At 44.6% G+C, this 72,089-nt stretch overlaps 1 protein-coding gene across 1 annotated transcript; it reads left to right on the forward strand.

Moving 5' to 3' along the window:
• Positions 1-1,280: 1,280 nt before the first annotated feature.
• On the forward strand, positions 1,281-55,966 carry LOC112120657 (maestro heat-like repeat-containing protein family member 2B). Its single transcript, XM_026647902.2, has 38 exons — positions 1,281-1,320; positions 3,367-3,509; positions 6,462-6,584; positions 7,445-7,607; positions 8,165-8,263; positions 9,553-9,704; positions 10,245-10,388; positions 13,175-13,267; positions 13,740-13,809; positions 13,922-14,035; positions 15,136-15,209; positions 15,473-15,595; positions 16,850-16,954; positions 18,998-19,139; positions 20,783-20,835; positions 25,170-25,277; positions 25,633-25,752; positions 26,005-26,127; positions 27,805-27,957; positions 28,760-28,786; positions 29,112-29,234; positions 29,648-29,727; positions 30,212-30,347; positions 30,516-30,611; positions 37,116-37,239; positions 38,643-38,755; positions 39,428-39,580; positions 40,744-40,898; positions 42,687-42,849; positions 43,300-43,493; positions 48,158-48,295; positions 48,504-48,615; positions 50,318-50,464; positions 51,606-51,794; positions 52,704-52,859; positions 53,768-53,870; positions 54,971-55,036; positions 55,869-55,966. The coding sequence occupies exons 1-38, from the start codon at positions 1,281-1,283 to the stop codon at positions 55,964-55,966; spliced, it is 4,515 nt and encodes a 1,504-aa protein (XP_026503687.2).
• Positions 55,967-72,089: the final 16,123 nt, after the last annotated feature.

Genomic DNA, 72,089 nt, shown 5'->3' on the forward strand with positions numbered 1-72,089 from the left:
AACTATTGAATGCTACAGTAATCAACTTGTATTAGCATGCATATTCCAGTTAAACAGGTATGCACCAGTACAGATGTTGCATGTCCTAGGTTGAAGTTGGTAGCAAAACATGTCTTTCATTTTTCCAGCAAAAGTGTGCTTTTTTAGTGTAGAACTTGCATGTTGAAGTGCTAAACACAGAGACAGCATGCATCAGTAAGAGTCACAACTTACCAGTTGTGCATGTTCTCACCGAGACCTATAGTGATAACAGGTGAATTTTATATTACAGTAAGAGGTGTAACTGAATAATGCACAAGTTGCACTACCTGTCCTGCATCGTAGGTGATATCTTGTGCATATGTGTGATTAGTCTCAACATTAAATGTGCACTAGTGGACGAATTACTAAGGTGGAGTACAAAAGAATAGCATATATGTGTAAGGACAAAATCAGAAAGGGTAGAAAGGCACAAAATAAGTTATGCATAGCAAGGGACAAATGTAATTGGAATTCTTTTTCCATATGGTTTACTGCAAAGAGTGTCATCACTCTGAATGCTTTAAAGGCAACATAACTTCCAAAATCAAGTGTTGGCTCTACATATGGCCATACATATGACACCACACTGTATTAAACACAATAAAAATTAATGTCGTTGATTTGTTTGGCAGGACATGGAAATGAAGTATAAATTTCAATTCATTGTAAAACAATATAAAATCAATATTTGTAATACAGTTCAATAAGGTTTCATCTGGCTTTTTGATCAACCAAATTAAAAAACAAAGGAAACCAACCAACCAACCAACCACACTCAAGTGTCATTGTGCATTCTCCAAGGCAGTTTCTTCTCTTTCTTTGGTGCTTTTATTTTATATAAATTCAACCAGGAGCAGATTTTCAGATTAAACCGACATTGGAAAGTGTGGCAAACTGAGAGAGGGACTGAACCAAAATTCAAAATGACGTAGAGAGAATGAGAAATTCGACACTGGAGCAAATTTAGCCACCTATTGGACTGCTTACATGTATGGGCCCAGATATTGAAATGTATTAAGGTTCCTAACATCTACTGATTTCAGTGCGAGTTAGGAGCCTAAATAACTTTGAGGATCTTGACCATGTAATTACAGCACATACCTGGTCAGCAGCAGCTTATGTGGTGTGTCACAGTCACAATGATGTCATAATAGTGCTTGCATAATCTTAACTGGTTATCCTGGACACGACTGACTGAGAGGCCAGCTGCCTATCAGTACGGGAGCTCTTTGGAGGTCGGACTGGAGGAAGTATTAAACATGAATACATTTGTGAGTGAGCAGGAGGTAACCGACAGAGGTAAGGGTCAGCATTGTATTCTCTATATCCATTCTATATTCACACACACATTTAGAAAGCATAGGCATACAGATAGATTAGCTGTAATGTTCTCCATTTATATGACCAGAACCTCAGCTGCTGTAAACCAGTGTCGCTCTGTTGACTTCCTTGTAGCTGTGTTGATTTACACCAGTTGAGGAGTTGGCCTACAACCTCTGGACCTGGAAACTTTCCTGAGAATCTGAGTTTCTATTGAATGCTATGGGGGAGATCTTCCTTCTTTTCTCCCAGTTGTTTTATGTTTATTATGGGTCCTCATTTTGTGTCTTCTGCATCCATGGAGCCAACATCTAGCTGTGGAATCCATCAGAGATGGGGGAAATTAGAACAAAAAATGCAGAAGGACTTCTCCTCTAGCTGTCTAAATGAAGCTCTGCTAATATCTTAAATGCAGGATAAGAAAGCATGGGGTCACATTTCTTAGCAATACTAGTGCTCCTAATCCGACATTATCATTACTGCAGCTAGATGGGCAATGTAGGATAGTTATGATTCAGTTTCCATCTGGGTGTTAGAAGTGAAGGATGCAATTTGCATAAAGGATGGGCAATCACCTAACCTCAAGCAGTCTTTCCTGGGAAGGGGAAATCTTGTTAGTTCCTCCTTCATGCTTTGGAATGCTGTTACAATGGAGACAGATAAATATGGCATTTCAGAGTTCTTGTTAAATAGTAAGTCTCCTGGAGAATTTCTGCCCACAGTTAAGAGATACATGGGAGATAAAATCCAGATTTTTTTAATATATCAGCTGTTTCATAGTTTCCTAGAGTTTAAGGCCAGCAGGGACCATTAGATCATCTAGCCTGACTTCCTGTATTTCACAGGCCATTAAAATTTCACCTAGCAACGCTACACTGAACCCAAAAACTTGTCTTGGACTAAAACATTTCAGTCTTTAGGAGACTAAACTGTTGTGTGCCATAGGCAGAGAACAGGAGAGACTGCGATTCCACCAATGCCTGAGGCCCTTGCAATGGTAGAGAATTGATTAGGTCAGATATACCCAGATGATCCTAGCAGGTGATCAGTGCCCCATCCTCCCACCCAAAGGTCCCTGCCAATCTGAGCAGGGGAAAATTCCTTCCCACCCACAAATCTGGAGATCAGTTGGACCCTGAGCATGTGAGCAGGACATCTAAGGAAACAGATTCTCTGAACCATCTTGGAGCACTGGTCCACCTTACCAGGTGTCCCTTCTCCTGCTATGGTCAATCCCTGATGCTTCAGATGAAGGTTGGAGGGAACCACCTGACCCCACTCACAGCGTACACCTAGTCAATTGTACATGGGGGGAAAAGTCCTTTATGACCTCTACAGGCAACCGGATGAACTCTGTTCCATGAGTCTTCTCTGCAAGTATTTAAACGACCATAAAATAAGATTAAAGGCTTTCTTCAAAACAGGGGGCCTAAAGTTAGGCTTCTAAATTCATACCGATGTCTAAAAAGTGGCCTGATTTTCAAGAGATACTGAGCCCCAAAAAGTTCCCAGCATAGCCAATAGGTACATGTGGGTGCTTAGGATTTTTGAAAATGAGGCCCTGACTAAGCAAAACTCTTAAACATGTGCTTAACTTTAGGTCTCTTTGTTGGCTTAGAGTTAAGCATGTGATTAGGATGCTGACTCAGGGCATAGGTGCCTTAATATGGATTTAGGAGCTTAAGTTTAGGCACCCAGTTTTGAAAATTTTGACCATAAATTATTATTCTGTATGCGATCAAAACTCTTGAATTGATAGTAAAGAGGAAAAGGAAGATTATTTTACGTGGGGATCTACTTGAAAGGAGCAAATTTTCTTCATTATGATTTCCCCACAAACACATTGGGTAGTTCAGCAAACAAACCTGGTCATCAGGCGCAAGGAAGAGGATTTACATGATTCCCAGGTCTACTTCTCACAGTGTTTGGGCTCCTGCAGAATCTTTACTGGACAGTGAATTAAAGAGGCTGGCATCAATTTCTACTATCAGTGGTAACCAGCCGAATCCTTTTATTTAATTTCAGGTGTTTATAATGAGGTTGTTTCCCTCCTGGCAAATATGGATGAGCAAGATAAGGGCAAAATTGCCCTCAGGATTGCCTGTATAGCTGAGACCAAGCTGGCTAGCGTTATGGCAGTTCTGCTAGAGAAACTGGAACAGGATGAGGTAGGGCAATTTCATGAAATTACATCCGCTTTCCATGTGTCCACACCAAATTCTGCCTGACGTCAGGGGGGTATGGGGAATGCATGGGGGTAATTCAGTATAGAACTTGGCCTGGCGCACCATCAGTATAATCAGTATTCATCCTTCTGTTCTCAGGCATAAACTCAGAATGCAAAATGCTGTTATTACAGATCAGGATGATATAATGCTCTATAAAGAAAGCGTTGTCCTTTTACACACAGTGGAGTACATGGGCTGGATATAGTAAAAGTACACTATAGGACTTGCAGTAATCTCTTCCAATAATACTTTGCCCTTCTTTAGCATCTTCATCCAAAAATCTTAAAGCACTTACCTAATACTAATGAATTAAGACTCACAGCACCCTTGTGAGAATGGTAAGCATTATCCCCATTTATGGATGATTTGTGTCACAGGGAATTAAGTTACTTGCTCAACACCACTTAGCAAGTTAGTAAAAGAATGTGAATAAAACCCAAGTGAACTGACTCCCTGCTCTAAATCCTAGGCTCATTAATTATGCACGTGCACAGTAGTGCAGAATTCCCCCAGGAGTAATATTCAGACCCCTTTTTCCATTTATGAATACTTGCATCCAACAAAGTCCATTTCTCTATTAAGGGCCAACACAGAAGGCATTTTAGTTTCAGTTAAAGTACTAGGAGGCCAAGATAAGCAGTTCAGTTCAGAACTGTACTTGGCCTCCTACTACTTTAATTATTTGAATTACTCAATTAATTATGTTAATTAATTTGATTAATTACTTGAATTACATAGTGCCTATGTATTCATAAGTTATCAGAGACAATTTTCAATTAAACAAATCCTCCTTACATTTAAAAATGAATGGAAGGAGCTTCTCCCCAGTGGAGCTGTCTGGTATGATTGCAGTTTGCAGAAGCAGTCCTTTTCAAGCAGAACCACTGGACTGTTTAGCCAGTCAAGACATCTGATTGGCTTTGAACATTCCAAAGTGCTTTATGACCTTGGCATGCAGGTCACATAGATTTAGAGACTCACAGGAGACAGAGATGGAAAAGACCCATTGGATCATCCAGTCCATTTCCCTGCTAATGCAGGAGAATTCCCAGCAGTCATTTTTCACTGTTTGGGCCAAACTAATTTTAAAATCCCCTAATGACTGAGCTTCCACTACTTTCCTAGGAAGACTATGTCATAGCCTAATAGACCTGTCTCACAGTTGGGGCATTTTTCCTGTTATTAAATTGTGTGTCTTTTTTTAATTTAATCCCATTACTCCTACTTTTATCTAAATGTATTATACTAAAAAATTCCTTTCCCTCCTTGGTGTTCACACCCTTCAGATAGGTGTATGGTATTATCATGTCTCCCGCATAGTCATCCCTTGGCCGCATCTGCCATAGGCAGCTCTTTCAGGCTGTCTTCAGAAGTAGAGGTCTGCTTGGGCCCAATTTTTAAGCCCAGCCTGAACGGGCCCCAAGCCCACTCACCTCACCCTGAGAGGGTTGAATCATTTTCCATCCTGATCCCAACCCTTCCCCCCAAACCGGATTCTGCCACCACATCCTGCTCATGGGGCCGGCGCAGCGGCAACAATGTGCAGCAATGGCTTCATCCTCTGACACTGCCCCCTGCTGTGCTGGGTATGTGCTGCAGAGAGAGAGAGAGATGCTGTGACTCCTTGGCATCCTCACTCCACAGTGCATGCAGCGCAGAAAGGAGGTGGTGGCTGGCAGGAACATGCGGTCACGGTTGTGCCGATCCCATGGGCTAAAGGAGGAGAGCCGACCTGACCTGAGTCCAAGAGGGGTTTTCTCATCCAACCTGACCCTGACGCCTGTAGTCAGGTCCCGTAGGATTTGGGTCAGGTTGCAGGGCTCTATTCAGAAGTCAATTCCGCCACCCCCCTGCATTCTTTTTTTTTGCTCTCCCATGAATTACTTCCAATTTGTTGAGCTCTCTGGGAATGTGGTGCTAGAAAATGCAACAATTCAGATGCAGTCACACCTCAGCTGAACAGAGAGGAACTGGTGTCTTCCTGCTTTGTGCCATGATCCCTGTGTGTAAAAGACCCAACCCACATGGCTCTTTGTGGGAGCCATCACACCTTGCATATACAAGTTGACTTTGTTTTTCACTGTCACCCCCAGGGCACTTGTTGCTTCCCACTTTTCTCCCTCCCATTATGTCAGTTACTTCTACCTCCTTTCCAGATGTGCTAGTTGGCAGTTTTCTGAAATGAATCTTGTTCTCTGCTCAGGTTTTTAATTTCTCTGTGTCCCTCTTTAGTTTTTCTCTGTCCCAACTGATACCACAACTCCTCCATATTTAGTATCATCTGTGAATTTCTACACTGATGGGCCTCATAAAAGACACCTTCGAGTGTGCGACTGTCAATGTAGATCTAACTGCTGAGCTAATTTCCCCTAGGAACTGTTGAGGACTTACTGCGGCAGTTGGGTATTTTGTAATTACAAATTTACAAATTCTGTCTGGAGTGGATAGAGCAAGGGCAAGGTGCTCATTTTTATTGTTTGTTTTAAATAAATGAAACTAGATAAGGGGGCAGTGAAGGGCGCTTATTCTGGCTCTTTTCTCTCCAGGAAGATTAAAATATGTAAATTGCTCAGCTGCTTCTGAAGTGCTGCTGAATGCGGTGATTGTGGAGGGCATGGCATGTTTTACACCAATTAAACCAATGGATTACTTGTGTGAGCATGCAGGCTGAGGAGTCAGTGTGGCCTCATGGATAGGATTCTGGATAATGACTCAGGAGACATGGATTCCCTTCCTGGCCACGGACCTGCTCTGTTATGATAAGACTTGGGCTAGTCATTTCATGTGTGGATTGTAAACTCTTTAGGGCAGTGGCTTATTAGCCAAATTACTGTGTGGACATCAAGAAAACCTTTTTCCAATTGTTTATTCTCTTTTATGTTTTGTCCGCAGCAAGACAGAGTTGACATTTACTGTGTCCTGGAGAAAGTATTACAGCAGGACACCGGGGCCCTAGAGAGTAGTCTACTGAACGAAATAATAACCCTGGTCTCAGACGACATAAGAGAGACTCAGGTAAGTTAGTTCTCCCGAGATACTAATCAAAGGATCCAAAGCTTTAACTAATTAAAACTTTCTTTTTTGGGGGGTAAACTATATACTGAAACGAAAATGTATTCTCCTGTTAGAGGCCCACACCTTCCTCCAGACCAAAGCCCAGGTCCTAGACAGCACTTGTGCACATGCATAGGATGGGAGAACTCACATGCGAAAGTTACACATGTGCTTAAGTGCTTTGCAGGATCAGGACCCGAGACACATGATATCAGACACAGAGAGAGGCCTATGGTTTCTTAACGAGCAAGTCTTTCCCGAAGTCTACTAGGGATTTCATTATTGATCCTGATGTTATGTGGAAGGCGCTCTGATACTATAGCGATAAGTGGCAGTATAAAGCCCCAAGACAGACAGAATCTGAGCTATCTCCAAAAGAAGCAGCATTGGATTTAGAATATAGTTTGCCAGCAGGAAAACTCATGGAAAAATCCCTCTCTTGTTCCAAAGGAAGTCAGCCTCCTTTTGGGGGACAGTTTATTCCAGGAAAGCTCTCTGAATATCTTGAAGCCGCCCAGTCTGTGTCTCACTACCTCCTCAGGGAAGAGCAGGGGAAAATATCATATGACATCCACCACAAGTAGCTAATAGTAAATAGTCTAACTAAGCAGCTTGCAAGGAACTCAAAGGCTGAAAATTGTTTAGCCAAATGACTCGATGAATATTTATGACTAATGACTCTATCCACAGAAAGTTGGGAGGGTTCATTCACAACTTATGCACAGAAATAAGGACTTGACTCATATAAACAACTCTGGCTAGTGCAACCGGCTTCAGTCACCTCAGTCTCTCTCTCTCTCTCTCTGGTTTTTTTTTTTTAGGAAGCAACAAATGAACTAAAAGTGGCAGCTAGCAACACCTTAGTGACCCTGGCACGCTGCTATTTCTATGAGGTGATGTCTGAGCTGCAGTGTCATCTGCAACTACTGGAGGAGCCTGAAGAGTATATTTTCATTACGCTGGGCAACCTGTCATCAGCTTATGGTATGGTAACGTCCATCTTTTGTTTCAAAGTTATTGTCTTTCATTTAAGGACAGGGGATTACACTCTCTACCTAAAAATGTTACAGCTAAACAGAGCTCTGTTTGCGTGTGTGCATGCGTGTGTGTCTGGGGAGAGACACAAGATTAACTGCTGTTGCTAGTTCTTGGCTTCCAGATCATGAGCTATCCAGACGGAGGTGCAAGCTCTAACTTATGCCCCTGACTGAAGTTCCTTGAGGATGGGAATGAGTGGAAGATCAGGTCTAGTGGACCTCTTCTCCACCCCACTTCCCATCCTGCCCCAGTGCTCTCTCCCCTTACTCTGGGAGTGAGTTGGGCATCGGGCACAGCTGTACCCTGGTAGAGGATTCCCCTCTTCAGGGTGAATCCCCCACTGGCTTTCAATGGCTGCTTTAAAGCCATTCTGCTCTGCTTATGCAGCATAAAATGGCCTAGGAGCCCATAGCATCCTGCCCCACGGTGTTTCTAAGTGTATTGTAAGAAGGCAGAGAGCAGCTGATTATCTTTCTTCCTTCTCTTCTGGCCTTTTTCTGCAGCACTTAAGTGTATCCCATATGTGGGAAGGACCCTGAACGCCATGTTCTCCATGTTGGAGTCAGTCAAGGACAGCAGGCTGAGACAAGCATTTTGTGGTGGTAAGTGCAGCACTTACTGTAGTGCCCAAAATGGATATTGAGGGGGGTCTTGGTACAGATTGAAGTGACTGACCAAGTTTGCAAACAGGCCCTGAACTATGCTCCCTGCCCTGGATTGCACCAGGTGCTGCATTCCTTGGCTGCCGTGGCACTCAGTGAAATTGAGAGTGCTCTGTACTTTGCAGGAGGTGCTGAGCATTTGTAAGTTCAGGCCCTTTATGACTCATGGATATAATTTAAAATAAACAGACACAAAGGCTGACACTGCCCATCTGCCAGGAGGCTCCTGGGGGAGGAGGTGAAGGGAGCAGATTTCATTACCATACATTTAAAAAGCCCCTGTTTTCCACTCCTCCACCCATTCTCTCCCCTTAGTTTCTTTATCATCATCTCCTTTCACCCTCTTTCTCTGTCTTCTCTTCCTCTCCACTTCTCTCTTCCTTTGCTTTTCAGGTGATGCTCAGTAAGGGGTTAATCCTGTGCCTTTGAGATAAATGGGAATTTTGCCATCAACTTCCTAGAGAACAGGATTGGGCCCTAATTCTTCTTAGCAAGGACACTAGATACACCTACTTTTAGGGCAAAGTGCTCCCCAATACCTTCAAATCCCAGTAAAGCCAATGGATGTTAGGGGCACTGAACATCTTTCAGACAAACTGTAACTCAAGATGAAATCATACAGTGTTAGGGTTAAATAAACAATAACTGCAGAGGTCGCGAGTCATTCAGAGGAGAGCTGGTTGAAATATTTTGATTTTTAATTATATTTTCCATAATTTTTCTTTCCAAATTTGATGAAAAACAAACCTGAAAAATGTCAATGACAATTTTGATCAGGAAGTGTGCATCCAGTGTTTTGGAGCAGCTAAAGAGGTGGCTGAATTTTTTTGATTTTTGAAAAATATAAATGATTTTTATACTTTGCAATTTTGAAGAAAAAAAAAAACCTATCAGTAAAGATTTTTCATTGAATTTAAACTGCTTTTTCAACCAGCTCTAATTAAGAGGTAACAAGGAAGGGAGAAAAAATTTGTCTTCAAATGATGGTAATTGAAAAAAGATTGAGAGATATGCAAATTTAAAAGCCTTTTCAGAAACAAGACATGGAATGGGGGGAAGAGAAATAGCTCAAAATTGATGTGGGATTTCAGCGTGTAGTCCTGAACTAAGCAGTAGCTGCCATGGAATTGTAGTAAACTTTAGGCCTGGGTGAGTTCACTGATAAAGCAACTTCTCCTCGTTACTAATATGTCCTTTTCACATTGCCTGTCTTCTCTCCTTCCATGCAGTTCTGGAAAAATGGTCAAGGGCAATCAATCTATTTTTGACTACCTGGGGTAAGAACACATTCCCCAGCATGGGTACATTGCGATTCTTCGATAGAATTCTTCCATTCTATTGTTATGTGACCAGCAACTGGCTGAAATGTGAGGAGCTGCAGGTGAGAATTGCTGGCTTTCTAAACCTTTAGCAGAAATTGTAATGTTAAATTCTATGTATCTGTCACTCTCTGTGATGATGGCATTTAATGGTAGGTCCTTTTGGATGGAACAGAGTGTCATGTAAAACATCTAAAACCCATATATTTATAATGTCACCACATCATGGAAATTCTGTCTGTACACAGTGTACATAGCTTCTAGTTTTATGCACCTAATGTGCAGATGAACACGGGATAGTGGGCTAAATTAATTCCTGGTATAAATCCATTCAGCCCCAGTGGAATTACAGCAGTTTTGAGTTGGCTGAGAATGCATACTAATCTGGGGAATATTTTACCTGGTATAGTTGTGAGGTGCATTAGAATATAATCCTGAAACCAACCCTACGAATCCCGGTTCTTTACCAGGACATATTGAGATAGGGCCGTTCCTACAGTGGAACAAGGGAAGTTGCACTCATTAGAAATAGAAAAGGTGTGCCCATTGGATGATATTGAATGAATTCTTAGGAACATAAATTCTGTATCTCATCTATGCAGCTCAAGCAGGCCATCATCAAAGCCCTTGGTCCCATGATGAGCCTCCTGCTACACAAAGAGGAGTATCACGATCTGGTATTTGAACCGATCTCATGGCTCCTTGAGCAATATAAGGAGGACATTGATGTTTTTCACGTCACCAAGGTGAGGTACCACTCATTAAGGTAACTGTCTATGCGTGTGCATGTATGAACTGCATGAGGAATTTGCTGCCAGTGGGGTTTCCTGGTCTAGACAGTGACTTGTTAGATAATAAATATCCACACGAGTTCTGGGTTTATGCACATGGTGACCCAGGCAACAAGATTTGTAGGTAAATGCCTCTTATGAAAAGCATCCTCTGTTTCCTGGGGAGGATGATAAGGAGATGATAAACAAAACACCTGCCCCACTCCCCAACAAGATACTCCCTCCTTGTGATTTCCCAGTACATCCTGTCAACTCTGTGTCTCTCTTTTAGATCATAAGCTCCTCAGAGCAGGGGCTGCCATATGTTGTCTCTGGTCAGTACCAAACCAACTGTCAGTGGTTGAAAATTAATACTAAGGAGGCTTGAGGGTGATTGCTTTGGCTTATATAACTAGATCAATATAAAAGCATTGCCTGTCTATTTCATCTACCGTTGTATGCAGTGCTGTTGTAGCCATGTTGGTCCCAAGATATTAGAGTGAGAAGGTGGGTGAGATAATCTAATTAAAGATATTGTCTCACTCCCCTTGTCTCTCTATTTCATCTACCTCAGTACCACATGAGCAAGAAGTAATGGGCCATATTCTGTCTTCAGTGGGGCTACACAGTTGTAAATGAAGTCATGAGACCAGCTATAACATCTTGGTAGTGATATTTACTCACCATCTCTGTTGGTTGAAGCTTTCTGGTACAGAGTATGTGGTCACTTTTGGGGTTGAAATACCCATGATTTGGAGGGAACCAATGCATCATGGACTTGTTTGATAGCATCAGGGCACTACACAACTGCTTAAACATAGTCAAATATGTAGATGGCATCAGAGACATTCTGGAAGCTTCAAGCAGCAAAGGAGAAAAGTGTTTAGATGCAGGAAGGAATTCGATTTTCATCTTTTTTATCAATAACCTGGCAGAGGACATAAACTCATCACTGATAAAGTTGGCAGATGAGATAAAAATTGGGAAGTGGTAAATAATGGAGAGGACAGCTCACTGATTCAGAGTGATCTAGATCACTTGGTAAACTGGGCGCAAACAGGTGCATTTAAATACGGCTGAATGTAAATGTATGCATCTAGGCACAAAGAATTTAGGCCATACATAACATGATGGCGGATGCTGTTCTGGGAAGCAGTGACTCTGAAAAAGATTTTGGGGGTCATGATGAATAATCAGCTGAACACGAACTCATGCTGTGGCCAAAAAAGCTAAAGCTGGGATGCATAAAAAGGGGAATCTTAAGTAGGAGTACAGTGGTTATTTTATCTCTAAATCTGGCACTTGTGTGACTACTGTTGGAATACTGTGTCCAGTTCTAGTGCCCACAATTCAAAAAGGGTGTTGATAAATTGGAGAGGATATTGACAGAAGAGCCACAGTGATTAAAGGATTAGAAAACATGCCTTATAGTGGTAGAATCAAGGAACTAAATTTATTTAGTTTAACAAACAGACAGTAAAAGGGTGTGTGATGGGGTTTACCTACCCTGCATTGGTTCAGCAGGGGTTAATCATACTTTGTGGGCCGAGGAGGCCATGCCCCCCCATATCTGCTGGGCATGCTTCAGCTGGAACCAGAATATGAAAGAGCCGCTCAGCTCAGGCTGAGATGACTGCCGAAGGGAGCAGAGGTGCATTGCAGGCTCCCGCAGAGAGACTGCCAGAACTCCAGGATTCAGAGGCCAGCCAGACTGTGGCTGCAACCGACCCCCAGCCACCCAGTGCCAGAGATGGAGGAGAGACCACAGAATCCCGGAGACTACCAGCTGCGGAAGAACGGGTGGGAAGTAGCCTAGGTGGACTAAGCACTGACCCAGTTGAGGTACCGGGCTTTGACTCGGCATGTTTTGAAAGGATCCCCGCTGAGTTGGAGGCAGATACCGGCAAGACAGGGCCCTGGGCTGGGACCTGTGGAATAGGTAGGAGCCAGTAGAGAAGGGCTGGCCTAGGCAACACTTCCCTGCCGCAAAAGGTGGTTCTATTGACTCTGGCCACTAGGCCGCATTGCCCTGCTGCCAAGGGCGGTTCCATTGTCTCTGGCCACTAGGCTGCACTGCCCTACTGCGAGAGGTGGTTCTATTGACTTTGGCCACTAGGCCGCACTGCCATACCTAGAAGGGCAGCTCTAGTGACTCGTGCTGTTGGGCCGTGGACCCTCACCGAAGGGCTGCTGCACTGATCCCGACCATTAGGCTATGCTGCCCTAGGAGCCAGGACTGCTGCGGTGACTAGGGAGACTAGGCCAGTGGGGCCACCCCAGATCTACTTCAATTCCTCCACAACCTGGTACCAACCTGACGGGGTGGACCTGTCCTGTAACAGGGTGACTTAATTACAGTCTATAATATCTTACACGAGGGACTCATGTTTTATAATGGGCTCTTCAGTCTAGCAGAGAAAGGTGTAACTTGATCCAATGGCTAGAAACTGAAGCTAGACACATTCAGACTGGAAATATGGCTTACATGGTGAGATAATTAACCATTAGAACCATTTACCAAGGGCTGAGGCGGATTCTCCCTCACTGACAGTTTTTAAATTGAGATTGGGATGTTTTTCTAAAAGCTCTGCTCTGGGAATTATTCTGGGCAAGGTCTATGGCCTGTGTTGTACCGGAGGTCAGACTAGACAATGGCAATAATCCGTTCCAGCCTTGGAATCTACGAATCCCCTGAAGCTGCTTCAGTCACTACATATTGCTCCTGTGTGTGCCCACCATCTGACTTTCACCCTCTGTTGCAGAGTCTGAGCCAGCTCTTGGAGGTCTCTTGTGAATATGAGATCCCTCTACCTAAAGAGAAGTTTCAAGCCATCTGCAGTGCTCTGCACAACCAGGTGAGGGGTGGTTTTGCTTGGATCCCTTGAGCTTAGGCACAGCAGATCTGAAGCATATTAACAATCAAAATCTATCGAATGATAGTGCAGAGCCTGGGGACCTCCTCATGCCTTACTGATTTCTGCAGGCTCAGGAGTAAGCAGGTAGCGGTCTCATTTTCTTAGCTAATATCCAGCTCAGTTTGTAAAGCAATTTCACCATAAGCCTATTATCAGGGGGAGTCAGAGTTGTATAGTAAAAACTGTGGCTGTGTCTTGATTAGATCAGCTCTGCTGCTCAAAACCCTTTAGCTTCTCTTATCTAATGTATTGGTCATTGTGTTTGATTCTTGCTGTGCATTCAGTACCATCTACCTGGGGTTCAGACCTCTATTTGGACAAGTAGGAAGTGGAAGCTTAGAAATTAATTGAACGTTTTCTTTTCAATTGCTTCTGATTAGTTTTTCTTTGACCATTTCCTTTCTTCCCACAGATCTGTTCTCAAGCTAAGCCGCTCAGCACGGAAAATCATGCAGAGCTGTTCAATTGTGTAGTTCTGCTAGGTAAGGGGAAGATACTCTGAGTTACACAGTGGTTTCCTTATAACTTCCTTTGTCAGGTATGGTAAGAATAAGAGTTCTGTTGTCAGTGAGGACGTGATTTGTTCCCTTGCAGCCCGTTCTTCTCCTGACGATCTGATCGCATTTTTGCACTCGCAGCTGGAGATTGAGAATGAGGCTGTTCGTGTGGCCTCTTTGAATCTGCTCAGTACTATTGTTGGTGCCAACTGTAAGTAACACAGGAGCAACTGTGCCAGCTGCCCTCTTGGCCGACATGCTGAGGGTTGAGTTGGGGACATCCAGAGCAGGGCCGGCTTTAGGAAGTGCTGGGCCCGATTCGTGGAGCTTGTATTCACCAGGTGACGCTCCGAGTCTTGGGCAGCGGGTCCTTCACTCACTCCGGGTCTTCGGCAGCACTTCGGCGGCGGGTCCTTCACTTGCTCCGGGTCTTCAGCGGCACTTCGGCGGCGTCTCCTTCACGTGCCGCCGAAGAGACGGAGGGAGTGAAGGACCTGCTGCCGAAGTGCCGCCAAAGACCTGGAGCGCCGCTGGGTGAATAAAAATTAAAAAGGCCACTGGGCACGGGGCCCTGTTAGGCGTGGGGTGCGGGGCTCTCTTAGGCACGGGGCCCGATTCAGGAGAATCGGGGGAATCGGCCTAAAGCCGGCCCTGATCCAGAGCTAAAAGCATGAGCTACTATAGATTGAGCTAAAGAACCAAGGCTTTGTAGGCACGGCAGGGCTGTAACAGACTCATTGCCTCTGCAAATGGGGCACAGAGTCTCTATAACACACAGTCACCAGTGGTTTGGATCTCCACTAAGGGACCAAATGCTGCCCTAAGTTACCCACCTATGGCCACTCAGAAATCAACAGGTTCAACTAAGTGCTGAATGTAGCCCAAGATATTTTTCAACTTCAAATACACAAGTTAACTTGGGGCTAATGCATGTTAACAATAATCAGATAAAAATAAAATAGGACTCCTGACTCGATATTCGTCAGTATTATACACTATAGATTAGATTCTGAGTTCTGTTATACTGGTGTAAACACAGATTAACTTCAGTGACCTCAGTCTATCTAACGCTTTTATAATATTTCCATCATGGTAGTATGATGGCACTCTTTATAGAAATGGAATTACTTTAGATTTACACTGGTGTAACTGAGACCAGAGTCTGGTCCTATGTTTTTCCCACTGATTCTGTAGATGAGAGAAGCTCGGTACTATTCTTAAATAGGGCCCTTTGAAATCCAGGATTAATTCCAATGTGGAAAGTGAGTGAGTGGAACAAAGAAGTACTGTACACCTCTCCTTATCTTTCAGTGCCCGAGACAAGAGTTAAAAACTTTCTGATTGTGAAGGCAGTGAAATCCACTTTCAGTGATCAGAATGCTAAGGTAAGATTGTGTGTGGAGCAGTGAAATATTTCAATTTTTTTCAATGCTATAGGATGAATGGATATCTGGGTGGAGCTTTCATTCAGATCCAGAGGAGAGACTGCAGACTAGAGAAGGCATATCATTCTCCTGCCAGTGTTAAATGTATCCACGTTTATAATCTAAGGAGATAAACTCAAAAGCATAAGGAGTCTCATATCCTATCTCCTATTTCAGGCAGAAGGGATAACAATAACTCTTGTGTGTAATCTCTACTCTTGCAGGTGAGGAAGGCAGTTCTTCATTTTATCAGGAAGCTGCTCAGTTCAGGAAGTGTGGAGAATTGTGCAGAATGGGATATGGTAGCATATGTTTTCCGCGAGTTCAGTGTGTCCACCAGCAAACTGGTAAGGAGAGTTCTTAACACTTAGGACTTGGTCCTACCATACTTGCATGCTGATTGCTCCCCTTGCCTTCTGTGGGAGTTTTGACTCAAGGACATGAATGATTAGAGCCAGAATCTGATCAGTTATATTGGTGTAAAGTCAAGGTAACTCCACTGACTTTAGTGGCATTACTCTGGATTTATACTAGTGTAACAGAGATCAGAATCTCACACTGGGTATTTACATCTAACAGAGTTACCTAGGTTACTCAAACCTCTGATGAGACATTGAAAATTCTGAAAACACCATTTTTCAGTGAAATGTTCTTGTACAAGGAAGTACATCTTTTTGTTTTAAATAGACTCTCCAGAGAACATAATGATGCCCAATTCTGTGGCTGTTGAAGCATACATAAACTATCAGCAAAACACCGAGGTTATGCAGGCTGCATCCCAGACTGTCAGGAGCCTGGAAAAGCTTGCTGCATATTTCCCTCACTACATACTCTACTCTACATGTACTAGTTTAAAAATATCTTCAATCCGTATTTCTATCCATGGACACAACCAGGGGCTCCAGACACTTTGTGCTCCATGACTGGATCCATGATATGTATTAACATAAACAGTTCAACTTTACAGTAAGTTGTTGATAGAATCACACTATTTCACTAGGAGGGTGGTGAAGCACTGGAATGCTTTACCTAGGGAGGTGGTGGAATCTCCTTCCTTGGAGGTTTATAAGGCCCAGCTTGACAAAGCCCTGGCTGGGATGATTTAGTTGGGAATTGGTCCTGCTTTGAGCAGGGGGTTGGACTAGATGACCTCCTGAGGTCCCTTCCAACCCTGATATTCTATGATTCTATGACACTCACTACACACAGAATGACCAAGCTGGTTGGGGCATCAGAACAAACAGAGTGGATCCCCCTGGTTCTGCATATTTATTTCCACTGGGCGGAGTCTGAATGTTTTTCCTCAGAGATAAAAAGATGAAACAGTTTTTCAAATTTAAAAAAATTTAACACTGTTGGGGAAACTCTTTTGTGTTCAGTGAATCATTCCCTTCGCTTTAGGGTTTTCCTAAGCCTGGGACCTGACCCACCAGTTAGGAGTTTCTATTATTCTCTTTCCTTCAGACGTTTGTGCACTTCCAGTGCAATATAAAAGCAGGCATAGGTCAATGTTCAAGATGGCTTCGTAAGAGAAGGACACTGATTCTATAGCCAGTGTCTTACTACTAGCTCATAAGTTCTATATAGCTATCTCACAGCAGGGTACAACACTTCTCACCCAGGCTATTGAGGAAGAAAGCACTATCCAAACCCTATGCATTGACATCCTGCAATGTCTGGACACCTCAGTCAGTGGAATGACCCAAGTAAGTGACCTGTTGCTACTGCTTCTTGAAATAGGGACGTTCTTCCTTACGTTCCTTGTACCTCTCCACAAGGAAGCTTTTTGCACAGTCAGCATAATGGAGGAACAGCATGTCAAATTCATGTCAGGGATGGTGTGACCCCTTCATCATGGAGTAAGTGGTTCACATTAGAGAAAAGATATAAAGCAACTTAACTGGAAGGAATCATGTTGCAGAGATCTTCTCTTAATTCTTTCCACTGTCTGAACCCCCCCTTCTGAAATTTAGATTTGGTGATCCTGGATTTGAACAGATATTGGGGCTGGGGCTGTGCCTTACATAGGTCTGTAAAGTTCTGGGTGAGTTTATGGTGCTATCTAAATAGCTCCATAATGCTCTAATGCAGGGAAAGAGGATTCACCAAACAAGGCAGTGTATTTAAAAGACAGAGTGCGGGGGCACCGGACAGGTAGAGTGAGATGATGGGGAGAGAGAGATGAGGTGATAGGTTAGGGAAGGGTCAGTGAGGAATACAAGGAGAAGCTACATGACAGGGAGGGATTCAGACAGCAGGATAGTGGAGGTGGGGGAATGGAAATAGCTATGTACTGAACAGTCTCGCTCTTCTCTGCAGGTGTTATGGCCAAGGCTTCTGGAGTACGTGGTGCCAGCTCAGTACACTGGTACTTTGGCGCCTCTCTGCAGATGCCTTAGGGAACTGGCTGAGAAAAAGCAGCAGGAAGGAGAAGAAGCTGCTTGCCTCGACTACAGTGGAGCAGGTTTATAACAGAAACTCTTTCATTTATTCTCTCCAGGCACACTATGAAATGAACAGGTTCAGTCTGCTCCAGTTCTCTCGTCTGCAATCAGGAGGCTAAAATGAATGAGGGATGGTCTTGTGATTACAACATGGCCATGGGAGGGAGCTAGGAAACGTGGGTTCTGTTCGCAGCTTGCCACCAAAATTCTGATGTGATCTTGGGGGAAATCACTTGATCTTTCTCTCTCAGCTTCCCCACTTGTGAAATGAAGGCGTAATTAATGCCAACCTCATAGAGGTGCTGTGAGGCGGAATTCATTCCTGTTTGTAAAGCATTTTGAGATGCTCAGACTGAAAGCACTGTGGAAATGCAAATTATTATCAGCTGTATTCAACATTGGTGGGCACGTTGGAAATGGATAGGTGAATAACATCAGCAGGACTCAAGTATCAGGGGGTAGCCGTGTTAGTCTGTATCTACAAAAACAACAAGGAGTCTGGTGGCACCTTAAAGAAGGGAGTTTCTTCGCAAGTGGAGAACCAGTGTTGACAGGGCCAATTCAATCAGGGTAGATGTAGTCCACTCCCAATAATAGATGAGGAGGTGTCAATTCCAGGAGAGGAAAAGCTGCTTCTGTAATGAGCCAGCCAGCTGGCTGGAATTGACACCTCCTCATCTATTATTGGGAGTGGACTACATCCACCCTGATTGAATTGGCCCTGTCAACACTGGTTCTCCACTTGCGAAGAAACTCCCTTCTCTCCATGTGTCAGTATATAATGCCTGCATCTGTAACTTTCACTCTATGCATCTGAAGAAGTGAGGTTTTTACCCACGAAAGCTTATGTCCAAATAAATCGGTCAGTCTTTAAGGTGCCACCAGACTCCTTGTTGTATCAGCAGGACTCTCTGCAAAACCTGGCATAATTAATGATAGTCTGTTTCTTTCCCTAGTGAAACTCCCTACACCCCAGGGGCTGCTGGCACGACTCCTGGTGAGTAGACCATGAGAAATGTGAAGTGAGACAGTTAACTATAAAAATCAGTTTTATAGCTAGATGCTTATAGACAGGCTGAGGAATGTGTATGATTGGATCTCTCTCTCTCCGCCCTCTCCTGAGACACACTGTTCTGCATCCTCATACTAGCTAGAATGCTTTCTTCTTCAGGACGACACTGCAGTAGAAGCAACAACTCTATTGTATGGTCTCCACAATGGGAGAGTCTGAACTATTCCCTCCTTCAGGAACAAACTGGTATTGTGCTGACAAAACTTAGCCTGTCCTTTCTCTCTCATTGACAGGTAGTAGCCTCATCCCCTTATGAAGGAGAAGGACATGGATGTGCTGCCTTGCAATTACTTGAGGCCCTGCACCACAATATCCATGAAGCAGTGGGTGAGATGTGGGTACTAAATATCCCACCTCTGCTGCAGTACATTGAAGGTAAAGTGCTAGTTAGTAGGAGTGCGGTCCATGGAGAATAGAAGGGAAGCCACAAAATGCAGCTTCGTATTGACATGTGTTGTGCCATTCCTGCTGCAGTACATGGGAACAGTGGGGAATTGAAATTGGGCTTCTAGGCCCTCACTTTTCCTTCACCTGGATAACTGTGAACCACTGGGGTAAATCCAGAGTTTAACCACTGAGGCCAATTCAATCAGGGCAGAATCAAGCCAGGAAGGTTTCAGCTGAATGGAAATTTTACAGCAGTTCCCCCCACACCTTTGCTAGGTTATTAGTTGGGAAGGTGAATACACATGAAGCTGGAGGTTAGTGAAATATTTGGAGTTACATATATAGTCTGATTTTGGAAACTGAATTTTTCTGAAAATTAAACCCCATGTTTACTTTCAAGGGTGATTCAATTAAAAAACCCAGAGTTTTTCTTTCTGTAAGGAAACCCGAGCCATAAAAGCTAGGTTGACCAAGTGGGTGCCCTTTGTAGAATCTAGGTATTATGGGCCTAAAAATGTCTTTCACCAATTTTACAGTGGTATGAATCTATTGACCTCCGTGGAAAAAACCCTTCAGTCAGTGTAGGCCAAGGGTAGGCAACCTATGGCACGCGTGCCGAAGGCGGCACGCGAGCTGATTTTCAGTGGCACTCACACTGCCTGGGTCCTGGCCACTGGTCCAGGGGGCTCTGCATTTTAATTTAATTTTAAATGAAGCTTCTTAAACATTTTAAAAACCTTATTTACTTTACATACAACAATAGTTATATATTATAGACTTATAGAAAGAGACCTTCTTAAAACGTTAAAATGTATTACTGGCATGCGAATCCTTAAATCAGAGTGAATAAATGAAGACTCGGCACACCACTTCTGAAAGGTTGCCGACCCCTGGTGTCGGCTTTGTCTACACTATGGGGTTATGCCAGCAGAGCTCCAATGACGTAGCTGTGCCAGTACAGTCTCTGTGGAGTATGACAGACCCTATGTGGAGCACAAACCCGATATCTTTCTGAGGAACATCGGACCCCAAAATGTTCAAGTGGGTTTGATATTCAAAAAAAGATTTAAGAAATGAGCTGTATCTTCCCTAGTTGTTGTTGCTGTACAGAGTCCCCAGTATTACATTGTGCCGACATTAAAGAAGGGTAGGTTAGAGCTGGACATTCAGAAACAGGGCCAGATTCTCAGCTGATGTAAATCAGTATAATTCCATTGACTTCAGTGAAGCTACACCGATTTACATCAAGTTAGGATCAAGTCCAGAATCTCTTATTATGCAGGAAAAGTTTGTATTCACATTAAACCCAGTCTTCTGACGTGCTGAACAGTTTTGTGATGTGCTAAGCACCCTCAGCTCCCATTAAAGTCAACAGGAATTGGGAGTGCTCAGCATCTCACTCCTGGTGGGTTGACTGACCCTGAATAAAAATGCCAGCAGGGTACATAACATGATACTTTCTGTTGGTCCAACAAAGAACGTTGGCGTAGGTCCCATTTAGCCTTGAAAGCCCAGGTATGTTACAGCTTGGCAGACCAGGAGTTTTAGAAGGACTGATTGCAAAGGAGATACCTGGGACGACTCTTCTTGCTAACCTAGGTGACGTTATTGTTTTGCCTCCTGCTTTATAGGAAACACAGAGAATTCCCTGGACCATGAACGGTGGGAGCACATGCTGCTTCAGGTACAGGATGACTTTCAGCTGTATTGTCACAGCCCTCCCTCCACCCTCCAAATGTATCAGCTGGGGAAAGAATAATGATAAATTATTCATTATAAGCAGAGCTGGTCAAACCATTTCATTTGCAACTTTTGTTCAGTGAAAAATGGCCTTTTTTATTTTCATGGGACATTTTCAAATTTTTCAGTTTTTTTTTTTTTTTTTTTTTACACAAAACAAAGCAACCCCAACCCAAATAGAAAATGTTTAGTTTTTTGAAACTGAAGTTGATTTGGGTTTTTTTTTTCCCAGTTGCTTTCCTGTTTGTCTCCTCCCCCCTCCAGCTTTTTCAGTCACAAAGTGGAAGAGGGGAAAACAGGCATGGGGACAAGGGATAAAGGGAAGGAAAGAGGGAAAACAAAGAATTGAATAATGGTCATTTTTGATTTTGAAAAGCAAAATATTTTTTGTTTTTTCACTTTTCATTTGTGTGTTGAAAAATCAAGGAAACAAAAAAATCCCACTTGTTTTGTGAAATGGACTTACTATTGTTCAACCAGCTCTAGTTATAAATAACTCTGTATTACCACTGGGAACAACACAAAACTTAACCAGAAAACCAGCATGCTAATGGTGCTAATGCATCACTGGGGGACATTTAAAGGATTCTTTTTTTCTATTTGCCACTCAAAAGAAAATTTGCTCTGAGAAACCCAAAAAGGAAAAGAGACAAGAGAAGGTTTGGTGACCGTATCTCATGGAGAAGCCTTTCTGGTCAGAAAGAGCTCTTTACAGCCTCGTGTAAATCCAGACAAGGAACATTTTTATGGCGAGCGCTGAAAATGAAAGGAAAGGACCTAGTGACAAATAAGCCCCAGAAGGTTTGGAGTTCCATTTGGGGTTGGATTACACTCTAGAATTTCCCATTCCAGATCCAGCCTCATTTGAAATTCTTTGGGCTAAAAAATCAAAGAAGATTAGGTTCTCTTGTGAGGTTTCTGATATTTTCTGGCTGCTGTTCAAAATTCGGGCCTGAAACAGCAAAGTGCTGAGAGTTACTAACCTCTTGCTGACTTCAATGGGAGTTGAGGGTGTGACCCCAGGTCCTTTGGGTACCCAGTGGCAGAGGCCACAGGAGTGCATAGGATTACCAGGATTCCCTGGATCTGATCTCCATATAATCAAAAACAACAAGGAGTCCGGTGGCACCTTAAAGACTAACAGATTTATTTGGGCATAAGCTTTCGTGAGTAAAAACCTCACTTCTTCGGATGCATAGAGTGAAAGTTACAGATGCAGGCATTATATACTGACACATGGAGAGCAGGGAGTTACTTCGCAAGTGGAGAACCAGTGTTGACAGGGCCAATTCAATCAGGGTGGATGTGATCCACTCCCAATAATAGATGAGGAGGTGTCAATTCCAGGAGAGGAAAAGCTGCTTCTGTAATGAGCCAGCCACTCCCAGTCCCTATTCAAGCCCAGATTAATGGTGTTAAATTTGCAAATGAATTTTAGTTCTGCTGTTTCTCTTTGAAGTCTGTTTCTGAAGTTTTTTTGTTCAATGATAGTGACTTTTTAATCTGTAATAGAATGACCAGGGAGATTGAAGTGTTCACTTACTGGCTTATGTATGTTACCATTCCTGATGTCCGATTTGTGTCCATTTATTCTTTTGCGGAGGGACTGTCCGGTTTGGCCAATGTACATGGCAGAGGGGCATTGCTGGCACATGATGGCATATATAACATTAGTGGATGTGCAGGTGAATGAGCCCTTGATGGTGTGGCTGATGTGGTTGGGTCCTCTGATGCTGTTGCCAGAGTAGATATGGGGACAGAGTAGGCAACGAGGTTTGCTACAGGGATAGGTTCCTGGGTTGGTGTTTCTGTGGTGTGGTGTGTAGTTGCTGGTGAGTATTTGCTTCAGGTTGGGGGGCTGTCTGTAAGCGAGGACTGGCCTGCCTCCCAAGGTCTGTGAGAGTGAGGGATCATTTTCCAGGATAGGTTGTAGATCGTGGATAATGCGCTGGAGAGGTTTTAGCTGGGAGCTGTATGTGATGGCCAGTGGTGTTCTGTTATTGTCCGTGTTGGGCCTGTCCTGTAGTAGGTGATTTCTGGGTACCCGTCTTGCTCTGTCAATCTGTTTCCTCACTTCCCCAGGTGGGTATTGTAGTTTTACGAATGCTTGATAAAGATCTTGTAGGTGTTTGTCTCTGTCTGAGGGGTTGGAGCAAATTCGGTTGTATCTGAGGGCTTGGCTGTAGACAATGGATCGTGTGATGTGTCTTGGATGGAAGCTGGAGGCATGTAGGTACGTATAGCGGTCAGTAGGTTTCCGGTATAGGGTGGTGTTTATGTGACCATCGCTTATTTGCACTGTAAATAAGTCCCTCCGCAAAAGAATAAATGGACACAAATCGGACATCAGGAATGGTAACATACATAAGCCAGTAAGTGAACACTTCAATCTCCCTGGTCATTCTATTACAGATTAAAAAGTCACTATCATTGAACAAAAAAACTTCAGAAACAGACTTCAAAGAGAAACAGCAGAACTAAAATTCATTTGCAAATTCAACACCATTAATCTGGGCTTGAATAGGGACTGGGAGTGGCTGGCTCATTACAGAAGCAGCTTTTCCTCTCCTGGAATTGACACCTCCTCATCTATTATTGGGAGTGGATCACATCCACCCTGATTGAATTGGCCCTGTCAACACTGGTTCTCCACTTGCGAAGTAACTCCCTGCTCTCCATGTGTCAGTATATAATGCCTGCATCTGTAACTTTCACTCTATGCATCCGAAGAAGTGAGGTTTTTACTCACGAAAGCTTATGCCCAAATAAATCTGTTAGTCTTTAAGGTGCCACCGGACTCCTTGTTGTTTTTGTAGATACAGACTAACATGGCTACCCCCTGATACTTGACACCATATAATCAAAGGGTGTCATGTAAAGCCTTTACTGGATACCTGTGCCACACGGATCATCATAATCATTGCACAGTGACTGGATGGATAATATATAAGGCGTTATGGTTGTATACTGAAAGTTATGCTTTTAAGGTCTGTGAGTTGGGGCTGGTCACCAGAAAGTGATCAATAAGTTTCTTTCAGGCAGGAGATGCTTATCTGCCTGAATGGCTGTATGTAGATGAGTAATTCTTCACAGTGGATGCTAATCAATAGAGCAACATTCTAATCAAGTGATTGCAAAGTCTCCAGAGGAGATTCGATACAAGAAAAACAAACAAACAATAGGGGGTACTCTGTTTACAAGTGAAGACAATGGATGCTTGGAACTATATCTAGAGGTCCAGAGGTATCCTGTACCAGGTATCCTTCACCTATTGGACGAACTGCCAGCTGGCTTGTCTTATGAATGGAGGATCACATTTGGTTTGGGTGTTTCATGCTGGGAGAGAGATTTGGGGGAGCTATCCTTTGTGAGACAGGGGAATGGTTGGTTATCTAAGTTTAAGCTCTAGAAGTATGTTATGATTTTATTTTTATGTAACCATTTGTTTACATTAATTTTACTTGCTGCTTCTCAAATCTCTGATCTTTGTGAATTAAACTCTACTTGTTTTCACTATAAACGTATCTAAGTGAAGTATAGTTGTTTTCACTCTAAACGTATCTAAGTGTGTTAAATGGAGCGGTGATGCTGAGGTGACACCGATGACGTGGTGTGTAGCAAACCTATGAATTCTGTGAGTGTCCAATGGAACAGGGGCTGGACATTCTGGGGCTGCACAGAGGGCTCGGCGGTTGGAGTGTACCAATTGCTTATCTGTAGAAGGACAGTGGAGCTGGATGGGGTGAGAAGGGTGTGCTTGTGTTTCCTGTGGCTGGCAGAGTCAGGAGCTGACACCTGGCAGGCACAGAGAAGGCTTCCTCCTGCTAAGGGCAGGTGGTAGTGAGGTACCTCACAATCCTGGGGACCCTCGGGAGGTGGCATAAAGGGTCCATAACACTTCAGAGAAGGTTCCTGGTCCTTCATAGTCCAGGGCCCTTTGTTCAAAATTTATTAGACCTATTCTCCATCCACTATAAAATCACTCCTCAATGGTCAGATTTCTTGGCTCCATCTCATTCTCCAATTCACTGTCTATCTGGGTTTGGAGACTGAGAGGAATCATCAGGCAAAGGTTAAAGAACAACAGGCAGAGGAAGTCTGGGTTGTTGATGTTTATAGTTCTCAATAGGGAAATAATCTTCCCATGACACCTGAATATTGGAAAGTTTACAACAGAGAACAAGGAAGAAAAAAAACACCAAACAAACAAACAAACCCCACAACAACCCCCAAATTCTTGCAATTAACCATCTGCTTTAACTCTTGTTTTACACTCAGTTCCTAAGAACATCTCTGGAGATGATAGGCGACAGTGCCTGGAGCAGCCAGATAAGCCTTGAGTTGAGCCAGCAGATGGCCGGCTATGCCAGCCCCTCCAAAGAGAAGGTTTGTTATCTGTTAAGGCTTAGTTTCTAGTTAATTTCCCTTGAAATTCTGATTGGGGGGCAGCATAAGGCTTCTCTCAAGGCTTCATTACTTTATATTTTATTCTGCATATAAAATTTGTTTTTACTTGTTCCCTGCTCTCTTGCCCCCCGCCCGCCCTTCCAATATTTGCTTGGACAGGCTGCTTGTCTGTACTGCATTGTTGGTTCTCTGGCTGGGCTAGATGATGGGATGTTTCTGCAGTATGGATGCTTGGACTTGGCTATCTTGTTCCTTCCTGAGTGTTGCTGAGCTGGGTCTGTACTGACAGGCACGTTGTGTTACTGATATCTCAGGGCTGGTCTCTTTCTTTCAGAGTTTCCTGTATAAGGCGCTAGGAACGTCCTTAGCAGTTTGTCAGGACCTGGTCCATGTTAAAACACAGATTAATACATTTCTGACGACAACAAATTATATGGAAGACCCTGAGAGAGAGGTGAGGACTCTGTCCCTCTCCCCACTTTACCAAGTAATCCCTGAATGCTCCCTGTGAGGCTCAGCTCTGAGTTGGCCTGGGACAGATGCCATTTTGCTTCATATCCTCTTCATTGCTATTTCACTCAGCCCCCGCTGCCCATGTGTCTCAGGCCTGATTGGCACTTTACACCACTTCAGGTGAAAGGAATGGACTCGTGGGGTCTATCAGGCACCTGGTTAGATCCTAACCAGTATTTTTCTTGGGTGACAGGGAGTCATTTCCATCCTCGCATTGTCTGCTGAGAGCCACTTGGACCTCACCTTGAACGCACTTCAGGAGTTTGGGGCTGCAATGAGCAAGGTTAAGATTTCTGGGTTCATCGGCCGCCTGAAGGTAAAGGAGCCAGGGGCTTCTCTCAAACTTTCTCTCCCTCTAAAGCAGGGGCAGCAACCCTGCGGTAGTGTCTGCTCTGGTCAGCTAGCATTGTCCCCCAATGTATGCGTTCTGCATGATGCCTGCAGTTAAGCAGAGAGGAGCACAATCTGGAGCTGGGGTTCTCTCAAATGATTTTTATCGTCTGATGTCTTTTCCATGCAAGCAACTGATGTAGTTCCCACACATTGTGCATGGGAGGGGCGCTCAAGCCATGAGACATCAGATGATAAAAATCACTTGAGAGAACTCCAGCTCCAGATTGTGCTCCTCTCTGCTTAACTGCAGGCAGTCTGTTGTAAAATGATGGCAGATACACTGGAAGGTAGGGATAGGATACAGAGGGACCTAGACAAATTAGAGGATTGGGCCAAAAGAAACCTGATGAGGTTCAACAAGGAGCAGAGTCCTGCACTTAGGACGGAAAAATCCCATTCACTGTTACAGACTAGGGACCGAATGGCTAGGAAGCAGTTCTGCAGAAAAGGACCTAGGGGTTACAGTGGATGAGAAGCTGGATATGAGTCAACAATGTGCCCTTGTTGCCAAGAAGGCTAATGGCATTTTGGGCTGTATAAGTAGGGGCATTTCCAGCAGATCGAGGGACGTGATCGTTCCCCTCTATTGGACATTGGTGAGGCCTCATCTGGAGTACTGTGTCCAGTTTTGGGCCCCACATTACAAGAAGGATGTGAAAAATTGGAAAGAGTCCAGCGGAGGGCAACAAAAATGATTAGGGGGCTGGAGCACAAGACTTATGAGGAGAGGCTGAGAGAACGGATTGTTTAGTCTGCAGAAGAGAAGAATGAGGGGGGATTTGATAGCTGCTTTCAACTACCTGAAAGGGGGTTCCAAAGAGGATGGATCTAGACTGTTCTTAGTGGTACCTGATGACAGAACAAGGAGTAATGGTCTCAAGTTGCAGTGGGGGAGGTTTAGGTTGGATATTAGGAGGGTGGTGAAGCATTGGAATGGGTTCCCTACGGAGGTGGTGGAATCTCCTTCCTTAGCGGTTTTTAAGGTCAGGCTTGACAAAGCCCTGGCTGGGTTGATTTAGTTGGGAATTGGTCCTGCTTTGAGCAGGGGGTTGGACTAGATGACGTCCTGAGGTCCCTTCCAACCCTGATATTCTATGATTCTAAAACTAGGCAAATATCTAGATGAGTTGATATACCCCTGGAAGACCTCTGCAGACCCTCAGGGGTACACAAGTACCCCTGGTTGAAAACCACTGATCTAAAGGATAGAGCAAGAGACTAGGCCTCTGGGCTTCCATTGCTGGCTCTGCATTTACTCACTGTGCAGCCTTAGGCAAGACATTTAGCGCCTGATCTTGTACCCACCAGTGTCAACGACTAAGCTCCCGTGTACTTCACTGCTGTAGGTTCAGCATTTTAGGCTCTCTGTGTCAGAGTGACCCGTGGGAATGATGGAGATACTAATAACTCCCTACCTCACTCAGTTATTATATTGCTTAAATACTGTTTGCAAGTGGTTTGAGATCTTTGGCTGAAAAGAGCTTTGCAAGTGCAAACTGCCATTGCTGCTGTGAGCAATTCCTCGGTCAGCAGCAGATCAGAATTCCAAGGCAAAACGAATCACAAGAACTTGTCTCTAGTGACGTTTCCGATTGTCTAGGACTACCACCGTGGAAAAAGAGGCAAGACTCGCAGCACCCTGATGCTGACATACAGCAACGTGGCTGTTCATGCTCCAAAAGACCAGCTTCTCTCCCGAGTAGAGGCAGACATCACAGGGAACATCCTTCACCATTACAGAGCCAGTTGTCAGGTAAGAGCTTTTGTGTGATAAGTGTTAGGGGCATTACCCTGAAGTTATGACATTGCCTCTGAGTTTATAGAGAGAGGGCTTGTATTTTCTAAAACTCTCCTTTGAGCAATAATTTGTCACATAACTCAAATTTAAAACTGTAATGGACGGAACGTGAGCTGTCACATGTTGTATCATTTTTGTTGCTCTTTGTATTTTCTCTAGTTTCTCTATATTCTTCTGAAATTCTGTAGACCACAGCTACACAGTAATTCAGATGCAGTCAGACTCAGGCTATTCAGAATAAGACTCTAACTCCCCTAATATGTATGTGTATCTAGCGCTATCTTTCGCTACCCAAGAGAGACTAGTGCTAGCTTGTATTTAGTTGATTTGCTGTCACTCTGTTTCTTGGACACACTACTTCCCTTACCTCTTATCTGTCTTCTTGTTTGTCTGTGTGCTCCTTATTTCTGTTCCCTAGGTGTCTGACTGCTGGCACTGACTCTCATCTCCGTGCAACCTCTCCACGTCGCTTTGCCATTCAATTCTGCCCTGTCTGACTGAGACTCTCATTTAGGCATTGTCAAAAACAGTTGAACCAAACTGATATCTTCTAGTAGTTCACAAATGCAAATATTATGTAGTGTGGCCCCTGATATTGACCGCTGCAAAACACCCCCTCTGGATACATTTCCTGCGTTTTGGAAGATTTAACAATAGTGATTTCTCTCTGCTCCATATTCACCAGCCAGGACATTTTGAGGATGTGTGTTATGTTGGACATACATTGCTAATAGCTGTTTTGCATTTCGTTTTTCAGGTGCTGGGCATCACTGTTACGAACAAGGTAAATTCTAAATAATCTGCTCTCAGGTCTTGCATTTTCTATACACAAGTTGCTTGTTTAAATTGCACAGAGCTTGATTTCCTTGCTACATCAAGCAGGAGTCCTGGCTGCTCTGGTGTAAGTGGACCTGGATTTATTTGATGAACCTGGGTTTTCTTTTCTTCTGAGGTGGGTGCAGAGCCGGGGTCCTCTGCCTTCTGGGGTCTGCGGACACCTCTCTCCTCTCCTGAGGCTAGATTTAATTCCTGATCTTTATCTTCTGGACTCTGGTTCTTCTCTCAGTTTCTCATCCACATCCTCTTGTTTCTCCTTCTGGATTATGTAGGACATGTACCTAAAATTAACCCTCATCCAGAATGTCACGGAGATTAGCTGTGCCATCTTGGAGACCAGAGACTCCCAGGAGTTCGAATTCTCTTACAAACAGGAGCTCCTTGGCTACATTCTGGTGAGTGATTAGGAGCTTTGAGGACTGAAGTACAAAGGAGTTTGTTGTAATGCAATAAGACTGGTTTTCCAGGGAGATGTTATTTTATCCATTGGCTGTGACTGTACTACTGCAGTCTCATGAGCTACCTGCATGGCACCCCGAATGCTGGGTCCACTCTGAGCTCGGCAGAGACACTGACATATTGTGGGCTGTAACTGGAAGGAATGGCTTGTGTCTGGTGAGTTATCTTTTTGTCCTCCGTATAGCCTGCAGATGGCCCTACGGTCCATTTCAGAGGCAGAGAGCCTGCTGAGAACGGTGTCTGTTTATTACAGGTCTGGCATATAGCCCTATTTCAGGGTGTGAGAGGAAGACCTCTCTGCCTTTCAAATCCATTTCCCATTTTTTATGTCCCTATTAATGCATTTCAGGACTTCGTTAAAAAGGAACCACTGGATTCCCTGGCATCTCCAGTTCGCTACAAGGCAATTCTTGCCATTGGACATCTGAGGTAGGCTATTTTCTGCCATATTTCCTGGCACTGTGATGACTTCTTATTTGTTAATTCATGAGTGTCAGGTTGGGAGCAGTCTGATGCCTGCAGGGTTTGGCTCACATGCTGCTCACCAGCAGAACTTTCATTCTTGAGGGTTCGAATGTGTCCATTTAGAGGTTTGTGCTTGAAAGACACAAGACTGGAGGTTGTGGGGCATGCAGTACAATGGAGGAGAGTTCAGATGGGGAGGGAGGTGTCTGGCTAGCTGGCAGGGGGAAGGAAGCTTGTGGGTTTCTCTAAAAAGGGGACTTGAAGCTTTAGCTTTACTTCTAGATGAGCCAATACTTAATAGAGGTGCAAAGAGGTGCTCAGCTGCAAAGTGAAGGGTTGTTTGCATTTGGGGTTCTAGACTGGGGCACTCTCTAGCCATTGGACCCACTCTTTTACTTGGAGGTGGTACTGAGTCTATTGCATGACTTTTCTCTCTTTCTTCTGCCAGCAAACTCAAACCATCTTTGACCTTGGAGGAAAACCGTGAGCTCCTTGATGAGTGTTTCAAAAGTTTATTTCCCCTTCCTCCCTTGGAGAAGATGAAAGAGGAAGGCGAGACAGCCAAGGATGCTCTGCATATACAGGTACGTGACAACAATTCTCCTCTGGCACCATCCACTGTATTTCTGCCCAGCAGGCACTGGGTGATGGCAGTCACACATGGCCTCCCTGGCAAGGTTATGGTTAGCTTTCCCCGGCCCACACACACAAATGATCTGTGCTGAGCCTCACTCCTTCTCTTCTGGTTTCAGTCACTGTACGTGAGGTCCTTGGAAGCTCTTGGCAAGCTAATGAAGACTTTGCTGGAGGAAGAACCAACCGCAGACTGGTTCCAGGAAATGTTTGAAGTGAGTAGACCATTGAACAGCGGTGGAGATTGTTTCTTGTGTTACAGCAGGGAAGAGTCAGAGATTTAGGGGGTCAAGCTTCAGTTGTGGAGGAATTTTCCACAACGGAGTGAATTTTAGGGAGAAAGCACTACATTCTTCCTTGTGATAAGTGGGCATGTGCCCCATTGAAATCCATGGAAGCTATGCCATTTTATGCCAGGGCTGGATTGGGATCGAGTTCTTACAATGGAGTTGACACTACTTGGACCGGCAAGAAAATCACCACTGCAGTAGCCAGATCCAAGAGAACCAGTTGAAACTGATCACTTCTTCTAAGAGGAATTCATTAATATTGAGTTAAGCCCTATGTATGGAAACTCATTCAGAGGAGACTTCCTGTTCCTCAGACATGAACAGAATATCTTGAAGAGCTGAAGGGTAGGGAGTTTGATGCACCTTCAGTATAAAAATGAAGTTATAAAAGGCGGGGGGGACTTCTCTGCTCTTATTCAAATTATAAAGAAATGCTCCTCTCTGTCATTTTGCCACTCGACGTGGGAGAAGTTGCCCAGGAAACAGACCACAGCAGCAGACATCAAACAGCATGCAATGTGCTAGACAGCTCCCATCAGACAGTCTACAGCAGACATCACATACACGGGCCCAGATTCATCTCTCATGTAACTCCTTTGGCTTCAATCACCAGAGGTGAATCTGGTCCCTGGGACTTGTATATCTAAGGGGCTCTTCCATTAGACATGTAATTCCTTTGCTACACCGAGGTCAGATGCTTTGGAGAGGGATTTTAGTGACAATTAAAGAGATGTTTAAGAGGAACTTTTGGGAGGGATTTTCTGGTACTAACTCTGTCCATTCCCCTGCTCTACCAACAGCTACTAAGGACATGGTTCAGTTCAGGGAAGGAGTGGGAGAGAGAAAGGGTCTTGCAGGCCAGCACCCAGCTGCTGACTGCCTATCAAGAGGCAGTTAATAGCACAGTGAGTATAGCCTCTTACTCTTCCTTGAGCTGACTTCCCTGCTTATATCAGATCTGACACTCAACGCAAATGCATGAAAAACTCTTCCAGGGCAGCAACTGGGTTCTCAAGGTGACTAAGATCCCCCTGCTTCCAGAAGAGAGGTTTACACAACAATGCTGTGACCACACTCCGGGCAGACTGCAAGAAGTAGAGGGCAGACAATCCCCCAAACTGATGGCTTATTCTATAATTAGATTCACCAAGTCAACAACAGAAGAGCTCCCACCCTAGTTAACAAGATGCCAAACGCAGTCCCCTTTTGGCAGTCCAGACCTTGGCTCCCATCTAAACATCCATGTCTTGGAAGAACGGGGAGGGATAGCTCAGTGGTTTGAGCAGTAGCCAGCTAAACCCAGCGTTGTGAGTTCAATCCTTAAGGAGGCCATTTAGGGAAGTGGGGTGAAAATCTCTCTGGGGATTGGTCCTGCTTTGAGCATGGGGTTAGACTAGATGATCTCCTCAGGTCCCTTCCAACCCTGATATTCTATGTCTAATATAGTGAGGGGTTACTGAAAACTTGGCTCACCATATGTGATCATAAAGGACCGGATGCTTATCCCCAGGTCAATATGAATCTCAGGTCTTTCCTAAATATCATGCTGTCAGCCAGTCCTTAATAACTAAATCTAAGATTTATTGTTAAAAGAAAGAAGAGAGTTACAAATGGTTAAATGATCAATATCCATACAAGTGACTTTCAATGTTCATAGTTCAAGATCACAACAGTGATGGAATAAACTGCTGGTTTGTAAAAGTCTCTCTGGAATCATCCCAACAGATCAGAATCCAAAGGCAGCTTAGATGTAAAGTCTGTTAGTTTTTCCATGCACTTTCCAGGTTATTCCAAATGATTATTTGGAAAATCTCTGTCCTATGGCTTACACTTTCCCTGTTCAAAGTTTAAGCAGACTAGAGATGATAGGCTCAGGCCCGAGCCTTCTCTTTTATAGCTATTCTAGCAGCCTGACAAGCCTACCTCACAGAAATTGTCACAGAAGGACCTTCCCCCAATGCAGATCACCTGTTGTACTTTGCTTTGAAGATAATCTTCTATTATCATTCTATTAACACAGTAAACTAGTTACATTCCTTCGCATAAGGTAATTAGCCGTTCTTCCATTATAACACAGATAGTTAAGGTGAAGATAATGTAGAAATGATTGATTTCCTGGAGTGTCTTACATCTTTGATTTTAAGGTTAACTGAACACCTTGCATACATAATTAAGGCAATTAAGACATGAAAGGGAATTAGCATCTACAAGCTAATTTGGTTATATTGTGAAACTTCTAACCGGGTATAGATAAACACAGACAAATACACTTAGCCTCTATTGTTCATTTTTGAATGAGTTGATGATTGCTAGACTAATACATCTCTTAGAAATTCACATGCAAGTGAACTGTCTTGATACAGTAGAAGCGCCTCTTGTTAAGTTATTATGGGTCATACACAGGTTGACTGGTCTGCCAGTGTCACAAATGCATTCTTGGTTCTTATGCTCCCAGGATGCTAAAGCTGAATTTCTATTTAATCAGCTAAGAACATAAATCATAAGAGTTGCTATCCTGGATCCCCCAGAAGAATGGTTCATCTAGCCCAGTATCCTGTCTTCTGACAGTGGTGGGTGCCAAATGCTTAAGAGGAAATGAACAGAACAAGGCAATTGTCAAGTGAACCATCCCCTGTTGGACAGTCCCAGCCCCAGCTTCTGGCAGTCAGAGGTTTAGAGACACCCAGATCATGGGGTTGCATCCCTGACCATGTTAGCTAATAGCCATTGATGGACCTATCCTCCGTGAACTCATCTAATTCTTTTTTGAACCCAGTTATACTTTTGGCCTTCACAACATCTCCCTGGCAAAGAGTTCCACAGGTTGACTGCATTGTGTGAAGAAATACTTCCTTTTGTTTGTTTTAAACCTGCTGCCTATTAATTTCATTGAGTGACCCCTTGTTCCTGTGTTATGTGAAGGGCTAAATAACACTTCCTTATTGACTTTCTCTACACCAGTCATGATTTTATAGTTCTCTATCATATTCCCTCTTAGTCGTCTCTTTTCCAAGCTGAAAAGTCCCTGTCTTTTTAATCTCTCCTTGTACGAGAAGTTGTCCCATTGTAGGACTCATGAATGAAATTGTTTTTAATTGTTTACTGTATTAATGTAACTTCATAAATAAAGTTTTATGAATGAAACAATATTCATTCATAAAACCGGTTACCCCAATAACTGGCTAATTAACAGTTAAGATGCTTGTTAAGAGCCATAGCTGTTCAGTCAGCTGCCTTTGTAAGTTTCACTATCAATCCAATTCCTGCTTAAATCACTGAGACTTGCTCTGTTTCAGTATTGTAATTTCTGTTCACAATTTATTACACTTGCCTACAGTGTAACTTCTGTTCACTGTTTGCCATCCATTATACTTGTCTATATTGTAACTTCTGTTCACTGTTTGCCATATTGTAATTCAAACCCCATTTTAAAACGCTTACTCCATTTTGTAAGGGCTTGCTGCAACCTTCATTTTTGCAAACCCTGCTGTAATCTTATTAGTTTAGTTTAGATGTGTGAATGAGGTATGTATGGATGATGGAATCAACCTCCAGCCCCGGCCTGTCCTGATTAAATAGAGTTCAAACACCAACGGCTGAAGATGCAGACAAGAGCCCTAACAAAGTAAGAAGAATCCACCCTAAAAAGAAAAGGTACAATAGAAGGAAGATCAAAGCCCGGTCCCAGGCTGAAAGTCATGTCTGCAATTGACGGGTGATCAATCACCAAACCCAGAGGCAGCGTGACACAGCAAGACCTATAGACTCTGGATTCAAACTAAAGCCTACAAAAAGGATGGGTGAGATGGAAAACTTTGGAGGAGGGTAACATTCTGCTGCCAACATGGAAGGGCATGGGTGCATGCCCAACAGAGACCCAGCTCGTCCTTGTGCCCGGCTTTCCTGGCCAGTTAGCCACCAGAAGCTACGAACCCAAGCTGCAAACTCAAGCCACAGACTCAAGCAGGACTGGTAACTATGCAGCAGCTGCAGAACATCTGATGGATGTGTGTGTGAATGTGTGTGTATAGGTATTAGGTATAATGTGTGTGTATAAGGATTAAGATATTAGTTACTGGTCATAAATCAAATTGTTATCATAATAAATGTGGCATCTTTATCTTGTCCCCTTTAATAAGATCCTGCTAGTTTTTATTGGTATAACACCATACGCCTAATAATTTTTGTTGCTCTTCTCTGTATTTCTTCCAAATCTAACATATCTTTTTTGAGATGAGATGACCAAAACTGCACGCAGTATTCAAGGTGTGGGGGTACTGTAGATTTATATAGTGGCATAATGATATTTACTGTCTTATTATCGATCTCTTTCCTAATGGTTCCTAACATGTTGTTATGGTTTTTGACTGCATGTTGAGCAGATGCTTTCAGAGAACTGTACACAATGATTCTGAGGTCTCTTTCTTGAGTGATAACAGCTAATTTAGACCCCATCCGTTTGTATGTACAATTGGGATTATGTTTTCCAATGTGCATTACCCAGTTCAGTACAGGAATCAGAGGCACAATGTTATCAGATGTGCCTGTCACTTTGGGTAGGCTCATTGATTAGGGTTACTCTTCTGGGGGAGGGGGAGTTTTCTGTAATTCTGTTAATATGCTGCTTATGTCACTTGTGTGTTCATATGGAGCTCTACTCCTTCTTTCTACAAGTCCCCTCCCAATGGAGCTCCCAATGGAGCTATCCTGCAGGACCTAGGTTCCCCAGGACTAATAACTAGAACTAGATGAAGATGCGCACACACACTAGCAGAGCAAGTCAATCAGCATTCCCCAGCTGATCCCCTCATATGTCCCTGTATTCAGTGTGCTGGGTTAAGCAGCACTTTCAAGCTGGTACCCTTATGTGCCCCTGGTCTCAATAGGCTGGGTTGAACAGCACTTTCAGCTGCCCCTCCCTTATGTGCCCCAAGTTTAACACATCCCTATCACACTTTCACATTACAATTGTACTGGGAGTAACACACTTGATGAGCAAACCCCACCGTATTTTGGGCACTACAGGGATCTTTAGCTTAGGTGCAAGAAGCGTTGCTGCAGAGTAAATGGGGGAAGCTAAAAACACAAAAGAGTAAAATAGAGAGAGAGAGAGAGAGAAGTAACCAGCTGAACCATAAAAGTTATTTATTGAATAATAGTGATAACTACACAAGGAGGGCTAAACAAACATAACAGTTACATTTTAAAGGTTAATACCTGAGGTAGAAAAGAAAACAGAGAGAGAGAGGGATCTCCCCCACTCCATGAGGCTTGAACTGGTCGGGGTTCCCAGGTGATGGTGGTAGCTCAGGGTCCTGAGTGCTGGAGACAGGCAGAGCCCCCAGCACAATCAGTCAGGAGATGGAATCCCAATGGAACTGATGCAGAGTTTGGGTCTATACATCAGAACCCTTACTTGGACATAGGTCGGGGGGTTTGTAGAGAAAATACAATGGCTCAAGGGAGAACACTAGATTTGTTTATGGGTAAACTGATGGCTCAAGAATTTTCTTTAGGCTAGGCCAGGGGTAGGGAACCTATGGCACACGTGCCAAAGGCGGCACGCGAGCTGATTTTCAATGGCACTCACACTGCCCGGGTCCTGGCCACCGGTCCGGGGGGGCTCTACATTTTAATTTAATTATAAATGAAGCTTCTTAAACATTTTAAAAACCTTATTTACTTTACATACAACAATAGTTTAGTTATATGTTATAGACTTATAGAAAGAGACCTTCTAAAAACGTTAAAATGTATTACTGGCACGTGAAACCTTAAATGAGAGTGAATAAATGAAGACTCGGCACACCACTTCTGAAAGGTTGCCGACCCCTGGGCTAGACAATAGGAGCTGATTACTCTTGGCTATGGGTGTTGTTTTCTTACAGGGAGCTCACAAGGCAACTAGGCTGCTACAGTATTTTGGGATATCAATCAAAGGTTTATTACTAGAATTGCTCTGATAATTGCTGAGCTGGGTGTGTGCAGGTGTAAGTTCATTAGCATCTGGAGCAGGGATTCCCATGATGCAGTGCGTCCCTGCTTTTCTGGTCCCAGAGTTCAGTGCGGTTCCCCGTTCCTCATTCTTTATGCAAATCCCTATCCCATCTTTCATGCAGATGAGGCTAGGGGAGTTGTCTCTGTTCTACATTCTGTATGCAAAAATGGAGACGTCTTAATCTTGTCACCCTTGTCAGGGGGGGTCTAGGTGTGTCTCCCCATGCCCTTCATTGTTCTCTGCAAGCCTTTTCTCCGATCGGTTTTGGTTCAAACAGAGACGGGGTGAGGGGTGTCCTTCATGAGTCACACAGGCTAGATACAGCGCCCTGGTTCCCCAAAAACACAGAGCTGACTGGTATCAACAATAAGGATGGCAAGTGAAGTCTAGTACAGCTGGAGAACGTTCATTCTTCATTCTTTTGTAATTAGACTCAGGAAACTTTTAATCGGTTTGGATCTCTGATTGGACTAATAGCACCATACAGCTGTGATTCACTGGCCACGTCCCGTCAGTGGGCGGTTGACTGTATCAGCTGCCTTCTCTGTATACAAGGTGAGGAGACCATTACCAGGTATAAGTAATTCTTCACCATTAGCAGGTATAAGTAACTCTTCACCTTCTTTCACTGTTGTAATGTCCATTTTTCTGCCTGTCTAGTTCTTTCTGTCCTGTCTGTTAGCACTTAGATAACAGAATGGTGGGCATCTTGTAAATACCTGATTAGAAGAGAAGATTATGATGTGTAAAGAGCCTAGCACACTTTTGGGAACTGTACAAATAATAAATGGTCTGCATACAGGTAGATAACTGCTAAATTCCTTAGGGCTTGTCTACACAGGGACACTAAGGAAAGTTAATCCAAATGAACTAAAGGTGTAAATTTAAAGTGGCATTAAACACATGTGTGGATGCTCTGATTCTGAATTAAAATGGCCCTTATTAATTTTAGTGAATTACATGAATTAAACTAACCTGAAATAAGGCCCCTTTAATTCTAAATAAGTGTGTCCCCATAGGTGTTTAATGAAGTTTAACTAATGCATTTTGAAAATTAATTTGGATTAGCTTTCTTGACTATCTCCATGTAGACAAGCCCTTGGTACTAAACATTTTCATTCTCTTTACCCTGCCACTGGCTGTATTGGAGGGGTTTCCTGGAATAATTCTTTAAACAAAAAGTTCTTCCAGCAGCCCTCTGTCATGAGCATTCAAAGCTACTGGAGTAAGTGTAGGCCATTTTCCCCTCTGTGAGAGAGTAGGATATTCTTTTCACCTGATGGTTAGATGTAGGGTTAGGGTGACCAAACAGCAAATGTGAAAACTCGGGACAGGGGGTGGGGGGTAATAGGAGTCTATATAAGAAAAAGACCCCCCCAAATCGGGACTATCCCTATAAAATCGGGACATCTGGTCATCTTATTTCCAATTATTATTAATCAGTCCTAAAAAACAGTGTTGGTGATTCAGAAACAGAAGAAGGGACTCCAATCTTTGCATGTACAAGATAGAAATCCCAGCATTGTTTAGAAGTGACTGATGAGCCTGGGTTTCCTGCCGAAGTTTTTGTCCAGACCCATCTCTTTTACAATGAGAGTTTGGTGGAGGGATTCACCTCTACATTGGAACCTGAGATCTATCTGCATGACTTGTACTTGAATATGAGATTAGATTTAAATACTAAGAGCAGAGAGGCTACTGAAACCAGACACACCCAGAAAGCTGCTCCAAGCTGAATACAGTGCTTGTTCAATCCTGTATCATTCACAATAAATTTAGGGTGTAATCCCGACTCCATTACAGTCAACAGGAGTTTTGCCATTGACTTTGATGGGGCCAAGATTTTACACTATGCTGATAACAGCATAGCACATGGATCCTTCTGTATGAATATCCATGCAATAGAGGTTCAGTTTCATTAATCGTTACAGTACTTTTTCTCCTTTTCTCCACTCCAGGCCAGTCCATGAACCTGGGGTCAGCGGCGGAGGAGGAGCTGAAATGTCTTCGTGAAGCACTAACAGCTCCAGACCCTGAGGCTCTGTTTCAGGCATCTTCCAAAATGGCCAGGGTAACTGACTCAAAAAGCTTGTGCGGATGTTCTAGTGACGGGGCACTATTCATTTTACATTTAAGCTTTTATGATGCCTTTCCGTACTTGGAGTGAGCTGTGGGAGCGGGGCATTCATTGCTAGTAACCAGCAGGATGCTTTTCATAGATGTGTGCTATGAATGCCATGTAAAAACCAGATTCCACAGAATGTTGCACGCACATGAAAATACGCACGCAGCTGCGCACACATGTACCTATCCAGCCATCCATGAGAAAAAACTGTGTTAGTGGAACATCAAGCTGAGAAACCACCCAGTCTTCATTCTGTCACTTTGTGGGTTTGCCTTAGCCTATATTTGTGTGCATGCCTCTCTTTACTTCATTTTATAAGTTGTAAAAAGATGCAGTGTATATAAGAGAATACAAACTGGAAACTTCCCTCCTGCATATCCAGTACAATGTTGTGCTAACTGTGCCACAGAGGCTTTGCCTCTAACCTGATATCATTAGTGTAGAATACAAAAATGTCGTATCTAGACTGTCGAGAGAATTGTAATCACAAATGGCTCGCTAGACATGAGGCTAATTAACACTTTGTTGATGCATATATCTTTTCATAGAGATATTAGGCCTCCATTTTTAAAAAGCCAGACATCATTGCAGTCTCTCCTGTTTTTGATTTGTTCCCAGGTTGTTAGTGAGTACTTTCCCGCAGAACAGGCTACAGACTTTATTAAGGCCACATTGGGTGGTATGTTGTCTGCCAGCCCCACCTGTGCCACGGCAGCTGGACTGTGGATGAAGATCATCCTGAAGGAGTGTGGAGATGCCATGCTGGACAAGGTAAAACGGGAAACTGGAGAGGTTTTCTGCCTAAACTCTAGGCTTTTAGCTCTTTCCCCTTATGTGTAATGAACAAAAATCTTGCTGTTTCTCCCCCTCGGACATAGAGTCGATTCCATCTCTGTTCCTACCCTAAGATAGGCAATGGCAGAATCAATCGTAGTAGACAGAGATAATCTAAGGGAAAAGGAAGATGGTTGGTTATTTATTTGTCTAGCTTGTTGCCACAGTATTCAGCCAAGAAAGGCTTGAAAAAAGAGACTCTGGGGAAAATACAACAAGACAGAATGACTGGCACTTGGAATCATCCAGTTCTTAGGAGGCCTATGGCTAATGGCTACCTGGATAAAAATAGCACTGTAGTCATTCCCAGTCAATCTGGAGCCTGGGCTCTGAGACCCACCCTCTTGCCAGGTTTCAGAGCCTGGGCTCCAGCCCGAGCAGGAACAGCTACACTTTTACACTGCTGTGGGATTTTTTTGCTGTGTAGACGTACCCTTTAAGAATAGAAGGGGGGAGGGAGGGAGAAAACTATAGTGTCTTTGGGATCCACTATTTATATGCCTTATTCTGGAGCCCAGTGTGTTAGGGCTAGATGAAAGGAGCACTCCACAAATCTTCTAACAAGGCTGGTGAAAGGTCTCAGGACAGGGAACCCTTGCAGCAGAACTGCCATGTTTGCACAGTGTTTTGAAGATGTGAAGGGTTAGGAGTGAATACGAGAGGTCATCACCTGTTCATAGTCCCAGGCATTTGCACACTGTGTTTAAAGCACTTGCATATTTTGTGCTTGTGGTTGTTTATGAACTCCGCATTCTTCGAGGCAAATGGTCAGATTTGGCTGCTTAAATCACACCTGCAAAATGTGGGCAAGCAAAGCCTTCTTTTGTGCATGCGAACTGGTTTATTTAATGCATAGCTGGGCACCACCACATTAAATTACCTGGTATGTATATGTGTGTGTCAGTGTTAGTTTTTACAGCCAAGTGTGGGCAATTTTTGTGGGTTAAATTTATGCAGACATATTTGAACATTTGTTTCTTGAAGTGAAGAATTTCTAAAAAAGCAGCAACTGGCTAAATGGCTAAATAAAGGTTTTGATTCTGTAGAATGAATGGAGAGAAAGAAAAAGGGACATTTCTTTCTGGTTTTGTTCCTTCCAGGTGCCAGATATCCTGGTTATAATATATAGCCACATGTCTACTATCCAGGAGGGCAGCTTGAGGCAGTTCCTGGTGGAGGCGGTGTCCATTTTAGCTCACCGTGACCTAGAGACAGTGATCTCCAGCCTCCTCGGCGAACATCTGCCGATGGACAGGTATATACCGCTACCTATTGCATTCATCTTGGTGAAACATGGATCCCACAGCTTTACTGGGAGATGTAGGGCTTTATTTAAGCAGCAGACAGTTTGGGATAATTCCTAAAGGTTAATAGCCTGGGTCTTTCTGCAGGAAGGTCCAAGAGTATGTTAAGGTGGGGTGCGGAGAGAAACTAAGTGTCATTCTGTTTCCATTAATTAATAGCTGCTTTGATATCCTAAAGACCTATCTTTACTGGTATAACTGGAGTGTATTGTTGGAAACATCTACCTCTCTAGACACCTGAATTGACCTCACTCTGGGAATTAGCAGTGGCTGTTGGTTTCCTGGTAGCATGACAGCTTCAAATCCAAATCCCTGGCTGATTACAAAGAATAGAGCCAATATTATCATCAGACCTCTGCTTGGTATCAGTGAGGGTGTGGCTGCTAGAATAGAGTTGCTGTCCTGGGTACTTAAAACTGGACTGGAAGCAGATCCATCATTTCATTTAAAGATCCCTAACTGAGTTATCAGTTATCAGTGCTGGAATCTAAGACCATAAGAACGGCCATACTGGATCAGACCAAAGGTCCATCTAGCCCAGTATTCTGTCTTCCGACAGTGGCCAGCGCCACATGCTCCAGAGGGAATGAACAGAACAGGTAATTGTCAAGTGATCCGTCCCCTGTTGCCCAGTCCCAGCTTCTGGCAAACAGAGGATAGGGACACCCTTTGTGAAGGGGACATAGGATGGCCACGAATATTTGGTCTCATAGTTGTATGTCCAGTGTGGCAAATTGCCGGCACTATTATGTTGCGTCCTGCACTTTCTCCTCTTGTGGGGGTGCAGGGCACCGTTTCTCACCCCTGAACTGGGGTATCAACTGTCCCATTAGTGTCCCAGAAAAGGGGAGTGGAGAGGGAGGGACCTGGGCCCACCCTCTACTCCAGGTCCCAGCCCAGGGGCTCTAGGGATAGCAGTGAACCACTTGAACTAGCGATTCCTTCCCCTGGGATACTTCCCTCTCCGGCCCTTCAGCTTGTGGGGCTTCCTGCCCTCTCTCCGCTTGGGCCAAGTTTCTCCCAACCCCTTGTGTCTGTAGAGTCCCTCTGCTCTGCACAAGCCGGGTTTCCCTTTACCTAGGGTCTTGGTCTTCTGGCCCGCCACAGCACTTCTCCAAACTGCTTCCTCCAAACTGCTCTCTGCTCCAACACCAAACCACTCTGCTTCAACTCCTCCAACTGTCTGATTGAAGCAGGGGGGGTTTATCAGGTGACTGGCTTTAGGTGCTCTAATTGGCTTAATTGTTTTCAGGTGCTCTAATTAATCTGTAGCAGCCTCTCTTCCCTCTACAGGGACTAAGGCTCTCATCATCCTGGGGCTTACATATCTCCCATCTATCACTCTCCTGCTGTCCTCTGGCCGTGCTATATCACACCAGTTAGTAGGAATATGGCTTTTCCTTCATCAACTTGCCTTCCAAACCCTAGATCTTTGTAGCCACATGTTCATGATTCCATATTTACTGGAAAATGGGAAAGCAGGAACTGAGGTTGGCGCTCTGTGTCCTGTCCTTCTGAAGTCTAGTATTAATGGTGAGGCTGCAGTAAGACTAGGTCACTTAACCTAGTTCTGTAACTGGAAACTCAATATTTAAACACGAGGAGCGTTAAAGGAGGACAGTACTCCTAACTTTCTCATCATTGGCAAGGAGAAAATTTGGTCTTTACTTAAATATGACGTATTCAGTCTGAGCCACAAAAGTGTCCAGGGGTCACATGTAACTTCTGTTAAATTGCAGTGACATCACTGAGCTGTGGAGATCTCTGGGGGGAGACCCCTTGCTTGCCACTCAAGTCCTAAAGATCCTGATAAACAAGATAAAGACTCCAACAAGACAAGAAGGCCGCATCACCTCAGAGACTGAAATCGACAGGGATTTGGCAGCTGCTGAACCTCTCTCAGTAAGTAAAGACAGACATGTCTTTCAGGCTTTCCTCTGCCCTGTGACAATCCTGCTGATGCAAAGCTAGAAGTGTGGTATAATATTGCTGTGTGGGCACTTCTCCTCTGATGTAGGATGTTTCCCTGAGTCCAGCTCTGCTGTCTGTGGAACAAATACGGCAGTTTTAGAGTACGTGGCTGATTTACTTAATAACATCTGGCAATTAGCAAGTCTTTGAACCAGGTTTCTCACAGTGCTTTGCAAATATTCCTTAAGACTCACAACATGCCTTGGTAGGTCATACACATTTTTACAGATGTGGGAAACTGAGCCATGACTTAAGCGAGTTGCTTGCAGTCATTCAAGTTACTGGCAGAAGTGAGAATTTCATACAGCAGATCTCAGAAGGGGAGAGAGGGTGTGATGGTGTTGGGAAGAGCTCTCATTTTTTACCATTCTCTCCTTTCAGGCAACATGTGCCATCTCTGAGGTGGTGTCAGCACTGCAGTCGAGCAAAGCTGTGCAGGAGCTGCTCCCAGAGTTGTTTCCTGTTCTCCTGCAGCAGGTCAGCCGAACCCTAGGACAAGAGATGCCTTTGCCCAGGATAAGCAGCGGGATGCTATTCCGAGAAGACCTACAACATACTGAGGGCGACCCTTGCCGGTAATTAGAAGGAAGGGAGAGAAACAAGGAGAATTCCAATAGAGTTGTGTGACACTCCCCAGGAGTTCCCAGGGTTACGAGGCACCTTACCATCACCTGCCCTTAGAGTGAGGAAGTCTTGTCTGTGCCTGCTGTGGGTCAGTTCCCTGAAACGACCAGGCTCGTTTCAGGGAACTGAACAACAACAAACACTGCCATCCAGGCCTCCTCAGACTCTTTGTACAAGTTAGTGATAGGCACACACCAACCCCCGAGTCTTCTGACTGTTCCATAGAGTGTCCAGTCCTTTATCCACTGAACACCCACAGAATTACCAGGCCTGCTGTTCCCAATGGAACAGTACACACCAGTTTATTACTTATACTTTAGACTCTATACTTTATTACTTATACTATACGGCAAAACACACAGCACTTAGATATATTTATAGTGCAAACAAGAACAGAGATGATCAAAGAACAGAGATTCCAGTGATAGTGAGTAAGAATGCGAGCAAAAAATGGTTACATGTAAAATGAAATCATAACATGCTCTTAGAGACTAAACTTAACCAACAGCTTAATCTCCTGTCTAAAGATGTTTCTCACCCAAAGTTCTCAACCACGCCTGATAGCAACCCCGCGGTCCATATCACTGTCCATCTACTTCCTAAGTGAAAGATGCCAGGGTGTCTTCTTTGTCCCCCAAATATACTAGAGCACACCTTTGATGTGTACCCCAAAATTGAGTCCCCACCCCCTGTCTACTTCCTGTTACTTTTCTTTCTTTGAAGTTCTCACAGTCTTTCTGAACTGAATGTGAACCCTACATGCTTAATTTACAGATAAAGAAACAGATGGATAAACATTTCTTCCCTGAAAGAAAACTATTTTTTCACCTTTCCTGGTGACTAGTCCCTAGACACAGATCATAAGAATGTAATTTTCAATGCATATACATGACTCTTTACACCGCATCTGTACATGTGTTTCACAATGATATTGGTGACATGGGCTTTTATTTGAGACTCATATGGCAATCTTTTAGTGAACTAGAATGTACATACCAGACCACTCGGCACCCACTCTGTGCCCCTCGCCAGTTAACACTAAGAGATTCCTGAGTCATCAGTTGACTTCAGCTCTGATAGCCCATTAATGTACATTTCCCACCAATCTCACAACATTATTAGTTTCTATTATTGTTGTGTTTATTCTGTGCCAACAAGGTGCTCAAATTACAGACTTCAGGGTTTTATAATGTCTCTGAATTTTCCTAGGAAACCAGGATCTAAACTCTGTTCACGGATGGGCAGTGGCTATAAAATAAACATAAGTACTACTTCACACAACACACGGTCAACCTGTGGAACTCATTGCCAAGGGATGTTGTGAAGGCCAAAAGTATAACTGGGTTAAAAAAGAATTAGATAAGTTCATGGAGGACAGGTCCATCAATGGCTATTAGGCAAGATGGTCAGGGATACAACCCCAAGCTCTGGGTGTCCCTAGGCCTGACCGCCAGAAACTGAGACTGGACAACAGGGATTGGATCACTTCATGATTGCCCTGTTCTGTTCATTCCTTCCGAAGAAGCTGGCATTGACCACTGTTGGAAGACAGTATACTGGACTAGATGGACCATTGGACTGACCCAGTAAGGCTGGTCTTATGTAGTGGCCACAGTGAGTCAGGTTTTCAAACATGGGTGCCTAAGCTTTGTCCACAAAACTTGAATTTGTTCACATGGATGGATACCTAGCTATGTGATTCCTGGCGCTGCAGACACAAGTGTTCTGCTCCTGCTGTTGGCCCATGTGCAGGCCTATTTTAGGTACCTATATGTGAGGGGTGGTGTGCTGTGCCCCGGCCTCTTCCATGAACACAGACTGCGCTGAGTCCCTCCAAAGTGTTCTCGGGATGCCCGCTCCTGAGATCCTGGTGGTAAGGGCTCTGATGACTGTTTGACCCCAATGGATGATCTTAAGTCACCTTTACTCTTGACCTTTGTTTTCTTTCTCCTCCCTCTTGTCTCTCAGGGGACTTCTGCATCCTCACCTTCTCTGTGGCTTGTACTTTCGTGTCTAGGTTCCTCCAGCCCCTTTACATATATTTCCTCTTTATCTGGCCCTTCAGGTTTTGTTTCCACCCTCCTGAGCCTCCATACATGCCTTGGTGTCCCTGTTAGAAAGGGATGCCAGTCCATGCCCAGTAGAAGGCAGTGGGGCAACCCATCCACTACCCCTACATGTTTCTGCCTAAACTTCCCCTTGATTTCCAGAGTCACCTCTGCCATTGGGCAGAATTTATTGTCCCCATGTACATATTCAGTTTTGATCCTACCTCTGGGAAGTATCCAGTGGGGTTTCACTAACTCCTGCCCGATTAACAAACAGGATGAAGCTGTGTCCATTAGTCCCTTTGGTGGCTCCTCCCTACCCATACCGATATGGTAGGTACTTTCTTTTTTCTTCCCTGCCTGGGAGTCTTATCCCAGCCACAAAACTGTGCAAACCCACAGTCCATTTTAGGACAGTCTCTTTTTAGATGTCCTTCACGTCTATGTCGGTAGCACACTGTAGGACAAGCTCCCACTACAGTTCCTTGAGGCGCCTCCCTCTTCTTCTTGCTGCCCTTCCCAGCTGGAGGCACTCTGGTCCTTCTCAAATCTAGTCCCTTAAACCACTGACTCACTCTGGGAATGTCCGCCTCTGCAAATTCCTCTAACTTTAACTGTGGGGTCCAGATTAACTGGCTGGCGCCACGTAACCCATGCTCGGGTATGCTCAGGGAGACTCTGAAGAAACTTCCAGAATCATGCAGTCCATGATCTCCCCCACAGTTTGAGTATCTGGCCTTACCAATGAGTGGCCCAATCTTTTAATTTCTGTCCAAATGCACAGAAGCATAATCCCTCAATCCATCTTTCAATTCTCCATTTCTGGCAGTACTTTTCTGTGGACAGGCCCCACCTAGTCCAGCATGGCTGCCTTAATCATGTCATAATCTCTTGCCTGCTAATCACTAAGACCCATATATGTGCTTCCCCGGTTAAATAGGGTGTCAGTTGAAGACCCCACATTGTTCTGTCCCTATGAGGTCTCACTGCTGCTCCTTTAAGAGTAACCAAAAACACATCAGGGTTGTTCGCAGGTCCCATTTTACAGAGTCTGATCTCCTGTGCCTGGTTTCCATTTCCTGTCACAGGACTGGCCAAACTTTGGAGGATTTGTTGCCAGACCTGGGCTTGCTCCTGTATAAATTCCTGAAGGCTCTTTTGCTGTTAAACCTACCAGGCAAGCAAAGGCTGTTTTTCTGCATGGTGGGATTGTTGGAAGGTCTGTAGGGTCTTCTACACCAGCAGTTCTCAACCAGGCCGGTTTTAGGGAGTCCGCTAAGCAGGGCTGGCATTAGACTAGCTGGGGCTTAGGGCAGAAAGCTGAAGCTCTGAACCCAGCCACGCTGGAGCCCTGAGGCCCAGCACCTGCACTAAAGCCCCGAGCCTCTGCACCCCATGAGGTTAAAAACCAGAGCCAGGAGCCCCAAACTCTGATGCCTGGCAGGGCAGAGGCCTGGAACTGGGCCATGGAGTATTTGTAGCATGTTGAGGGTGGGGGGAGGCTCAGAAACAGAAAGGTTGAGAACCCCTGTTCTACACTTCTCTTTGCTGCTTCACCATCCATTTCAGTGTTCCCTCCATCACCCGGACTGCCAAAACCTCTACACCGGCTTCTCCAACAGGCTCTCCATTTGCATAGATAACAGGGAAATCCCTGATGAGCCCCCAGCTGTGACAGAGAGGGGTGTTGCACCCCCACATCTTTCACAAACACAGACCGCGTTGAGACTTTCTTGCTTGTAAGCACCAATATATAGTCTATTTAATCCCCCTACCAATACATAGCACCTTTATATTGTATCTCAACTTTCTAAACTCTTCTCCAAAAGCGGGGGCTAAGGTGTTTCCACTCAGAGACCTCACTTTGTCAGGCTCTCCTAGCTTTTTGTCTTTCTGTTTCTCCTAGCGTGACCAGACAGCAAGTGTGAAAAATCAGGACAGGGGGTGGGGGGTAACAGGTACCCGTATAAGATAAAGCCCCAAATATCGGGACATCTGGTCACCCAAGTTTCTTTCTCTGTCTGTTCCCCTCAAAGAGCTCCTGCCCATGTCCTTTTATACAGTTTCCCTGTTAATGGACTGATTGGTTCCTTGACTCACTAGCCCCAATCTGACCTCGTAATCAGGCACACCTCTGTCCAATTAGGCCTTCTGTGAGGAACCAAATTAGTACTAATAGTGACCAGAGTGCTGATTCAAGTGCAAACCCTCAACTCTCTGTCACATCATAAATGTCCATTAGTGATCACCACACTCTATGCCCCCAGTGTTTGGGTCCTGATCATGTATCTTTTCCATATCATTGTACTCTGCTAGTGCCCATACTCCTTGCAGAAAGGGAAAAATGACTGCAAAATTTTGTCCCTAGCAAAACTAGTCATATGAGATGTATGAGATGAAACTTACCTCCCAGCATCAAGTCCTTCCAGGGACACTGGTGTCCAGGATATTGCCAATGGATGAACTGTCGATGAACAGCAGACCTGACAAGTAACCGGGGCTTCCTTGCTCTGTTCAGGCTGCACCTTCCTACTGATTGCTGCAGTTCTGTGCCTCTCTTTCCCCAGGCTTTCTATCCAAGCATTAGAGGCTGTGCTTTTCAAAGCCGGGAATGAGAGACTGGGGAGAGCGCTCAGGGAGCAGAGAACATGGAGTCTGCTTGAAAACCCCAAGACTCACCATGAGGGAGTGTGTCTGCTGGTGAGGTAAGAGATCTAGGAGGCATGATTTTATCCTTGGGAATCAGTAGCAAATAGAGTGTCTGAGAGGGAACCTCCAGTTTATAGCTTTGTGGGGGGTGCCCTGGGTGGAAACACACAGCTCCTATTCATAGATATCAGTGCTGTATGCTCAGAGCAGCTGAGTTTTTGAAGTGTGCAATCTACCCCATAAGCGGTTTATTTTGTCTTCCAGTGTTCTGCTAAGATCTGGACTAATAACACCTGAGATCTTACAGAGCCTCCTCCCCTGGGTGAATTCCCCAACAGAAAACCTCCGAGTCACCAGCACAGCTTTCCTTGCCCAGGTAAGACACAGGGTTCTGAAGAGCAGTTTCACCATTAGACTGTTGTCTCATGTTTGCCTTTCTTTCGGGAGTTGTACAGTTCAGTTCATAGGAGTAATTGTCATTTTAGATAGTAGAATGGGTCCTCCTTTATATGGAAACCTCACAAGGAATTTCATTACACCTTTCTGAGTCATTCTCTCTCTGATATTTTTATTGCTGTCATTGCCTATGCTAGCTACACAACCACTGGTGCTGGCTGAGAGAGATACAGACAGAGTTTGAATTCCTGGACCTCTTCTGCCAAGTCCTAGTGCTGATACTAACCAACAGCTCCTGATTTTGGTTTAGCTCAGCAGATCTTCTGAATGAACCTAGTGTCCTAATACTATAAAACAAGCAACATGCAAATACATTCACATCTATCTTAGGTTCTCATTACTGTAGTATCTGAGTACCTCAAAACTCTTTAATGTCTGTATCCCCACGACACTCCTGGGAGGTAGGGAAGCACAATGATTCCTATTTTACAGGCAGGGAGCTGATCCACAGAAGGGCTAAGTGACTTGCCCAAGGTCTTTGAGGGAGCAGGAAATTGAACCTGGGTCTCCTAAGTCCTGGGCTAGTGTGATAACAGCTGGACCATCCGCCCTTTCCACAGCCTTCTTCTAACATCGGCATCATATTTCCCACTTATGCTAAGCAACTATCTTAGGGGCTCATCTGGTTCTAAGAAAAACAATCGATCTGTGCCTGTGATGGGCTGTACCTGGGCTTTGAGGCTCTTTACAAGAGGCCCCGTGGTCCTACTACACCCTGCCCCAGGAAAACAGCCACAAATCTGGGTCTGACTAGAGAGGACTCATGAAAGCAGCCAATCAGAGCCCATCAGGCTCAGCTAAAAGGAGCTGCAGGGCCTTAGCAGGTCAGTTCCTGGCAGGACCTGGAGGGGCAAGAAAGGGTGCTGCTCTCTGGCCACAGAAATTCAGGGGATAGCCAGAGTTTGATTCTGGCAGCATTTGCTTAAGCTGGATTTGCAGGAAGAGGGTCCCTAAGAACTTTAACCCGGAGGTGAGGGTGAAGCTAAAAGTGGCCGGTAGGAAGAAGCAAAAATGAACTGAAATCAAGCAGTGCCTAGCTACTGTTTCCAGGGTCCATGGTTTGGAACCCAGAGTTATGGGCAGGCCCTGGTTCCCCTACCATCTACAGTGGCATAAGCCCCACGGAGGGGACAATGCTTATGGAGAGCTTGAACAAAGGGCAGAATTTCAAGAACCCAGAGTTGGGGCTGGAGACCCTAGTGAGGGCAATGGGATTGTTCTTGACTACCCCAGAAGGGGTTCATTTGGACTTTGGGACGCAGCCAGAGGCCTGAGACACAGAAGACTCACTGAGGTCGGCTGGCAGGGTGCGCCAGGGGTGAGAAAAGGACTGTGGTACCAGACCCAGCCACTAAGAGGCTCTCAAGAGGTGAGTGGATCCCTATTATAGTGCCCAAAAGGAAAGCTCCATGTTTTAAGACATTTCTCATTTGTGTGGAATAATAAAGTTACAGTGTCTTATGTGCCAAGTATCAGAGGGGTAGCCATATTAGTCTGTATCCACAAGACTGTGGCTGTAGGAGGACTCCTTGTTGTTTTTAGTGTATTCCATGTCTGCTCAAATTATATTGCCAATCTTAATGATCATATTGGTGCTAATGGACATGTTGATTTTATTTCAGCTAATGAGTGATTCCATGCTCAGGGAGAAGAAGTTCCTTAAGTCTGTCTTGAGCATCTTGGAAGAAAGGTCACATGATAGGAACAGCATTGTCCGCCAGATGGCTGTGAGAGGCCTGGGAAATTTAGTCTATGGCGCACCTGAGAAGGTAAGAGAGATTACTGAATAGAATGCAGCATAACTAGAGAAACCAAGAGAGAGAGTTGTTCAGAGTTTACAGAGGCTGCACAAAATGCACTAGGCCAAATTCTGCTCTCTCATATACCCTAGTAACCTCTTTGCAGTAAATATAGAGCAAGCTGGATCCTTTGGTAAGCTGGGCATAAGTCAACCATGTGCACTTTAATATGACCATATGTAAATGTATACATCTGGGAACAAAAAATGCAGGCCATACTTACAGGATGAGAGACTCTATCCCAGGAAGCAATGATGCTGAAAAAAACTTGAGTCATGACAGATAATCAGTTGAACATAAGCTCCCAATATGAATTTGTGGCCAAAAGGGCTGAAATGATCCTTGGAGGTATAAACAGAGGAATCTTGAAGAAGAGTAAAGAAGTTATTTTCCCTCTGAATATGGCACTGCTGGAATACTGTGTCCAGATCAGGTATCCACAATTCAAGAAGGATGCTGATAAATTAGAGAGGATTCAGAGAAGAGTCGCAAGAATTATCAAAGGATTGGAAAATATACCTTTAGTGATAGACTCAAGGAGCTCAATCTATTTAGCTTTACAAAGAGAAGGTTAAGGAGTGACTTGAGGACAGTCTATAACTACTCACATGGGGAATAAATTTTGATAATGGGTTCTTCACATTAGCAAACAAAGGTATAACAAGATTCAATGGGGAAAAATGAAGCTAGGCTAATTCAGACTGGAAATAAGGCATACATTTTTAATGGTAATTTTAATTAACCATTGGAGCAATTTACCAAAGGTGGTGGTGGATTCTCTGTCACTAGCAATTTTAAAATCAAGATTGGATGTTTTTCTAAAAGATACACTCTAGTTCAAACAGAGACTATTTCGGGGAAGTTGTATGTTATGCAGGAGGTCAGACCGGATAATCACAATGGTCCCTTTTGGCCTTGGAATCTAAGTAACTAGGAATCTAATAATAGGATTACACAGGTGTATTATGGCACCAATGGTCTGAAATATAGCTATAGGTCTCTGGGGGGGAGACGGGGTTGATGAAATTCCCACAGCTTCATAACTGCTAAAGAAAACTTATTAGAAGTGTGATCAGTGATAAGTGTTCTTTAATGTCATATGTTTGTACAGGTGAAAAAGTACAAGTACAAGAAGTTTCTTCTGGACATACTGATCGGGGCCTTACATGACATTTTCAGTTCGGAAGTCATTGGCGAGAGCATGAAAGCACTGGCCAAAGTCCTGAAGGAGCTGAAAGAGAAGGACATAGGTTCTTCCTTCAAAGACCTCACCCAACAGATCCGGACTTACTTTGACGATGTATGTGAACAGATCTCTCCAACCTCAGTTCAACCGATCTTGATTAGACTCCATTTACAATGCGTGATGTGGACTCCCTGGGCATTACTCATGTCGGAGTGAAGAGATTTTAGGCCCCAGGGAAGAGAGGTGTTTTACGGAGGAGGAGAACATTAGGAGGATGGGGATGACATCCCTGCTCCCACAGTCTCACCCTTCTATTCTTCTTTATTGCCACTGAGAACCTCAAAGAAAGTCTGAATACTAGATTAGGTAGCTAGATAACCATGAAATGGGGGTTACAGAGTACAATAGAGAGTGTTGGGCCTGTTCTATACCATTTTTATGTGAGAGGGTTGGAATGATCATTCTGTTTTGCACAGAATTTAGAGATTTCAAATTTGGGTTTTGTTCCTATTTGTGGGAACCCCTCTCCCCAAAGTTCAAAACTCTTTGTGAAACAGAATTACTATTCTCAACCTAGCTCTATTGGAAGCGTTGGCCCAGGGCAGTCTGCTTTCAGACTATCCCGGTGCTGGGAACCCAGGAAACTCTGGGAGCTAGAGGTGCCAGGGAGTTGCAAATTTGAGAGCCAGGACTCCCAGGGTCCCAGAAGCTGGGGGCCTGGAAGCCCACGATCCCAATCAGCCTGCTAGATTGGCTGCTACAGAGCTGGATGGGTGCACTGGAAAGACACCAGGCAAGTTTCTAAGGACCCCTACCTGGCTTCCAGAGGAATTTCATCAAAACTGAACTGTCTCTAAAATATTTTGATGAATCAGCAAATTCGAACAAAAAATTGGTTAATTACCGTTTTTCCGACTAGCTGTAGTTGGAATCACTCTACTTTAGCGTAGAAGAGATGGCTGTGCAAAGTGCATGATGTGATTGTCTCTTAGTTACTAACTTGCAGGGCTTTCTTGGCTGTAGGTGGATGATGCTCTTCGCTCAATGGCCTTTGTCCTATTTGGCATCCTGGCCCGGCTGACAAAGAGAAAATGGAAGACCTATTTCGCCGACCAGGTTAAAAAGAGCTGGGTCACACTTCTGCTGCACCTGCAAGACCCAAACCCTGAGGTTTCAATGGTAAGACCGACAGTGACTTATTTACTAAGCAAAAGGAATCTTCCTCCCAATGCCAGGGGAGCTCTGCTATTCCTGCCTGCTGTGGAGGCCCAAATTCTCCCCTCAGTTCATTGCCCTCCTGCTGAGTCAGTTCCAGACAGGTTGGTCCATGGCTGCCTCACCAGAATCCAGGAGAGGTCATGGGTCTGACCCCGACAGGTCTCTGTTCCTGTCTGTCTCTGCACCCCAGGCCCCTGCCTCCCCAGAACAGAGAGACCACAGCTATGCCTGGTGCAGCAGCTTTCATCGGTATATCTGTTCCCAAAAGACATTGATGCTATCTCCAGATTTCAGTTGAAGCTCTCCCGTCTATTAGTCATTCCTGCATGTTTTCTGCCAATTACATCCAGATGAATCCCTTTTTTTGATCCTGGAATAGATGAGCAGTCACGCAGATGAGTTCCCTTTGAATGAACATAGCACTCGGTAGGGAACAATTCAATGGTGTGACACTCTTTTTCAGGAATGCAGAGCTACGTTTCACCTCTGTTTCCCATTTTTGGGACTGAAGAGACTCCAAAGTGCAATTAATGAGCACCTTGGTGGCACAGCTGAGCTGAAGCCTAAACAGCTCCAGGTGGACATTTGCAGATACCTTGTGAGTGAGCTGTTGAACTGTCTGAGATTATTGACTGGAGTGGTGGTGTAGAGGTGCGGGGGGGGGGGGATGTGTGATGGATAATGTAAATAACTGTAAGAGTGGGATATATGACTGAGGGTGATGGGAAATGTAAATCTGCCACATTGTTCCTACTTCTACCCAGCCACCTGTTCTCTATCTTATTTACCTGTGGTTCGTAAAAGCATGTGCTGGCAGTCAAAGGGCACTTCTAGCCAGAGAGAGCTCATGTGTCCCTGATTTCCTCTAGGTCAAAAACAATGCAGAGCTGCTGGAGAAATTGTACCAAATCACCATCACGTACTTCTATAGCAGCTGGGAAGAGATCCGGGCAGTTGCAGCCAACTTAGCTGGTGAGAGATGATGCCCAGTATCCCTTTTGGTAATTCCATTGAGGGAGTCAGAAACAATCCCACTGTGCAGCGCTGAGCTGCCATTAATCTCTCTGTGCCTCAGCTTCCCATCCATAGATGGAGATGTTAATATCCCTACCTCTCCAGTGTGGTGGATTAGTTGCTATCAAGTGCTTCGGGATCATTGCAGGGAAAGCACGGTGCAGTCATTTAGTAGTAGAGGCAGGGACATTGTCATGTAGGGCATGGTTACACTTTGAGCTGGGTGTATAATTCCAGCTTGATGAGACGTACCCGCACTAGTCCTGCGTGCTAAAAATAGAGAGTAGTTGCGATGACAGGAGCAGCAGAAGGTTTAACCACCCCAAGTATGATCCCATCCAAACCCCAAAGTCTATTCTCAAGGTGGCTAGCTCCTCCCACTGCTTGTGCTGCCTTAGCTACATTCTAATGTTAGCATGCTATCGCTGTCAGAGCCAGTGTGGGCATGTCCCATTGAACTGGGAGTGATACCCCTAGATCAAAGTGCAGACCTACCCACAGTGTTGTTCAGTGCTCCTCACTGCTACTTCATCATTGGGAGGCATGCAGCCCACCTCCCCATAGCACCTGCTGTTTCAGGTTCCTGGCCACACCACCTTGTCAAGGAAGCATTAGGTTCCTCCTCTTTGGCCCTGTGCCCTCTTCACCCTAGCACACCCATGTGAGACAGACAGGCATTGTGGCCTACGTCTCACCTATCAGTCACCTTGTGAGATCCCTGCTTAGAACTCACTTATTCCTGGCCCCAGTCCTTTGCACAGACCACTAGACCAAGACACTATCTTAGTATGTCTCCAATAACTGACAGCAGTGGCAAGAGGAACACAGACTGTTTCAAGCAAATGGGTTTTATGGAAACATTCTTTTTAAAAAATGTCTCTCTCATTCTCTTCAGTGTGGACTCTAAACTGCTGTAGCATCCTCTTGCCCACAGCTCACCCTTAGGCCCACAGTAGGAGACGCCAAAGACCTGTCTAGGGGCTGCTAATATCACTTTGCACTCAACAAGGGAAGGTTTTATTATTATTGTTGTTATTTATTTTACATTGTGTATTTAGGCATCATCCTGGAACACACAGACAGGCAGCGTATGAAATGGCTGGACCTGGAATATCTGCTGATGTGTAAGTAATAAATACAGCTGAAGTCCTGTTCATTAGTGAGTTCTAAAGGAATTTAGCTGGCAAGCAGCAGTAACCGATACCACTGGTGCAAAGTGCATCAGCCACACAGCAAAGGACAAATTCACTCTTGCCCAGTAGAAAGTCCGCTTTAATTTTCCCTAAAGGAGGAAGCTGCAGAAGGTGTGATATGAGTCAGTACATCTCCTGGTTGTCCTGGCAATGCCCCCTCCACAGCCAGTGCTATCCACTCTTTGGGCTTTATTGGCTCTCTGTGGACTCCCCAGGTGAGAAGAAGTTGTAGCCACTTTCTGCTACCTCAAATTTCCCACCAGCAATTTTTCTTCCAGTAGGTGCCCTGTATCATGCATAAACCAGTTTGGACCTGGCCTCTGTTAAATTCCAGGTTTATTTGAGCTCAGGCAGTGTCTCCTGAATAGAGATGGAAAATAAACTTAAAAGTGGAAGCTATTGAAACAATGGGCCTTCTTCCATTTACAGCAGAGTGGATGACTTTCTGGTAGAGTCAGGGTCTCCCCCCAGTTGGGAGCATGGAAGGGACCGAGTGGAAGAACCTAAAGCTTTGTTTGTATTGGAGAGCTGCTGTAGTGTGCTATTCAGAGGTAATAAGTCTCCAGCTATTTCAGGCAGAGGTGACTATATGAAAAGTGAGGCATATTCATCTCTCGTGTATTTTCCATCCCAATAGAAGGACTGAGCCCAGTCTCACATTTTTCCATGTGATCATTCTGCTCAGGTAGTTCAAGGTTCTGTGATCACACTTAGCTGCGATTTGACAGTCTGTTCACTAACATGTTGTCCTCTGTAATTTCAGCTCTCCAGGTCCTACAGAAAGACCCAAGTCCCACTGTCCAGCTGGTGGCAACTGAGATCATAAGTGACATCTCTTCTGGCCGAGTGATTGGGGAATGAAGCGGAACGGAGATAAACAGAAGAAGGCGCTCCAGTAGTATAAGGGCCCTACTGTCAATCAAACGTTAACCCCCACCCCTTGCCCACCGGTCACCAGAAGTCCCACACCCATGGGGTATTACTTCCGGGGTCAAGGCAGACACATAACCAGAAGCAAGATGTGTCATGTGGCCCCTCTAAGAACTCCTCCCACTGCCCTCTACCAATCAGAAGGGGTTTCAGCCACTGGGGACCACCCCAAGAGATTTGACCAACTGGGGGGAATTCTGGGGTGGGGTGACCCATCCGGAAGTATTTCATGTGACCCCTCTAAGAACTCCTCCCACCACCCTTTACCAATTGCGATGGGTTTTGGCTGCAGAGGACCGCCCCAAGAGGAGATTTGGCCAAAATAGGCCAAGTTCTTGGATGGGGTGAACCGCCCAGAAGAGGGTCATGTGACCCCTCTAAGGACTCCTCCCAACACCCTCTGCCAATCAGAGTACAGAACCATCACCCCATAAGTCCCAGTACCGGGCAGAGGAGGCAATCTCTTACCAAGAAGACATGTTTTAGAAATTGTGGAAAGGCTGAGAGGAAACATGGACTCCTCTACCACCCCCGTGAGAACTTCAGACTTTGTTTTAGCCCCGAGGACCTTTGGACTTGTATGGAGAAAGTGCTACAGCAGTGACAGTTCCAAGGAGGGCCCTTTGACTCCACCGTTGATAGATACCTTGGAACCCGACCCCGAAACCCAAACCAATGAGTGTGACGGCCTCTCATTGTCCACTCCCCTAAAGTTGGAAGAGGATCATGGCTTGGGGGAGTCACCAGCGGACAAGGTGAACGGGAAAGATGTCGCTCAGGTAAATGAATGATTAAGAAGCGACGGTTGATCATGGGGGTGTAATGGGGTTAGGAATCGACCTAGCATTGCATAAATCTAAAAACAAGCAGTGGGGTGCTTACACTGTTTTTTGTCTGAAAATCTCTCAACAGCTCGATGATGCCTTTCTAGAGGCCTTTGAGAACTTACACATCGGTAGCCCTGTGGGAGTAAATATATCATGCATCAGCTGTTTTTGCTCCTGTCTGAGACACAGATCTCAAGAGGAAAATCCAGAAAAGGACAAAATAGAAGAATGAACCAGATCAGACTCCCTCATTGTAGGGGTCATGGCATCCATTTTTACAGGGGGCTGTAAAAGGTTGTGTTAAACCAGGCAATTAATAAAACTTATTTAAATGTGTCCATATGAATGTGTCCCCCTCCATACTTGTGTTAGTAAAAGATGGTACCGGGAACAGTCATGTCTTCACCTATGGCTCTGTTAAAGAAAATATATTACACCCCCAGGGAAGTTGGGAGCTTGGCGCGGTGAATCCTCTTTTTCAAGTGGCCAAAAAGCATAGTAAAACTTTAACTAGAAGACAGGTAACAGCTTGGCTTTCAGACCAGGATGCTTACACTTTACACAAACTGGCTCGAATACAGCTTCACAGGAAGGATTGGGGCTGATGTACATTAAAAGGAGGAAGAGAAAGAGAAATGTATCATACCTGCAATGCACTGGTCCCCCAATACCCTTTAAAAGAAGGGCTTTGATGCGCAGGGCCAGCCATAAACGAAAGTCCAAGAGGAAGCCTGGGCGAAAGAGAAGACGCTCTCCGCCTGGTAAAAGAGAGATATTTTAATCAACATGGCTTTTGTTCACTGCGGGTCTGAAGAGTGCACCAAATCTGAACTAGACTTGTTTCAAATAGCCCCTACGCAGACCAGCATTGAGAAAAGCATCTACATTGAGGTGCCGCCTCTATCGGCTGTTTCGGAGTCTGCCCCCATTGATGTTTTTATAACAGGGAATGGCATCGATTATATGGATTTAAACAACACGCTGCTGCATCTATGTTGCAAGATTGTAAAAGGAGACGGAACTGAACTCGCCATGGACGCTGAAGTGGGCCTGGTGAATTACCCCGTGGCCTCTGTTTTCAGTCAGCTGGATGTCACGCTTGTAAGCCAAAGCAACAACTGTTACCCTTACAGAGCCTTTATAGAATCGGTGCTCAATTACAGCGACGACACCCTTGACACGCAATTTTCTGCTGGCCTGTTTTACAAAGGTGCTACCGGACAACACGAAGAAACAGAGTTGGATGGCGGGAATCTAGGGTTTGTGAGGCTTGCAAAGCTGACGGCCCAGAGCAGGATGGTAGAGCTGCTGGGTCATCTATGCAGTGACCTGTTTTTTCAAGAAAAACTTTTCTTGAATGGAGTGGATGTGAAAATTAAACTGACGCGCAGTAAAGACGCCTTCTGTTTAATGAGCAGTGCAGGCGAAGGCTTTAAATTGCGTATTGTATCAGCATCCCTTTTTGTGAAAAAAGTACGGGTGGCCCCGAGTTTTCGTCTGGGGCATGCAGAGGCCCTGCTTACCCCTAATGCTAAATATCCCGTGGACCGTGTGGGAATGAAAGTGTTTAGCAACCCCGCAAGCAGCGGGGTCAGTAACCAGGAGAACCTGTTTTGGGGACAGTAACCCAAAATGCTTGTCCTAGGGTTTGTGGATAATGATGCCTTTAGCGGAAGTTACACTACAAATCCCTTTCATTTTAAACATTATGATATTAATTTTGTGGCCTTGTATGTAGATGGTGAACAGATACCAACCAAGCCTCTGCAACCAGACTTCGAGGCAGGACGCTGCATGAGAGAATACATGAATCTGGTACAGACAGCTGGTAAACACATGAAAGGTCGTTCTCTGTTAATCGACCGTGAGGAGTTTGCACAGGGTTATACCTTGTTTGCCTTTGACCCGTCTCCCGACCAGGAATGCGCCGATCAGTATTCCCTGATTAAAACCGGGAACCTGAGAGCAGAAATACGTTTTGGGAAGGCTTTAACCGTCACCGTCAATATGATCGTGTATGGGGTTTTTGACAACGTCATAGAGCTAAATCAGAGGAGAAACGTTCTGTTTGACTATATGTGAACATGGACACCATGCAGCTCTCACATGTCTTATCAACGGACCCTTACACGAAAAAGAATTTCTTAGATGTGTTCCTTTGCGATTGGCTCCCTGGAGGCAAGCTGTCTCAGAGACCCCTAGCTTTGGTGGTCAACACGCATCCACACAACCAACCTGGTGAACACTGGCTCACCTTGTATCTGGCGGAGCATAACCGTGGAGAGTTTTTTGACTCATATGGGCACCCCCCAAACAGTGTGTTGTTTCCTAAAAACATTATGAAATTTTTAAACAAAAATGCCACAGACATTGTGTTTCACAATAGACAATTACAAGACCCCTGCTCTGTCGCCTGCGGCTATCACTGCGTGTTTTTCTTACATCATCGTAGCAAGGGTTTATCTTTTGACCGGATTTTAAAATTCTGTTCTAATGACTTTAGTGCAAAACGACCGGATGGTGATGAATTTTGTAAAAACTAAATTTAAATTCTTGGGCATGCCTAGCCTTGCTCAAAACATGTTTCAACAAGCCCAGACATGCGTATCTTGCAATGATTTTGATAGCCATGTTATCCAATATTCTCAGGCATAACAGACAATGTTTGTTTGGCATTATCCAACATGATAATTTTTTATAAAGTAACTTTTCCCACAGTTGCTAGGCCCCACGAGAATTGCAGAAAAGAGGTGTTTCCACCTCATATCTATTTTAAAAGCCGTAGGGCAAGGTTTTAAACCCTTCTCCTAGGACCCTCTTATTGTAAATGACTTTCTGTGTTTTCTTAAGGGTTTTTGTCTCTATTTGCCACTGATTTTTTTGTTCTTTACGATAGAGGGCTGCTGCACCTCTATCTTTTTTGAGGTGTTTTCTTGCAGGCTCGTGCAATAGTCCAGGACTAGATCTTTCAAACTGTCAAAGTTGGTCTTTTCACAGTTTGCTATGTTCAGGGTAATACCTTTGACTTTCATGCAGGCCTTTCTTCCCGACAGCTTATACCTGTATGTTTTCGGGCCTGCCAACACAAACTTGGTGTTGATCTGGCAGGACCTTGCTTGTGAGGTCCCCTAAATAATCCCACAGAGGGGGATTCCAGTCACCCTCCCTTTTCACAGATATCACCGAGTCAGTGTCGTGGTACAGGCACCGCTCTTGCAACCTGTCTAGCAGGCTGCATAGTTCTAAGCGGGCGTAAGCAGTGGTGAAACAGGCTATGAAAACATTGGTATTTCCAGAGACAGAGTACCGGTCTTTTGTGTGTTTCCAAGACACGCACGCTGTTTCATCGTCGATAAACTCACAGGATGAAACCTCGTAGTTGGGGGGAAACAGGTACTGAAAGAGTTGGTCAGGGTCTCTCACGATGCTGATGTTGGGTAGGTTTGTTCTTTGGTCGAATTTACCCCACAGCGAATTTTAAAACAGTTTAGCGATTTGGCGTTTAACGGTGTTAAACCTGATCTCATGTTGGCATAAATGCACGTCTTCTTTCTGGTAGAAATCGTTAATGTACTTATTTTGTTTTTCTTTGTCTGTGCACCAGCTGGGATATCCTGAAGCCTTTTGTTTCTGGTGGAGGTGTAATTTTATGTACTCTGAAAAGAGTTCATCAGATTTTTCATTAAAATGCCAGTTTTCATATATTTTAGCCACCGCGTACCCCTTCGCTATGGCCGCGTTCAATTCCACCGTGCACCAAGTGCCCAGGATGGCCCTCTCCTCATCAGTATGGGTGCACGTCTCCCGCTGCTCGGTTTCCACACAGGTTCAGCATAGCGGGAACATAAGCTTGCCACCTACTCTGACAGGTAACAATGGGAAAAAGAAGCCTCGGGGGGGGGGTACACTTTAACTTTTGCAATTCCAGAATAATTTGCAAGGGGTCCCAATTTGTCATATACTATATTGGGGTGTCCGATAGGGTATTCTTTGGTTTTGCTTACGAAAGAGTACAGGCTGGTAAAATCATAATAGTGGATTTCTTCCCTGTGGTTAGGTTTGTAATATAGGCAGATAGCGTTTGTCCTCCCCCGAAAAAGAGCATCCCTAGGCACGAGAGGCTGGGACAACTGGGCTCGGTTTAAGAAACCTGCAAGCTTCCTGTCTGTTTCTTTCATCATCTGCCACTCGTGCTCCTAAAGAGTCCTCACTACAAAACCAAGTCGTTTCAGACAGTCGGTCTTGAGCTGCATCTTGTAATAAAGAAACTCAAAAGTTGTCCCCATCATAGGGTTTTGTGCTTTTTCACAATGACAGTGACACAACCGTGGAAAAAAACAACTGTTGAACTCAAAGGCTGTGTGTACCCCGTCAACATTGGCATAGCCGTCTAAAAAGTAGGGGCCTACCTGTAGTTCCCCACCCTGTAAAGCATGCCGTATATGTATATTTTCTTTGTGAGAGGTATACAACAGCCACTGAATAGCTGGGGTCGAATATCAATTTTTCTGCCTGTGATAGTTATCTGGAGGGAGAAGAGCTACCATGTTAGGTTCCAAAAACATAAACCTGTACATAGCCATGCAGACACATGCCAGTGTTATGTACCGGAATGGATCTATACACAGTTTTATCTCAGTGAATGTACCAGGTTCTGTCTCTACTATATCTCCCTTCTCTGTCATTTTCATAATCTCTTCTCTGTATAGGATACAAGCCTGTCTCAAAATTTTGACATCCTGCTGACAGTTGTACGCGAGCTCTTGCTGCAAGTCAAACGTCTCATACCTGTGGTCCCAATATCAGTCGAGAAACTCTGCTTTTTCCCTGGGCATCATGCTTTCTACACCATAGTGCTCCACACCGGGCATAGGCTCCACTTAATTTTGATTTTCTCAAGTGTTTAAAAAAATGTGGAAAATACCCTTTGCACCCTTCAAACCCCATCGCCTGTGGGAGCTTGCTAAGCTTCATGGGCAAGAAGTTTAAAGAGAGTCTATAAAACGAATGCCCAGGGCCTTAACTTCCACACACATTAGTTTACTACCCTGAGTGATCAGTTCTAGGCACATCTTTTCCTTCAGTAACTGTCTAACGATGAAGTACGCATCGTAACCTTTGGAATTGTGCGCTAGGAATGTGTAGTCCTGGAACTCTTTGCCAATAAAGGTCTTAACAACCATAGAAAGACACTCATCGTCCTTAAATTCCCAGGACTTTTCCGGCTTTAGGGACATAGTGAAAATGTAATTGGGAGTGTGCAACCCAGTCTCAGTCTATTCAAAATCATAAAAAATATACTTTTCTGAGGATTCAGGCTTTCTAAGGCTGTCCATAAAACAGAGGTGACTTCTACATCACCAGCGATCAAAGCCTGACACTGCTTACAGCGCCTCCCTTTACGCCTGTGCCGCTTGTCCACGTAAGACTGACACTTATCACACAAAGTTTTAGACAGGCATTTGACTAGTTTTTTTGATGCACAGTCGATTTGTCTGTCTAAACACTCTTTGGACTGACAATATAGTCTACAGCTAGGACACCTCAGCTGCATGCCCACGCTGTCTGAGTATATTACGCTCAGGCAGAGGTGGCAACGATACCTGCAAGAGTGGTCGTGACTGAACACCGTGTGGCAAAACTCACAATAATTTTTCGCTCCGAACAACTTTTTCACATCCAGAACCCCATAGTAATGCTCATCATGCAACAGGATGAAATAAGTCTTGGGGTACACTGGGCCCCTGTTTTAAAAAAGCCCCATCCACCTTTCGCCGCATACAGCTCCACCTGTATGTTGACTCCTAAATGCTGCTCAAACGTTGCTACGTCACTGAGCATAATCTTTTTTTGATCTGACCACCCCAGTTTCTCACGCAACTTTCTCGCCCCCGCTAACAATTCCACGTCCCTAGGTTCGCGGTCGGACATGACGGCCAAGAGCCCACCTGCAAAACACAGATTGGTACCCGTGTAAGTCAGGTCTACTGAACATTGTCTCTTTTTATGGATGATTTGACTACTGAGGATACTCTACGAATGCCCCCACCTCTGGTTTTTACAACGGTCACAACGAGGCCCAATGTCCCATCAACATGCAACTCTCTATTGCTCTGTAGCAGCTTTGAGGTCTGATTTAAGAAATCCTCAGCAGAAAGCTCATCTCTAGTTCTTCAGACCAAAAACAAAGGGTTAGTTAAATTACGGCTCTCTAAACATAGCTGAACATAATCATCAGGGCCTACCCTACCATTAACGTCATCGAGCACTAACTGTATTCCCCTGTGTATGGCTTCAACAACCTGCTGAGCTGAATTTATTCGCTCAAGATTGACAAAACGAAATTCCGCACAATACACCGACCCCCCCCCCCAAATCTAGGTAATTCATGTTGCCAACATCTCACTCTCTCCATATACACCTCTGCATTTTCAGGGTTACTTGCGGGTTCCTCTACGGGACCATCAGTGGCATCTTTCTACATCAGATGCTATTTGAGAGTCAGACTCCTAGGTGCCTCCGTGAGGGTCATCGGGAGTAGATGGGGACCCATCTAGAGAGCCCTCTGGGGAATTTTCTAAACCAGACTCTGCGTGAGAGTCTGTTTCCACCTCCCCGTTTTCACACAAGCCAGTTTGAGAGCCTCCAGTAGGGGGCATCTCTTTTTGTTTTTTCCCCCTCATTACCTCTTTAGCCCTTTTTAAAATTTTTACAGCGATCCTGGCCTGGAACTTTTTGGCAGCCATTTGTTTGTCCACCCAGCGCTGTCCCCCCTTTTGTTTACACCCGAGCTGATGTGTAGCCTTGAGGGTGCCCCTTTTACCCAGGCCCCTTTCCATGACTAGTCACGCCTGCTCAGAGCCACCCTTTGGAAAAATTGAAGTATTTTTCAAAAAAAGTCACCCGCCAAAGCTTTTGCATTTTTGATGTGGTTTCCAGCCCTCCTTCCTTTTAGGCCCCCTGAAGATACAGCGTTCACCAGTATTCTGAACGAAGCATCACATTTTTCCCAAATGTTTTTAGAATACCGTTCTTATAGAACCCCCGAGGATACTGCGTCCATCAGTTTTCTGAATGAAGCATCATACTTTTCCCAAATACTAGACTATGGGGGAGCTGTGAGGAGCTTATGGTGTTGGGGGAATGGTTTGTCAGTCCTTGGTTTTTTATTCACAACCCCTAGAGCGCATGCTCCGGGTTTGTGAATGTGTGTGTTTTTGTGCACGTTCACAACCCCTAGAGCGCGTGCTGCAGGTTTGTGAATGTGGACGTTTTCGCTCAGTTTTCTCAGGGCTTGGTGTAGTGGTGGTCACTGAGGAACTGGAGTTGTGTTTGCATGGTTGGTTTTTACCAGAGTCTTTTGTTTTGTCCTTGGGTTTGACGCATATGAGGTTTGGACTGCCCTGATGCTTCATCTGCACTCTTGTGCTGTTTTGCCTTGTTAAAGGTCTCAAAGCAGATTTCTGGTTCTTTGGCAGTTCTGGTGGAGGTGTCCCTGTAGCTCTGACTATAGCATTGTCAGGAGAGCTGCACATGCCTGATTAGGGGGGAAGGAACATATTACAAAACTTAACTTTACCATCTTTCTCACCCACACCTATGCATTTACTTAAAATACAAAACCTCATAAATTAACCAAACTAATAAACACAATATATTTACTGGGCTTCATCCATCCATCAGTCACTGATACTGGTGACATTTTCTTTTCAGCTGTCTCTTTTCTTTTTCTTTTAAGCTTGTTTACCCTCTGGTCTAAGGGTCTCTCATGTTTTGACTGTACTGTGGAGCAGACAATATTATTATTATAAATCACATGAAACTGTCTTGTAAACTTAAGAATAAAATATTTATTTGGGTGTTTTTCTATTTAAAAAGTCATAGCTTTAAAACAAAACAATCCATTTCAGGCTGTACAACAAACAGGAGTTTTGAGTTTATTTCTACCACTTTAAAACAAAAAACAACAAACCCACATTTTTTTTAATACACCTCATTTTGCAAAATAAAAACCAAACTGCTTTTAAAATCAACTTTTAAAATCCAGTTTAAAACCATTTTGCACAGAAAAAAAAACCACCCTCTTAGTTTGAAACACACCATTACCATCAGTTTGCAGCCATATACTTAAAAAAACCCACCTATGTTTTACACACACACACACGCACACACACAGTTAAAAACACAGTTTGCAACAAAATACTGTTCAATAAATCCACATGCATTTAAAAGCCAATGGCAGAAAGTTACCTTCTATTACAGGATAAAGTGTTGCAGGCACATACTTGTTCTGTTTTCCCCCATGTGTGTTTGGGCCTTTGGATTAAAGAACAAGCAAAAATGTTTGTTAGTATTACCCCCAAATCCCTATACAACCTGTGTAATACCTGAAGTTATTAAGCAAAACTACAGTTAAAATGGTTTTTACCTTGGCCTGGTGATGAAATGCAATTTAAAGTTACTGGTTCCATGCTAAACAGATCACACTGCAATAAACATAGGCATCATTATTTACTAAGACAATATGGCCAACAAGTGATATTATATAATATATATTTTCAGAGTTAAAAACAGGGAGCATACCTCCTCTTGCAGTCCAGCAGCCATTCAAGAGAGTTTCTGTTGAAAAAGACAGTCTCCAAAATACCTGAGGTTTTTATGCCATCCTAACCCTTTCTTTCAAACAGACTTCAAAATAGTAGCTATCAGGTTGATCTGATTGCTACAACTCTGAAATAATAGATACTTAAGGACTTTAGGCCCCCTCCTTAACATTCCCTTTTGTGATCTAGGGTGGTGGAATTAAGCTGTCTGCACAACTGAGCTGCTTTTGGCTACATTTTTTTCCTTTTAGTTCAAATACATTTTTCTGTAGGGCCTTCTTACAGTATTAAACAGTAAATCCCCAATCCTTAGTGTAACTGCCCCATTCCCAAGTGGGGACCCTTTGCAGATATCAATACATGTCTTTGGAGCTTGTTTTTTTAAACATGTTTCTTTCATGCTTAAAGTTTGGGGTGGGGGTTTGAAATAAAATGGTTGTATCACAACCATAATAAGCACCCAGAGCTTTTAAATGTTTGATTGTCTTTAGAGCAAATGCTTGTTCTAAAGCATGGTGAAGGTTTGTGAACCCTTGAAACATTTCAGTTTTGAGTTAGACGCTTGTGTGTGGGTTGTGGGTTTTGTTTTGTTTTTTGGTAAATATATTATTTTAAACATTTAATGGCATTGAATTGCTAGAAAGAGTGACCCATAGCATTCAAACAACTCCTGGGGTCATATTTAAACTGTCCAATAGAGTACTGCCAACTTCTGGGACATTTTAACTGTCTAATATCGCTCTACCAACTCCAGGGGTTCTATTTAAACTGTCCAATAGCATCTGCGAATTCCTGAGGTTTTATTTCATTTCATATTAATCAGAACTTGCCCACCCACCTCCCTTACTATGGGTGCACACCAATCAAATTTATCCCTATGGCAACATGGGTATGTAATCATAATTACCTTCGCTATTCAGTGGGGGTGTGGTTAAAACCATTCAGTTCAACAGGATGAGTCAACTCTATTGTACTCCACAACATACATTTCAGCTTTTTGCTGTAAATGGGTCTCTTTTACACAAAGAAACAAGAGCTAGGTTCTCACAAACCATTTTTTTTAAATTGAAAAGACATACAGCTCCTTGAAAACAAATCAAGATGTTCCATCAAAACTTTTAGCTCACTTAAGGACCAGAAACCTTCTAACAGAAACACAGATAGTCACAAAGCCCTTTTCAATAGATTTTTTTTAATTTACAGCTACCAAGTTTTATATTGCCTGTTTGTCCCCTCACCATTCTCTAACTTAATCCTTTTAGATTTCTTACAAATAGTCTTTTTCTTAAGCAGGGCTCTGTCACTTTTTGTGCGGACCAGACGGTCAATATAACGCTGTAAGCAGGCATCTTCCAGTTTGGGCATTTTCTTTAAAATGTGGCCAGGGTCTCCACTGAATCGCACAGCATTTATCAAGGTCACCCCTTGCGCTAACTGTTCTTGGGTTAGGCACAGACATTGCATAGCATAACCTATGGCAATAATAGTGTTCAATAAGCTTTCCAAACACAGCTCAGCACACAGGCCCCGGAGCTTGCAGTTTACATTCATTGAAGTCCAAGTCACACGGTCATGGTGCCATTGGGCTGGCGCATCTATGACACAGCCCTCACAATCTTCAAAAAGCTTTTCCCTAAGACAGTGATTAATAATGGCATAAACAACAACGCGTACAATAGTCCGCATAACTTTTTTACGGTCACGACGTGGCACTGGCTCAGTGAGTTCTATCCCAAGCCTCTTCCTAAACTCCTCATAGCCATCATCCTTGGAGTTCATCTTCGCTGCTTGATGCAATGCTGACCAGGGCCTCCGGTCCTCTAGAAAGGCATCGTCGAGCTGTCGAGAGATTTTCGGACAAGAAACAAGTGTAAGTTCCCACTGCTTGTTTTTAGATTTACACAACCCCAGGTTCCCAACCCCATTACACCCCATCATCGACCGTCACTTCTTAATCATTCATTTACCTGAGCGACATCTTTTCCATTCACCTTGTCCACCGGTGACTCCCCACCTCCTCCAGGGTGATGGACGACGAGAGGCCACCATGCTCATCGGGGTGTCTCATGAGCAGTTGGGCTTCGGGTTCGGCTTCTGGCATATCCATCAATGGCTGGGCCAAAGGAATCCCCTCGGCTGCTCCCTCATCCTCTTCGGAACTGTCACTGCTGTAGCGCTTTCTCCACACAAGTCCAAAGGTCCTCAGAGCTAAAACAAACTCCGAAGTTCTCACGGGGGTGGTAAAGGACTCCCATGTTTCCTCTCAGCCTTGCCATAATTTCTAAAACACATCTTCTTGGTAAGAGATGGCCTCCTCTGCCCAGCGCTGGGACTTATGGGGTGATGGTGCTGCATTCTGATTGGCAGAGGGCATTGGAAGGAGTTCTTAGAGGGGTCACACGACCCTCTTCTGCGTGGTTCACCCCATCCCAGAACCTGCCCTATTTTGGTCAAATCTCCTTTCGGGGCAATCCTCTGCAGCCGAAACCCATCGCGATTGGTAGAGAGTGTTGGGAGGAGTTCTTAGAAGGGTCACATGAACCACTTCCGGACTGGTCACCCCACCCCAGAATTCCCCCCAATTGGTCAAATCTCCTCTCGGGGTGGTCCCCAGTGGCTGAAACCCCTCCTGATTGGTAGAGGATGGTGGTAGGAGTTCTTAGAGGGGTCACACAAACCTCGGAACTCCCCCTGATTGGTCAAATCTTCTCTCGGGGCATTCCTATCAAGGGCAAAACCCATCCTGATTGGTAGAGGACAGTGGGAGGAGTTCTTAGAGGGGTCACTCTTCTCTCGGGGCATTCCTATCAAGGGCAAAACCCATCCTGATTGGTAGAGGACAGTGGGAGGAGTTCTTAGAGGGGTCACATGACACACCTTGCTTCCGGTCATGTGTCCACCTTGACCCTGGAAGTAATACCCCCATGGGGTGGGACTTCCAATGACCAGTGGGCAGGGCTTATTGGGTCAAGGTGTGGGGTTAATGTTTGATTGACAGTAGGGCCCTTATACTACTCGCTCCCGCTACCCAAAATTGGAAGAAGAGAGAGGCAACTATTATACTGGGCAGTATTAGCCGTTGTACTACTGCTCAGATGCTGTAAGTGAGAGAAGGATGAGGCCCTGTAAAGTAGCCTGGGTTGATTTTTATTACTCAAAGCATTTTTATTACACATCAGGACATCTAGTCATTCTGATGGCCGTGCAGCCTCTGGACAAGTTCAGTGATAAGCGTGTACATTATACTGCTTGCTCAGGGGTCATTACTATAGTAAGAGCCAAGTACCAGTCCAGATCCTCAAATACACCTGAGCTCTAGACTCTGGGTTGTTCTAAATTATGCTGTCTTGAAACAGCCATTGCTGCACTGGAGATTGCTGTAGCACAACGCACACCATGTGTGCCATCTTCTGTTACCAGCTCACACCCCATATACTTGGGTGGGAAGCTAGGAGTTGGTGACATACAGCCAGCTACACTGGCAGTACACTATATATGCTAGTTCTCTGTGTTAGGGATTTGCACATGCTGGGGAATTCCTAGCTGCCTCTTAGGGCAGCTTTATGGCTACTTTGTCCTGCTCCACTGCAACATAGGGCAGCAAAAAGGTGACTTTACCACTAATCTCACCCCTATTTATGCTCCTACATGTGATTGTTAGGAGTCAAAGTTTAGGAATCCAGGTTTGGAAAATTCACTCACCTGGCATAAAGTTGTCTGATGTCAACCAAAGGACAAATATGCCTATAAACATCAGTCCCCTTGTTTTTCAAGTATCTATTTTAAACACCACAATGCTGATAGAGATTTAATCAGCACGGCTGCAGGTGGCTATCATGAGTATTTAGGCATCTAACTGCAGATTTTAGTGCTTAACTTTAGCCACCCAAGGCCTTTGTATTTGTATTGCCCAATCCTATGAGTTGCTGAGTGTTCTCAAACTCCCACTGATGTTATTGGGAGATAAGGATGCTCTGCCCTTCAGAGAAGGCGCTCAGCAGATAGAACTCATCCTCCAAAGTTAGCTACTATGATCCTCCACCTCATAGAAAAAGGTCACTGAATGGTCAGGTTTCTAGTCTCCATCACTACCTCATTCTCCAGTTTACTGTCCCCCTGGGTTCAGGCCTGTGGGGATTCACCAGGCAGCAGTTAGCAAAGGAGGGCGAAAGGCAGAGGGAGTCTGGGATGTTATTGCTTATAGCTCTCAATGGGGAGACAATGTTCCTGTAACAGTTGAATATTGGAAGGAAATCAATAGAGATCCCTGCTGAATTGACACATTCCGCTCATTCAAAAGCGACTATATTAAGTAATATGGGTTCCCCTAATCTTGTAGTGTTTCCTGTTTTGGTGATTGTTTTCTATACCGTATCCAGCAGCTCATTCCCGGTCCATGTTATCAGATTGGTATTCCCTAGTATTCTCCACTCTGTTTATGTGTATTAAGGGGCACTGGACAAATACTCATGACTCCTCACATTTCTTTTTCAGGTGCTGGCCAAGTATCTCACAAAGAAGGTCATCTGTAAATAACCCAGCCCCAGATTTTGGATTTACTGTGCACACATTTCCTACTAAATTGTTTGAAGTATCTGTTTCAATTGCTCAGAGGCCTGATTTCTTCTTTCAGAGAAATTGGGGCTTCCTGCATGTCCACTGTAACCATGATGTGGGGGCTTCCTCCCTTACCCTTTCTCTGCAGAGATGGAAGAAGACCTCAGTTCAGTGCCTCTCTGGGGTTTCTAAGCACTCTTCCAGGATCTCCACTGTGATGAAATGGGGGATTTTCTTATATTTTTGTGGGTTTTCCAATGGTTTGCATGCAGAGGGAGTGGGACTCAGTGCCCTGGGTGTTACTGGTTTAACGAGGTGAGGGGAGAGGGAGTTTGTTGTTACAGAGGACCAGAGAGGGAACTTGGGACCCCAGCCGATGGCCTGGAGGATGGACACCCCAGCGACCGCTGACCTGATGACCCAGAGACCCAGCTCAGGAGTCACAGCCGGTTCTAGCCAGTGGGAGGACAATGGGCTGTGAAGAGAGGACCCCATGACCCAACCAGCCAGTTCCAGCCAGAGGAGGGCAGAGAGAAAGGAGGCCCAGATGACCCTGTTTACCTGGAAAGAAGACAATGGACAGAGGGGGGCTTGGGGCCGGTGATCTCAGATGCAGCTGGGAAGCAGGGGGGGCTCTGGGCTGGAGAGGAGGGGCAGGCAGAGCCCACCTGGATGCAAGGAGACTGGGATGTACTGGGCTGAGGGAGGTCAGGCCTGAGGCCCTGAGTGTTTCCTGTGTTATGTTCAATGCTCAATAAACCTTCCTGTTTTACGCTGGCTGAGAGTCACTCCGGTCTAGAGAACAGGGTTGCATCGTCCCCTTCAGGGGGAGGGAGGCCCCGGGGGGGTCCAGAGCGAGTGGACTCCCTGAGGGGGCCCACGGCAAGAGACAGACTTGTTAAGGCTCAGAGAGGTGCGGCTCCAGGAGGTGGAGGGGCCTAATCCCGAGAGAGAGTGGACCCCTGAGAAGGGCTGTCTCACTGAAAGGGGTGCCCCCCCACGGACCGCACAGGGCCACGAGTGGGCACGATCTGTGAGTCCATGACACCAACAAAGTTAGATCTAATCCCTGTAGTTAGTGATCTGGGGTCTGGTTCTTAATCATATTCTCATCTTTGTTTTTCTGGGAATTCAGTGTTGCTGATGAATTCTGGGTTGTAAGTGGAATGGACTGTGTTCTGGTGAGTTATCCTCCCTGCTGTCTAGTCTATTTCTGGGTCAGAAGGCTATCTGTGAACCACGTCTGTTTACTTACAGGTTTAGGATAGGTGCCTGCAATAGTGGGCGAGGGAAGGCATCTCTGCTTTTCTAAGCCAAGTCCCTGTTTGTGTACTGCAAGACTTTATCCGAGAGGAACCATTGGATTCCCTAGCTTCCCCCACTGCACTACAAGGGAACGACTGTCATTGGGTATCTCTGATAGGGTATGTCCTGCTGTGCTCACTGGTCTTGTGACTTCTCCGTATCAGGGACCAGCTCATTTTGTTAATAATTCACATTGGACTAGACCTGGGTGAACGCTGCAGGGTCAGTTCGCTGTGGGGCTCACCAGTTAAACTCCACAGTTCAGAGAATCCTAGAAATGTACGGCTGGAAGGGTCCTAGAAAGATCATCCCGTCCAGCACTATACTTAGACCGTCCCTGACAGCTCTTTGTCTAATGGGTTCTTAAAAACCTCCAATGATGGGGATTCCACAACCTCCCTTTGAGGCCTATTCCAGAGCTTATCTATCTTTATAGTGAGAAAGTTCTTCCTAATATCTAACCTAAATCTCCCTTGCTGCAGATTAAGCTGATTCCTACTTCTCCTACTTCCAGTGCACATGGAGAACAGTTGATCAGGGTCCTCTTTGTAACAGTCCTTAACATATTTGAACACGATTTGAGCATATTTGAGGGTTGGCTAAGATAAAGAGGCCCCTGGAGGAGGGAAAGCAGGTTACAGGGGTATGTGCAGCTTTCTTGGGGTGCCCAGGCTCTGAGTCACCTTGTTACCCATCTGGCTAGAGGAAGATTTTCTCAGGGAGCTGATATCTAGTCAAGCATAACATCACCGGTCTGTTAGC

This window comes from Terrapene carolina, unplaced genomic scaffold (genome assembly GCF_002925995.2).
Source record: "Terrapene carolina triunguis isolate 2854851 unplaced genomic scaffold, T_m_triunguis-2.0 Scaffold17, whole genome shotgun sequence".
NCBI classification, from domain to species: Eukaryota; Metazoa; Chordata; order Testudines; family Emydidae; genus Terrapene; species Terrapene triunguis.

What these genes read in the sequence shown, in the direction of transcription:
- LOC112120657 (XM_026647902.2), top strand. Translation starts at nt 1,281, where the DNA reads ATGAATACATTTGTGAGTGAGCAGGAGGTAACCGACAGAG. An exon ending in CTGCCTTCTCTGTATACAAG is followed by an intron (nt 37,240 to 38,642) that starts GTGAGGAGACCA and finishes TCTCCACTCCAG; the next exon opens with GCCAGTCCATGAACCTGGGG. An exon ending in TCTATGGCGCACCTGAGAAG is followed by an intron (nt 50,465 to 51,605) that starts GTAAGAGAGATT and finishes ATGTTTGTACAG; the next exon opens with GTGAAAAAGTACAAGTACAA.